Source organism: Fringilla coelebs, assembly GCF_963513975.1.
Source record: "Fringilla coelebs genome assembly, chromosome: 3".
Lineage (NCBI taxonomy): Eukaryota > Metazoa > Chordata > Aves > Passeriformes > Fringillidae > Fringilla > Fringilla coelebs.
The window spans coordinates 106,728,671-106,781,899 of record NC_140030.1 but is presented as its reverse complement, the minus strand read 5'-3'; the positions used below and the strand labels follow the sequence as shown (position 1 = coordinate 106,781,899).

At 43.2% G+C, this 53,229-nt stretch overlaps 2 protein-coding genes across 2 annotated transcripts; both read left to right on the top strand.

The window, feature by feature from the left end:
- Positions 1-11,150: 11,150 nt before the first annotated feature.
- Positions 11,151-16,830, top strand: SRP9 (signal recognition particle 9). The gene is made up of 3 exons (XM_084203647.1): positions 11,151-11,276; positions 13,806-13,874; positions 15,130-16,830. Exons 1-3 carry the CDS (start codon positions 11,205-11,207, stop codon positions 15,247-15,249), a joined length of 261 nt encoding a protein of 86 aa, XP_084059773.1. The 5' UTR covers positions 11,151-11,204; the 3' UTR covers positions 15,250-16,830.
- A 7,146-nt stretch (positions 16,831-23,976) lies between these two features.
- EPHX1 (epoxide hydrolase 1) lies at positions 23,977-48,131 on the top strand. Its single transcript, XM_084202738.1, has 9 exons — positions 23,977-24,004; positions 35,686-35,870; positions 37,253-37,433; positions 39,557-39,784; positions 41,249-41,378; positions 42,411-42,625; positions 44,689-44,797; positions 46,193-46,318; positions 47,795-48,131. The coding sequence occupies exons 1-9, from the start codon at positions 23,992-23,994 to the stop codon at positions 48,018-48,020; spliced, it is 1,413 nt and encodes a 470-aa protein (XP_084058864.1). The 5' UTR covers positions 23,977-23,991; the 3' UTR covers positions 48,021-48,131.
- Positions 48,132-53,229: the final 5,098 nt, after the last annotated feature.

Sequence of the window (53,229 nt, the reverse complement as noted above, 5' to 3'; positions counted from 1 at the left end):
GGGCATGCTCACCATGGTATAATCCTCACCTCATTTTAGTCCTTTAGTAAAAGGGCCTCAGACTGCTCCTGTACATTTCTGCAAATACAGTGACAATCTCCTGTTCCCAAAATTCTTTAGGGCAGCTATGTATTTTCCCAAAGAAAATGCTGTCAGAGAAACTAAAGGAATGCTTGAACTACGACTTTACCAGAAAGCCCTTTTTGGCTGTATGATTGCAAACGTTTGTAGATGAGTGAAACTGTTTTGAGTCAAACTTAAAAAAGAATGTGGAAATAACCATTAGCAAGCCAGAGGTGTCTGTGAAGATCATAGAGGATATATTGAGGGATATTAAGAGAGTGCTGCGATTCAGCTGGGAAAGATCAAAGAGAGCCAGATAACAGCCAGGGGACATCAGAGTACCATGAAAGTTGCTGAGGATGTAGGAAAAGCCTGTGTAGTGCTGTGGGACATAAGGGAAGCTGAATAAGATATGAATGTCAAGAAACATCCCAGGGTGATACAGAAAAGCAGAGGACACGTCCTCATGGCACAGTTGTCTGAGAAGGCCTGGGGGTGGTGTGAGATGCAAGCCTCAGGATGATGGGAAAAACCAGAGAAGGTTGAGAATTGCTGGGGACACAAGACAGTCAGCTAACAGGAAGGAATGTTACTGAATGCAATCGCATCTAGAAGGGCTTCAGCTGCTGGGTAGAGCTACAAGGATGTTTGAAATAACCCAGTCAGAGTGTCCCTATTTTATGGTGAATAACACATGATGCTGTACATCAGTGACCAATAAAGTCAAATGAAGAACAATTGGAAATATGCCAAGGAGAACACATCATATCACAAAATAGAAAAAAAAAAATAATTAATTGCTAGAGAGCATAAGGGAAAATCTGGAAAATGCTTTCAGCAAAAAGCTCCTCAGCCTTAGGAACTTTCTTGGAGCAGCTGCTAAGCCTGAAGAAGGCTATAGCATGTTAGGGAATGAGAGAGCAACTGTAAGGTGCCAGAAACAGTGAAGCAGATTGTGAGCTGAATGACAAATGTGTAAGTTGCTGGTTGCTATAAGGGGCCACAGTGTCAGGAAATGCTAGAGCCTGCTGTGCTGCTTCTGGAGGCATCCAGGAACGATGCAAGTTGAAGGAACACTGTGTAGGTTAAATAGCATCAAGAAATGTCAGAGAAGACCATGAACATCTTTAAGCCTGTTCAGCAGAGGGATCCAGACTAAGGCAGTGAATTATTGGAGTGGCCACATAGAAACCAAGGCAAGGCTGTGATCTCCCAAGGGCCCAGATACCAGGAGAAAGAATGCAGATTGCCAGGGGGACTGAAGAATCCTGCATATGAACTAGGGACAACTGAAAGCTGTGAGATTGTCAGGAACCACAGGGTAAGGTCAGACTGAACTCAGATGTCTGGTTTCACCGTTTGACTAATAGAAGAAAGATGTGACCCAAGATAATCCTGCCTGCCTCTCTTTCAGAGACCAGAACAGAACCCCTTTCAGTACTGTCTTAAAGCAATGAAGGCTTCCTGCTGAACAACCATACAAGGCCATGTATGGAAAATAGCTATCTATCCTATGTCATTGTATGTGTTTAAACTGGGCCTTGGAAACCACACGAGACCAGGAGAGGAAAATAATCTCTTTGGGACAAGGGAAAATCTTAAAGGACTAAGTTGTGTTAGGTCTGCGTGCTCGTGCAAGGAGCCCTTCTGCCCTCCTCAGCACAGTTATAAGCAGGTAAATATCCCCAGTCTTTATCATGGATTTATAAAATACTGTGAGAGAGAAAAGCAGCATGGAAAATATTCATGCATTCATCTAACTCCAGAGCACTGGTCCTAAATAGAGTAACGTGGCCAATGTATTTATAATTCACAGTGCCAACTGGCTCTGGAGCAATGCCTTGCTGGAGCCTGGGCAGAGCGAGGCCCTCAGCCCCCATCTGGCAACCCAGTTTTACAGAGGAGACACTCTGTTTGAAACCTGCTCCTTGCTGCACATCTTCCCTGGGGAGTGCCAGGCACCAGGACTTGAGCAGCACAGCTCCTCCCTCCCTCTAGCACAGCTCAGCCCCACTAGAGCCACTCTGCAGCCTGAGTTTGGATGGGGAGGTGCAAAGAGGAAGAAGACAAAGGGTTATTTTTTGTCAGATCTGCTGTGGAAGGTTGAAAACAGCCAGGTTTCCAACCTCTTTCCTTTGTTTGCCTTAGGTCTCTCTGTTTCTATATCAGGCTCTGGTTCAGCTTCCATTAGCGTTTCCTCATCAACATCACTAACAATGGTTTCTTCACTGAGGGTATCACTAGGATTAGACTCACTGCCAGAATCCTCTGGCACAAAATCACTGTCTGAGTCAGAGCAGAGAAATAATTAACCCTCATGATACTTCTCTGAAGAATGAACAGAATACCTAATAAGATTTATGGGACATCAAACTGATGCTGCTCCTAAGGAGAAAAGCATCCTCTCACTGAACTTGTCATTGCCACCAAGGAGTGAGGAGGTTCCTGAGTGGACACAGGAGACATCCTCACCTCACCTTAAGGCAACCTGCATCCCCTTAATTGAGTTAGTTACCTTACATGTCCAAACAGCAAACCACTTGTTTACTGCTCTGGCCCTGGATTAGATCACGGTTTCATTTCCTTAAAAAAAAAATAAATCTATCAGAGTCAATGGATTCTCAGCTTCTGTGAAACTGGCCAGGCTGGAGGAAAGTAGGACAAGACTATCTTACCTGAAATTACCAGCATTTGATTTGCAAATGGCCTTCAAATACTCCTGATCGTATTCTTGTTATGCAATTAGATTAGATTTATCAGTTAACTTACAATTCCAGAACTAAAACAGAAAAAACTGTTGAAAAATTTTCCCCACATATGGAGAAGACTATGCCCCACAGAAGAGAAATAAGCACCAAAATATATACAAATTTGCAGGCTTTTGCTGTTTTCAACTCTAGAGACAAGAGTTTTTCTTCCCTCCAAAAAGTAATCAGTCACTTCAGTGGCAGACATTTGCAACCAAAACTAATTAACTTTCTAGGTCCAGAAGGATCCCCTCCCAAAAGCTGGTAATGTGTCTCAGTGGGGTAGAAAAAGGATAGTACAGTCCTAGCTGGCTGGGAGGGATCTCTGGAGAAGTACATATGATACAGATTTCTGTCTGCAAAAAACCAGTAGTCTGCTAAGATCTGGAAGCCTCAAAATCCTTTCACTTCTGCTGGGAATTTAGTTCAAAGCAGCTGCATGTAAATGTTGCATAGCAAATGCTACACTGGCAAATCCTTCTCATGATTCTTGCTTTTAAATCAACAAGAATAATAAACTATATGGAAGAGGAGCTTGCTTTAGGACAGCCAGTTTTACCCTGTTTTAAACTAAAAGTGAAAACAACCCTAAGGAAAAAAAAAAGGAAAATATTTGAAATATGTATGAGCAACTGCACTGCCCTGCCTCATCTCTTTGTGCTGCATAAAGGGGACACAGATTGGCTGAATCTTTTATACAGAAAGATCTGGCCACAGATTCATCAGAAAGCATGCAGCTACCATTCCCAGTTCCTGCCCCTCCCAGCCAGGAGTGGGTCAGAGGCAGGGAGACAAAGCAGGAGGATCAGGAGCAGGCTGGGAATTGCCTGAAGGCTGATCATCTTTCTCCAGGCCCTAAAAGAGTGAGAGCAGTGGGTATTTCCTCCTCATTCACATGCCTTGCATAAGTGTTTGGTATCTGTGCAACCTCTATACTTATGCCCCATCTAAAAGAAAGGGGAACTCTGTAATTCCTGAAGGAGGAAGATCACTTCAACCTTTGACTTACTCACTACTCATTAGAAAAAATGAGATCAGTAAAAATTGCTAATGGAAAGAGAAAAACACCTCAGCACGAATGCAATGGTTAGGGCACATTGTAAATCTTGTTAGGAGTTATCCCTTCAACATGAAATTACAGCCATGGCATGGAATTTATGAAGATATTCTCCCTGCCCCCACACCTAGGTCTCCTTTCATATTTTTAATCTAATCCAAATCTTTTGAAAACAATAACCTTAGAGATTTTGAGGTTAAAATTCCCCTGCAGACCCAAGCCAACTAAGGAGCCAGGTAAATCCTTGCAACCTCCATGACAAGGGTCTTAACAGCAGCAGTATGTTGGAAGTAAGGAAGCCCTTCCCAGCACTGATCCCAGTTCTTGTGTATGCTTTATGTGGGTCTGTGAGCCCAGTACTACATAAACTCAGGCTCAAACACCTCTTAGAAGAAGCTGCCATGCTGCAGACATCCAAGGAATGTGTGTGCTTGCAGCTGTTCCAGGAACCGGTAACACAAATGTCAAGCATCCATTTTGATGCTAATTTGACCATAATTTGGATCTCCACCCTCACCAGCCCTTGACCAAGGACAAAGACTCGAACAGGGGAGCTTGAGGAGCTTGCAGGGTCTTTATTCTGCTGTGCATTCTTGGCCACAGCTGCTTGGCACAAAATTCTGCTGCTGCTCTAAGTCTGGGAAGGGGTAAATGGGGAAACTGCTCCTGTGCTGCAGCTTCCCAAGCTGTACCAGCCAGGCTGCCCAGCAGGCCCACGTGCTGGAGTCCTCTTCTGCCTGCAGCCCAGGGGATGGGAGAAGCTGCTGATTCAGATCCACTCCCCTGCTCAGCCCGTCCTACTTCTTGTGGAAATTCCCACCTCTTGAGATCTGCCTGCAGAGTAGGCTCCTGTGGACACCCCCTCAGCTACCTCGGTCAACCTGGGCCAGACTTAAATGGATTAAGTAGGAGGTTTTTGCTAGCCCAGTTTGATTGAAGTGGGTTGAGGGGTACTTACACATGCATTTCTGCAAACACATCCTGAGAGGACATTAATTCCCGGGAAAAGGCAACGAGCAAGTAGCAGGGACTACATAGCTCTTGTACTGCCACAGCTAAATCAAGAGTCCACTCAAATGAGGCTCTGTGGATTCAGGCATGAATTTCCTCTGCAAACAGTGAAAGCTAATATTTCCCACCAGCTGCAGGTTGCTGCTCTCACAGCAGCACAGGGGGAAGGGGAAGCCTGTTACTCTCACTTGAGCAAGAAGTTGGCAGGGTTCACCTGCCAGGAAAGTTCAGGCCTGAGCATTACAGCTGCTCTGTCTCCCTTTCTGTAGGCTGAACTGAGGAGGAGGCAATTTCCATCTGATCCAGGCTCAGACATGTAGCTCAGAATTAGAAGTCAACTTAAGTTAAAAAATTCGGAAAGCCCTTCCACCCCAGCTGCAGTTACACGGCTCCAGAGGATTTGGGAAGGTATCACTGTAAGCATCTAATCTCTCTTGCCTCTTCTGGTGCTTTGTACTCAATTACGTCAGCCAGGCAGCATGAACAGCACAGGTAAACCAGCCTTAAGTCATGCCTATCAAATAAAAAGCTTTGCTGCTTAAAGATTAATGTAAGAAATCAATGTGCTTGCAGCTTGTGCCAGCAGATGATCTAAGCCCATCTTAAGCGGGCTCAGAAACTTCACGTAATGGTGATACAAAATCTATGAGCAGTTAATGCTGAGACTGTCTGTCTGCTTCCAGAGTGCTTCAAACGCTGCTTCATGAGCTGGCTACCAGATGTGCTCCTCTTTTCCCCAAAGGCCATCACGAGGGCTGCTATTTCATTCTCAAATCTCAACAGCCAGCGCGGTGACAGCAGAGAGGCTGCTCTCTAACATATGTCTCCTGCATGACAGCACATCCATTTGAATACCTTGTTATGCCGAAGGAACTGAAGTGACCACTTAACAGGAAGGGATGAATCTTTCCAGCTATCAAAACTGAGCGGCTTAACAAGAACACTGTCAGTACAGCATCCAAAAATGAAAGGGCAGTTTCTGCTCAGGACAGAACACGGCCATAGGAAGGGATGACTCTCCTGCCACAGTAATGGCTGTTGCCATCCACATCCATACGTTCCCTAACAAAGTGAGATTAGACCATATTAAGTGACATTGTCTTTTCTGATGTTAAAGCAAATTAGGGAACAATGCTGCCTTGGGCAAGTGTGGATGACGGTGTGCCCTGATCAGGGTCACCTTTGGAGTGTGCTCCTTTCACAGGAGCAGGGGCACTGGGGAAAAGGAATGAGGATAGTGACAGCTGTTAAAAATAGCTTAGAAACTGTTGTAAAATAGTTGATAGATCGTTAAGCATGTACTGTTAGTTCGGTTATTATATTGTAAAAGGGATTAAAGGGTAGTTATAAGAAATAAGGTACTCAATGTACCATAATACACCTAAGTAAAGAACTGTAATGGGCCAATCCAGCGCCTTAAACCTTCATGCAAATGAAAGATCCAAAAAGAAACCAATCCTAAGGGACAAAGAACAGGATAAAAAGGGGCTTCTGTCCCACTGAATCGCGCCGCTCCATCTGGGACACCGGGGCCATCGCTGCTGAAAAGAAGCCCCAGCGCCGGCGCTGCAGCATCCTGGTCGGGAACGCTCCTGCCCGGCCCGCGGGCCCCTCGCTTTGGGCCTTTCGTTTTCATAATAAATGCTGAAATCACTTTGCTACCGGGAGCCTGCTCTCGTTTTTATCAACAAGTTTTACCCTGCCCTGAAGCTGTGACTCGGCTTTGACAGGCACAGGACAGGGCCCTGGAGTCCCGCTGCTCACATACAGCCTCACCTGCCATGAATTCTCTTTTAACCACCGAGTGTCACCAACATTTAATTATCCTGCTAAGACAATATGAGCCTGAATCACTCTGTAAGATGCTTGTGTCCAAAAGAATAGAAAACTGGCATTGATGTAATTAACCGTGTATGGCTCAACCTGGCAAAACCTGCAGCCAAGCTGCGTAAAACATCAAACCCCTAAAAAGGAGCCGCGTGCTTTGTGCTCCTTCAGGAGCTGTGGAGTGAAACCTGTGGCTCAGACTGGCGTGTTAGAACCCATCCAGGAGCACAAACTGCTTCCCACTGCAGCCTCCGTTCTCATGGGCACCGAGACTCGGGAGCCAGGGAGAAGTGAAAGACCTCGAATCTCAGCGCATTCAAGATTTATCTGCATCCCCATGCACATAAATGCCCTTTCAAAGGAAAAAAATCAGCCCCGTGCGATTAAAGTCTGCATCAGTGCAAATCCCAGGCTGGTTTAGACCGTACACACACAAGAATGGAATGTATAATCACAATGCCTGGGATTCTCCTTAACTTTGCTAAGGGCTGGGTTGAAGCTATTTTGAAAGAAGCAACTGTATCTCCTCTAAGCATTAAGCACTCTTGGCAGTAATAATTGCCTTGTAACTAACTCCTCATTAGCACTCTCTCAGACCTGAATTACTGCGCTGACTTTCTGCTGCTCCCGGTCCAAGAACAGGATTATCATCCCGGCACCAAAGTCTGCTCTTAATTATACTGTTACAGATACCAAAAAAAAAATTCCAATTAAATAAATGGAATTACTCTGGATTTAGAGGAGCATCACTGAGATCAGTTTGTCCCATTGTTTCCCATCTAATCCACGATTTAGCATGATAAAGCACAGCGTTCTACACAAAGCTTCCTTCACCTGGGAAGACCAGCTTGTTTTACCCACCAGTAGTATGTCATGGTGACAGATAACTATTTTAAAGAATTTAATACTCTTATCTGAATTCCTTATCCAGGAGAGAAAAAAAGTTAAAAAAAAAAAACAACCAAAAAACATGGCACCTGCTTTAGATAGAATAAAAGCATTAATATGAAGAACAGGAAACCAAATGTCTGACCCTGAGTGATGCTAAGCAGCTGCAGCTTCCATGAACTTTGCAGGAGTTGTAAGATCTCTGTGGATGATATTTTAAGATCTAATGCAATGCTTTCTCTACTGTTTTATTTCAGTTTGTCATTAATGCAAAGGAAGACACGAGATAAAACACCTGAAGAGATCACCAAGTACAATCCAGATGCCTGAACACAACTTTACGAAGCAGAACTTGCAGTAGTAATGCATGTAGGAGCTTGATCAAAGAGAGATAATTAATCATGTACATACAGGTTGGATGAGGGGAAAAGGCCTGAGGAAAACCCACATGAAAAGTCTTCATCACACAAGTACTTACCTTATTGCTTCATAGCTTTTTATGGCCTTAAATCCAAGCAGAAAAAAAGACATTATCTAAGGTGGTCTAGGGAATACAGCAAGGACAGACTGAGGAAAGGGTAAATGAGGTTTTACAGCATTCCACATTTCATTTGCAAGTGATGGAATGGGCCGTTAAGACCGTTGGAATGATTTCTTGCATGGCAGAAAGCAGAAACTCAAGAAAAGAAAGCAAGATAAGTATGTATGTTTTAGCAGAATTCTTACTAACTACTAAATTATTATTGGCTGCATACCAAACACTCCACACAGTGATAAACAACTGTTCATTTTATTTCACCAAACAAAAAGCCCATTGAAGGATTTCTACTATTACTGCACTCACTGGAACTCACTTGAAAAATACAGTTTTGGACATACATCAAATACAACTTACAGCTGAATAGCTGCAGTGGTCTGACTTACTTTCCAAACATGTCAAGAAAATGTTCTGTTCTCCAGGCAAAAGGAGAACAACAGAGCACAGCAGTTCACTAACTACAGGTATCAGACATTCCCTGAGGCTCAGAAATAGCTTCTCTTCTTAATTGTGGAGAGTTCAGCCACTGGCCCTGCTTTCAGGGCAACTGGGGTGGGGGTGCTTTCATATCCAGCCCCTCATTTTTGGTGCAAATTCAGCAAAAACAGTAGGAATTCCCATATTCTGTCTTGCCATCAAAAAAGGCACATTTTCAACAGCTGTGGTAGCACAACAGCACATAAGGCCATACATTAAACTAGAAAACCCAACTCATCTCAGGAAAAAAAAAAAGTGTTGCTAAAAATGGTGTTGCTTTCAATCCCAGCATTGGTTCCATCCCCAGTGCAGAGCCACAAACAGCTGTGGCAGCACAGCGTGGGGCCATAGGTGATGGTGGCAGTGGCAGGGATGACAAAATCCTGAAGATCTGCAGCCAGGAACAGGTTATGCAGAGCTGTGTACCAGGCTGTATAGAACTGTCATTGTGACACATCCCATTTCCCTCAGAGGCAAGGCCAGTTATGAAATCCCTCTCTGCCCTGGCTGCTGCAGTTTGTCACCTCCAAAATTGTGCCTATAGAACAGTTTTAGGAGCTGCATCCTAAAATGGATTGTGGAAATCATCTAGGTTATGGGGAAAAAAAAATATTACAATGGGGTTTTTTTCTGATCTTGCTCTGTTAACTGCAGGGCTAATGACTGGGCACTGGCAAGCTCCTGAACCACTTCTGTGCCAAAGAACACACAAAAAGCCCTGAACATTTGAGTCAAAACTAAAATCCTCTCTAAAGTGCTCATGACTGGACAGCCCAAAACTGAGGCTCCTTCAGAAGGTGCGCCTGTGTCCCACTTGAAGACCTGGACCCAAATTTGGTGAATGATGGTTGTGTAAAATGTGTGTTACAGGGGTTGTGCTCCCCACACCTTTCCTTTCCATGTGTTTGCATCCCCTACATGTCTGTACAACACTACCAAATGCAATTCCTATTATAAATAGCCACCCAAACTTAAGGAGAGTAGAGAACCATTCTGTCCAGGTTAGGTTCTGTCTGGGATGATTGCTTTGGGCTCTGTCCATATACCTATCACCTGACAATCTGTTGATTCTCAGCATCTCTGAAAGGCAGCTCTTGTAGATCTGAAGATGGGTTCTGTGACACATCCGTGCCTAAACCCTGCGAACAGTTTTGGAAAGAAAGAAAAGAACATCCTTAAATCTTTCTAGCCTTCATAGTCCCCACTCATTGGTGCAAAGCCCTTTAGCAGAAATTGTTTAGACCACATAACACCCACAAGTCACAGTTTATGAAGTTTGTCAGCCTAATCACTGTAGACTTTTTCAGAGTAGATCCCCACAGTAACAATTATTTTCTGCTTTACTGACTCAGGGAATTTCATTCTAGTTTTTCTTCCCTTACCTCCCATCCACCCTTTTATTTCTAGGCCACATTTCTTCATTCTCTCTTGCATGTATTGTGCCTTTTGTGGCCAAAAAAAAGCCTGCAGCTATAGTATTTCCCCATGTTGCTAGTGGAGACTGCAACAGCCTGCATAATTTGTCCCCTCAAATGCAGATCTGCCCTAAACCTTCCGGTTTATTTGTTTGGCCACACTGGTGAGTTTGGAGTTGTTCAGTAAAACTTGGAGCTTTTGGGTTTTCAGTGAATTATCAGGAATTATCTGAATTACCTGAATTATCAGGAGCTTTTGGGTTTTCAGTGTATCCCTGTGAAATAGAGAATAGAGACTGCAAGTTTTACGTGTTTATTGTCACTGCAGCAGCAGCAGCACAAGCCGTGCGACAGGAGCACAGCTCAGCTCTGTCTCTGGCTACAGGCTTTGTTCTATGAAGGCAAAAAAATCATTGCAGGCAATGAGATTTTTAAACATAACAGGAGAAATCTCAGATCTTTTTTTTTTCCCCTCCCTCATTTCCTTTTTAATGGGGATTTTTAAGTCAGCTTTATGTTAAAGCTTTACACACACACAGAGGTCTGAAGAGTGAGCAGACTTCCCCAACATTTCATCATTTTATCCCATGCCATTCAGCTTTAGTTTAGGGATGCCTCAGCACCCCTCAGCAAGGCAGACCAGGGAAGGCAGCAAGGGGCTCCCACACGTCCTTTTTGTCCCACACGAAGCCAACTTCCAGCTTCACGCAGCTTTTCCAGCCTGGCAGAACCTGGGAATTGCTGCAGCGGGGAGGCCCGGCCGCGCACACACACCACCTCAGCGGCACGGCCCTCACCTCCCGCCGGACCCCCGCCTCCCCAGCGTCCCCCGTGCCCTCAGAGCGTGAAATTATCGCGGAGACAGCCCGTACCTGGCCTGGCAGAGCCCCGCAGGTGCCGGCCCCGGGCGGGTGGGCGCACCGCCGGTGGCGGGGTTCGAACCCGGGGTTCGAACTCTCAGTCCGGGCCGCCACCGGGCGCCTCTCCCTGCGCGGCGGGCGGGGCGCGCCTGCCGTCACCCCGCCGCGCCTGCAGGGGTCGCTGTGGCGGGAGCGCCGTGCCGCGATTGGGCGGCGCTGTGCCGCGGGCCAATGGCGAGCGGCGTCTCAGCCGTGCGCCCGCCCACCCGCCCGCCTCCGGTGCCATCTTGCCGCGGCCGCGGGGAGCGAGCGGGCCCGGCCATGCCGCACTTCCAGGCCTGGGAGGAGTTCACCCGCGCCGCCGAGAAGCTCTACCTCGCCGACCCCATGAAGGTGGGACAGCCCGGGAGGGGAGGGTGCGGGGCCCGGCCGCGGGAGCGGCGATCTGGAGGTGGCTCCAGCTGCGCGCAGCCCGGCGGGGGCGGCGGGCGGTGTCGGGCCGGGGGGGGGTTCGCTGGTGGCTGCACGGGAGAGGCAAGAATCGCAGAATCGATTAGGTTGGAAAAGACCTCTGAGATCGTCGAGTCCGACATATGGCCGAATCAGCCGTATTGAGTAGACCAGAGATAACTCTTAAGTGCCACGTCTGCTTATTTTTTGAGCGCTTCCGGGGATGGTGACTCCACCGCCTCTCTGGGCAGCCCTTTGCCATGTTTAATCACCCTTCTTATGAAGATATTTCTTCTGATGTCCGCCCTAAAGCCCCTTAGCACACTGCCTAGGGAGGTGTAGGGAGTGATAAGGTCGCTCCTGAGCCTCCTTTTCTCCAGGCTGAGCAAGCCCAGCCCCATGGCCCTGCTCTGGGCTCCCTCCAGCACCTCCGTGTCCTTCCCGAAGTGACAGGCCCGGAACTGGACACAGCGCTTCAAGTGTGACCTCAGCAGTGTCGAGTGCAGGGAAAAGCACCTGCGGGGCAGGGGATTACTCGTTGGTGTTGCAGCGGAGCATCCTTTTCTGTGGAGCGGGAGGAATCTCTCGTTTACAGCCCCAAGAGCATCCCTAGGGAACGGTGTTTTGGGTGGTGGTGTTGGCAGCTGGGATGAACCTCAAGGGCTGAACTTCAGAAACATTGAGCTGATTAACGGTGTACCTGTGTGTTGGAAACCGAGGTTAAGAGTTCTGCTGGTATCAATAATTAGTTTATGAGTTTGTAGCATTTAAGGCCTGCGTTATTTGAATTTGTCCTTTCATTAGCTCAATACGTTGCTTTGTTGCCTGCAGTGGTGTTTCAGACTGGAAGGTTTCTTCATCCTAAAGAATAATTCTACAAGGACTTAAGTTCTTGGTTTATGACTGTTTCTTGTTCCTGGTCACTTTTTTTGGAGTGTGGTTTATGCAAATAGTAAGATTAACCTCATTCTTCAGAAAAAGCATCATAGTTCACTTAAAAAGCAGCACAAAAATGTGATGTGAAACTCACACCTGAGAAGACTTCAGTAGAAAGGCCTAGTGTTCTTCACCAAAAATAGGGGAACTAGAGACACCTTCAGAAGATTAAATTAATATCTGATTATTTAAAGCAGATTAGCTCTGCCTTTTAATTAGCACAGAGACACCATATGTGATTGTTGCTGATAATAAAATTGCCTAGTTTGGCCTTCCTAGGCTGTGTGACATTCAGTTAAATGAAAGAAGGGATGTCACTGCAGCCAGGAGTTGTTCTTCCCCTTTCCCCAAAGGAAATCTCTTCCCATCCATAGCATTAAATTTGTCTGGTTACAGAGGGGTTTATATAGGCCCTGTTGTCATAACACAAGTACCCTCCTGTTAATTTGGCAGAGAATTAGCCCCAGCAATTTTGAAATTGGGCTTGCTGGGAAGCTGGGGGAAGAAGAGCTCTGGGAGATGGGTGTGTGTTCTGCAGCCTGGTACTGAGCGGTCTTGCCTTGGCAGGAGCAGGTTATTGATACATTGAGTGTTCCTGCTGCCTGTAGCAGCCTCTCTTGTGCTTTTGGGGCTGCTCAGCAGGGAGCTGTGCTGTTACACCGCTGCTGCACTCAGGAGGTGGCAGTTTGTTGAACAAAAAGGGTCAATCTGTGATGAGATCCACTCTGGAATGGGAATTTCAAAATGTATTTGTAGTGAAGGAGGTTGGTGACCATTAGCACAAGTTACTGTACAATAAAAACCGTTTGCAGTGTGAGTTCAGAATGCTCTCAAAGACGACCTTGCTTTGTTTCTGATGTTAGCTGAGGCTGCAACCTGTGCTCAGGAGGAGCCACTTAATGCTCAGCCTCTGAGGATGTGGATTTTTATCAGTGTGGCTTTGAGAACTTTGGTGATTTGAGGGTCCAGAGGGGCTAGGTGGGTTAGACCTCAGGGCAGGTGACTGCAGGAGTAGCTGTGATAATTACCATAGAAGAAAAAGTGGTGATGTTGAGCCTACCCCACTCAGCTGATCCCTTTCAAGTCTTCATGTAGAGCTGCACTTTTTTGAAGTGTTTCAAGCCTACAAACACAGGCTTCCAGTTGATTTTTCTGGGGGTGTGGCACACAGCCAGGGGGTGTCTCCTGTCGACGTGACTCTCATGGTTTGTCCTGCCTGTCTCCAAGGTCTCTGCAGCTGTTGTTGCTGTATTTGCAGGGTTTTTGGACATGCCAGTGTTAACCTTGCTGATGCTGCTAGAAAACCAGCCTAGATTGTAAGGCAGGGAAATGTGGTGGGTCAACTTCCACACCACCTTGGCTGTGGGATTATATGCAGCTCCCACAGCCCCAGAGCTGAGGGCTGCCACAGAGGTGCTGAAAACATGGAGCAGAACATAATTATGGTTAAGGGTATGAATGTGGGCAGATTCCCTTCAATACATGCTGATAATTGTTAGCTGTCAGTGCTAATTCCTAAAATATTTTTCATTTCAGGTCCGTGTTGTCCTCAAATATCGACACTGCGATGGGAACCTCTGTATCAAAGTAACAGATGATGTGGCTGTAAGTACAGAGCACCTTCCCCCTTCAGAGCTTCTTGTACCTCTCACAGACTTGTGTTTTGCTGTCAGTCAGCTTGGGGGCTCTTGGACACTGCCTTGAGAGTGCCTGACAGTTTTCTAAAAACTTGTACTCAGCCTTCCCTCGTTGCTGAGTCTGTAATTGACACTGACCAGTTCAGGAGCATTTTCAAAATACTGGTGTGAGTGGGGTCCTTTTTATCTGCTCAGGGTGGTGAAAACTTCCAGCCATAGGTGAAGTTCACTTTTTGTGATAATGAGACTGAGTGACAGCAGTGTTACAGCTAAGGAGTTGTTTTTCTTCACTCCAGGGTGTTCTGGTATTCTGCTCTTCTCTTGCCTTCAGACTTGGAAAAGAGTCAAATCTCTTCTTTCCAGGAAAAGTAGTCTGGCATTGGAATTTCAAGTGCCTGGAATGGATGTGAAACTCCAGTAAAGGCACTTCTTGATAGGACAGTAGGGCTTAGTGGGTGAGCTGTTGAGTGTGGGGCACTGATAATGGGGAATTTAAGGGTGATTCTGTTGAAATCTCCTGTAGGGCAAGTTGGAGTCAGGTGATTGACAGACATAAGCTCTTCTGGGGCATAGCCACCTTACCTGCTTTCACTCAGAGAAGGATGTTACATAAGGTGGGGGAAAATGGGAACTGGTTTCAGGATTTTGGTTGGGTTCTTTTAGTGTTTGGGTTTTTTGTTTGTTTGGGTGGGTTTTTTTATTTTAATCATATTCTGTGTTCCCTCTTTAGGGCTGTCTTAGAAAAAGAGGTTTTGCTTGGGGTAGGGTATCCCCTTCAATGGGAAATAGTGAATTTTATGTCCCTGGCAGTGTAACATTAAGGACTGTAAAAGGCAAAATAAGCTTGCTTTCAGAATATAAAGAATTGGCAAGTAACTTCAGGTTTAAAATCTGTTTCTATGTTTAGACAACACAAAAAAAGGGCAGCTTTAAAACCCAAGTTTTAACAGCTTTCTGGAGCTAGAAGAAACTAGGATAAATTCTGAGTTTCACTGTTTTTTTAATATGGGAGGCATGAGCATTAAGGAGAAGCTTAAAAGCAAACACAGATATGTTTGTGCTCTGAAACGGGGTAGATGTGTTGGTGCTGCCTTCTGGTAACTGCTGAACATTTCAATGCTCTCCTTGTTTTGTGTGCTCCAAGCACAAATGAATACATAGCAGCTACAAACAAGATAAAAGCAGTAGAAGTGAGATCTGATATCAGGAACTTTGTCTTGCAGTGTTTGCTGTACAGAACAGACCAGGCACAAGACGTGAAGAAGATTGAGAAATTCCACAGTCAGCTCATGCGACTCATGGTGGCCAAGGAGTCCCGCAGTGCTGCCATGGAAACAGACTGAAGGGCTGCCAAGAAAATCACTGCTCTGCTCCTGTTTCACTGGAAGCAAATCTTTGGGATTTCAACAAAAAAACTGGGGCAGGAGATGCTTTTATGTACTGAAGTGGACTGATGACAAGTCTGAAGCATTTTCACCCCTCAGACTCCACTTTGGAAATCTAGGAAAATAAGTGCTTTCAATTGAAAGCTTATATTTATTTTTGGGTATTAAGCAACTATTCTTACACGTTAGGTATGCTAAGAAGACAAGTAAATATTTTAAATCTACAGTATGTTAATGCAAATTTGTTAGGCCACAGGCATACTTCTGGAAAGTTACTGTAAAATTTCATATAGATTTCATTGTGTTCATACCTTATGCTGGTGTATTCTCAAAATGAGAGGGTTTATTAATCTAATACTGTAGCATGGTGACTGGGTTTAATAAATATTTACATACATTATATAAATCTGTTGGGTTTAGAATAACAGATGTTTTCTGAACTGAAATGTTGAAATTGCCAATTTGTATTACCACTGTTGCTGGCAGCACTCTAGCTTTTGGTATTGCACTCAGTCATAAGATGTGCAGCATTATCCATAATGCAGTTTGTACAACTCTTATATTGGCTAAGTGATTAAACTTCTGTATCTTAAAAATTAAAACAGAACTTCACTTGAATATTCCTAGAGATCTGTGAGAAACTGGGAGGGTTTTTTTCTGCTTGTGCAAATACTGTTACTCAAAAACAGTCAGTGGCTTTTTTACATACTTGAACTATTTTGTACTAGCAGGGGTTTGTTTTCCCATCCTTGCTTCAGGCAGAGTTGAAGTATATCAGCAAAACAAATTCTAGAAGCTCTTGCCTATTATGCTAATAGAAAATATCCAACTGAACAGTACCCAGATTCCTTACTCCAGCAGCTTGTTAACTGCAATTTCAAATGTTACATGTGGCAGGTGGATGGCAGCCAAATGAATAAATGGATGCAAACACCTTAATAAATACTTAAATACCACTGTCAGAAATAGACCAATGCTCCTGTAGCTTAGTTGTGTTTCTCTCAGTAACCTCTGGTAGGCTGATGGAAGCTTTAATTGTCTCTTGTAAAAAAGCTTTTTGTTTGAAAACCCAGTAGCTAAAATTGATACTTGCTTTGGCTAGGTCTTGCATACTTGAAAGCAGAGGAGCATTTTCATGTAATTAGGCTATTGGTATAACTAGGTGCTTTCAGAACTGATTTTTTTGGGGTTAAACCAAGCCACAAAAGTAAAACAGGACCATACTTGTAGTAGCATTTTTATATAACAAAACAATCTATTTAGGTAGCTACCTGCTGTCACTTACATAAAAATAATGGAGCTACTGGGAAGCAGTGGACTTTGCACATTTGCCAAAAGCTTGGAAAAAACCCACCAGGCTTGAATATTGCATTAGAGTACCCTTTCAGCTGAACATAGAATGTTGCAGTTGTTGGAAAATACTGCAGCACTGAATTCCTGGTGACTGCTCAAAATTCTGGTCTGCAACAGTGACTGGTATGTGTTTAACATTTTTCTATTGGCTTTTCAAATATAAATAAAGCCAGAGAGAAGGCTGGACTCAATTCATTGTTAAACATTCATGAGTTACTGTAATACTGAAATTGGTGCTCCAAATAACATTTGCAATAAAGTAGTAGAGAGACTAGGTGTACCAAGGGGCTGAAAGGCTTCAGCTTTATACCCCAGCAGGTTTTAGAGGAGGAGCAATTACAGCACTGTATATTAGAGCAGCAATTTTGAGGCAAAACAGGCAAGGGAATGCATTTCTACTTTTCTAAATTCAGAAATTATTTCCCTAAAACCCTGGGGAAATACTATTGCCACTTTTGTAAGAGTGATGTGTTGTTAAGCCTGTTCTCCATATACTCAGAAAAAAAACTAGAGTTGTTCTATGCAGTCAGAATGCAAAAGAAAATATTACAAAGCTGCTGCTTAAGAAAATGAAATGCTATGGAAACTTGTTCAGAAAAACACAGGTGCTTCATGTCTTTGTCCTGGAATTTTCAGCCATTTCCATACTATGTCCATGGGACACTAGAGAAGCTCTGAATTCTAAGCTCTTTTGCTTTCATGCCTGTACTCTTGCTGAGAGTATGTGTGCTTATGTACCCTGATCACTTCCCTAATAAACATCCCCTGAGCTGGTCCATCATGTTGCCAGCTACTTGAGTGTGTCCTCTGGTTTGTGATTTTAAAAAATCAGTTTATTGTGGCTGCTGCAGCAAAGGGGTGCTCACAGTACCTGAATCTCTGGCTGGGCAGCCCAACTTGCCAGAGACTGCTGCTCTCCAGCCAGGAGCTGGTACCAATTACAGGCTGCAGTCAGGCAGGAGCACATGGGCAGCCTGTGCAGTGACAGACAGGGGACCTTTGCAAAAATGGAATGATTGAAAAAAATAGGATGCTTTTCCCTGCTACAGCTAATTTTGTTGCTGCCTGTTAGTTATCTTCAGTAATTGTTGTGTTTGGTGAGAGTAGTTTAAGAGAAAGATTGGGGCCTTGTTATTGCTCCCAGAACTTGGGTTAGTTTACCCATGGAATTTGTTCTGTTTCTCTGGGGTTCTCACCTGCTGGGTTCCCTCAGTGTCTTGATTTCAATTCTTTGTGCAAAGCACTTCATATCTGAGCTGTCTCTTATGTGCAACTACTTACATGCAACCACTTCTGTTTCCAATTTTAGGGGTTTGAACCTGAGCTGCTCCATATGTAACCCATTGTGGAAATGTGTTCTGGAGTGCAGGAAGATTTTTAAATTATCTGTAGAAGTGAGAAGTTTGGTCACAGGTCTTTGTTTTAGAGAGCCTTTTGAAAGAGGCCTTCCTATTAAAGTCCTGACCTAACTTCTAGGAATGACAGGTTTATTCTGGAAAACTGGATGCTTTGGTGCTGGAGTCTGTCAAAATGAGAAATGGAGCCAAAGCCAAGCAGGTGCTTTCAAAAATGTTTTAACCTGTCAAAAGAATTATGTTTCATCTCAGTAAGTTTCTTCACACAGTGTAAAAGTGGATAATACTCAGCATTTTGCTGGAACAAATGAGAGGAAACTGTTTTCTGTCAGTAGGACTGGGATGATCACTTGTTACTATAGGCTGATCTTAAAGGATTGAGTCATTTTAGATGTTCTTATGTGGCATTTGCTGGGTCTCCAGGATGAAAGAGGAATTGAGAATCTGACTCCATGTTCTTAGAAGGCTAATATATTATAATATTATATTAAAGAATACTGTATTAAAATTATACTAATAAATAGAGAAAGGATACTTACAGAAGGCTTAACAAGATACTAATTAAAACTTGTGACTGCTTCCAGAGTTTCAACACAGCTGGACCTTGATTGGTCATTAAGTAAAAACAATTCACATGTTGGATAAACAATCTCCAAACTACATTCCAAAACAGCAAAACAGGGGGAGGTAAATGAGATAATATTTTTTTTCCTTTTTCTCTGAGGCTTCTCAGCTTCCCAGGAGAAGAAATCCTGGCAAAGGGTTTTTTCAGAAAATATAACAGTGACATTCTTAGGTGTCCATCCTGCTCTAGGGAGGATGAATCCCCTCACTTTGATCACCTGGAAGAAGGATAGAAACACGGTTACCTTACTCACCTGTGCTTTCTCACTGCTGGCCTGGGGGAGCACAAACCTCTCACAGGAATTACACTGTAACCACCTCTTCCAGGAAGTTTGGACCTGAAGTGGAAGTACAGAGAGCATAAGTGTTTTTTGTTTTTTTTCTGTAAACTTACCTAGGCTGCAGATTATGCACAAGTCCAGATCCTTGAAGATTCTGTGAGCAGTAGTGGGTTTCCTTAGGGAATAGGAGCCTAGCTGGAAACTGGTGTTCTTTGTACAGTGCTGTGTGCTGAGGGACCTTCCAATTGACTGAAGCAAAGCTGTTTTGATCAAATAAATCCAAGGAGTCCTTTTGTTAGATACCTGTCTTAAAGGAGCTTCACTTATTTTTTTTTAGGAGAAACTAGTCTATGAAGAGCTACATCTAATTCCTCGCTTATGTTAATAGTGATTTGCTTTTCAAGACATGGGGGTGTCTCACTTTAAGGGTAGATGCTGTGTGACTCAGCACAACTTTTGTTTATAAAGATATTATCTGTTAAAAAAAGCTTTGAGAATTCAAGGACTGGTATTTAAATACAAGCAAGGGTTGAATTGTCTTTGTTGCTGGGGATGACATAAAAACATGCCTTTCATCTCTTATTACTTTCACATAAGCAGATCTTTAGTCTAAGTAGACTCTTCAGGCTGGCTTTCAGATAAACCTCCCCACCCTGATGCTGGGCTGAAGTGTTTGAGTCACTCCAGACTGGAGACAGATGTGGGCTTTTTAGTCTGTAGAAATGTTATTTTTGAGATGAGAACGATGCTTAAATTAAATGTATTTTAGCAGCAGATTAGTTGCTCAGCAGAATACAAAGTGTGGTACTTTGTTAACCCCTGCTTGTTATGCAAGACTCTGTGTGTGCCCCCTACCAGCTCCAGCAGAATAAATGCTCCTGGGAGAAAGTGGGCTTAAACTGGACCATGGAAAACTGAGGTCTGTGGGAGCTGAGCAAACAAAAACATGGTCATGGCATGATGGCAAAATTAACTGCCTTCCTGCAAGTCCAGGCCCATGCTGTTGAACATGATCTCTGTTTCTGGTGCCAGGCTGGTTGTAGGGGTGTGTTCTTGGGGTCCTGTGATGGGAAAGCAATTACTCTCTGCCATTCTAAAAGCTTCTTAAGCCCTGGGTGCCACCTCTGAGTGCTCTGGTGTGGAAGTGCTTGGTCTTCCAGCAGGAGCCATAATGACTCCTCAAGCAGACAGTTCCTGGGTGTTGGGAATGTTTGGATTACAAAGCCAAGAGTATAGAGCTTCTCTGAAACTGTAATGCTGGTATTTATGAAAGTGTTTTCCATTTAAATCAAGACCAGCTCTGAAGATATTTTGCTTTGTTTAGCAAGTTTGGTTTTGTGCTCACATTTTTTTGCTGCCTTTTTGGTGGTCAATTCTTGGTAAATTTTTTTTAGAACTTAAAATATCAGTCATTCCGTGAGGTCTGGGATAGATTTTTTTTTTTTAATTTATTATTTCTTTTGAAGCTGTGTGTGCATGTTGGGGTTCTTTTTCTGTCTAGAAGAAGACATGTTCTGTTCATGAAAGGACTGGTCTGCATCGCCCTGTGTCCTGCCTTTACTGAGAACCTTCCTGAGCTACAGGCTGTGCTTACACCAAGATTCCAAAGCCTGGCTCCTTGGAGAGGGGCTTGAGTTTTTTCTGGACACCTCCTGAATGGCTGTGCTGGCTGGTAGTGAGCAAACCGAGAGCTCAGGCAGCTGAAATATGCATTTTAACTGGCTTGCTCATGCATGTAAATCCAGCCACCTCCACTGCAGCCCTGCTAGCATTGTGTGCCTGGGAGATGAAAGGCTCGCCTCGGGGCGCTGACAAATGAGCTCTGGCAAACCCAGTGCGGCTCCTAACGCTACTTTGCAAAGGCATCTGCTCGGTAAGGAGTCAGCAAGGCAGGGGATGAACTAATGCCTCAGACACGTCCAGTGAAATTCGGTGTCTTGCTTTAAGTTGCCTTAAAAGATTGCTTTTTAAATTTGGGGGCAGGAGGCAAACTGACCTTTCAGGGATGGACAGTTTGGGGGTGGGTGTGGCATTCACATTCTCTGAACAGAGAGAGTGACATAATTATCTCTCTCAGAAAAGTCTGCATTGTGGGCTCTTTGGGATCAGCTATTGGATTAAAAAGGAAAATAATCTGGGTGTCAGTTCTTTTTTTCCTGGAGAAGCACAGAGAGAAGACGAGAAAAACAATTCTTATCTCTCCTTGCTGCTCCTGTTGTTTTGCACGTGTGGAATGTGTTAGGAAGATTGTTTACCTGAAATGATTGGTCAATTGGATTCTGCTGAGGATTGTTTTGTTTCCTTGGCCGATTGGAAAAAGCTGTGTCCTGGCTGTCTCAGACAGTCACGAGTTTTCTTTAGTATTCTTTATAGTATAGCATCTCTTTATTAGAGTATAGTATAATGTCATATAATATAGTTTAATAAAGCAATTATTCAACATTCTGAATCAATGGAGTCAGATACCAATCATTCCCTACATCAGGGGTGCCCTACATTGCTATAGGTGGGTTTTTTAAAAACATATTTTCTGTGGTAGTGCTCCCATAAAGCTGAGGTCAGGAACCAAAGGAATAAACAAATTTCATCAGGGATTGTTGGTTTGTGCCCAGAGGCAAACCTTCTGTGCTTGCTCACACAGCAGGGCCGGGTGAGCTGTGAGTGAAACCCGGCAAATAAGGCGCTGTGGTTTTAGCAGAGCAAACAGCTGCTCTGCAAAGAGCTCCTGACCCTCCACAGATGTTGATGGTGCCATGAATGTGCAGGCTGGGATTCCAGAGCAGCCTTGGTCCATAGAGCAGCTGGCTGCTGGTCCCCCTTGCCTCTAGGACCACTTCCAGCCAGTCTGAGCCTCAGCCGAGCTGTTCCCATTCACCAGAGCATCAGAAAACCCCTTGATGTTCTGGAGAGCTGCTGGTGTGGTGTTCCACCTGGTTGGTGTGCTGGGATGGTCACAAAAGGTCAGCTGAGGGTTATTGGTTTCTCTGGGTCTGCATTGAAGGCACTTGAGAAGGTAGTTTCATGTTTGGACTCAAGTGTTTATTATTTCTTATCAGAAATAGGCGACAGAAAAAATTGCAAATTTTCTTTAGTTAAAATAGCCAAATAGAGAATTGTGCTGGCTTGGCTAGGGTAATTTTCTTTACAGTGCCTGGTGTGGGGCTGTGGTTTGGGTTTGTGCTGAAAGCAGTGCTGATAACAGAGGGATGATTTTGTTGTTGTTTGGCAGCGCTTGCACACATCAGGGCCTTTCCTGCTCCTCTCCCACCCAGCAGGGAGGGAGCTGGGGGGCACAAGGAGCTGGGAGGGGTCAGAGCCAGCCCAGCTGACCTCACTGACCCCAGGGACATCCCACACCAGGGCCATCCTGGTCAGAGGTACAGCTGGGGAAGGAGGAGGAAGGGGGGATGTTGGAGTCACTGATTTGCCCAGGAGCTGCTCTGTGGGATGGAGCCTCTCCTTCCAGGAGGTGGCTGAGCACCTGCCTGCCCATGGGGAGCAGGGAATTCATTCCTTGCTTTGCTTTTCTTGCATGTGCATCATTTGCTTTACCTCTTAAAGTGTCTTTATTTCTATCCTTGAGTTCTCTGACTTCTACTCTGATTCTCACCCTGATCCTGCTGGTGGGGGAGTGAGTGACTGTGTGGTGCTTGGCTGCCAGCTGGGGTTAAACAGTGCCAAGTGTCTGTGTGGTAGCTGCAATAAAGGGCTGTGACCCTGGCACACAACACAGTTGCATTTTTAACTTTCATCCCATGGAAGTTATGTTTACTATGAAATTCAGCACAGTCTTATTTGTATGTAAGTGAAATCTATGTAGTCCTACAGGAGAAAGATGGACTGCTACTAATGTTTTTGGTGTCTCAAGAAAAATAGTACAGAGCAGTTTGTGAAGATAGATGCCCCCTAAGGGGTAGAACTCAGCCAGCAGATTTGGTGTGAAAGAAGAAAACTACAAAAAAAGGACAAAACTTACTTACAGAACAGTTTAGGGACATGTTGCTTTAGGGAAGATTAGGTTTTAATTTAGGTACTATTGCTGCTAATAACAAAAGAGAGTGAGAGCTACACCAAAGGCTCAAAGGATTGCTTGAGCAGACTGTGATGGTTGGGCTGAAGAGGTTGAAAGATGTGAAAGGAACTGTTATCTGTGATCACAAGTCTGTCTGTCGAGAGCCCAACAATCCAAACAGGAGCTGAGATGGTGTAGAGGTGATGAAAAAAGAAAATTGGATCTTAGGAGTGAAGTAATAGCTGAAAACTGAGACTGAATGGTAAAACCTCAGAGATGATGATGAGTTTAATGTCTGCTTGTTTCGTTTTTCCTGGTGGGATGAGTTGCTGCAGCTTGACCTAAACAAGCCTACAGAGAGGCTAGTTTAGCTCTCTCTGCCCAAGTTTGCAAGACAGGCCTTGGAGAACACGGGTTCGGAGAACAAGAGCACACGAAAATGCAAGCTAGATGCATTCTCAGCGTTTTTCCTCTGTCGGGCACAGCCTGTGTTTCTCTCGAGCCCTACCACGGCGCAGCGAGCGCTGCTGAGCCCGGCTGGAAGCCGCAGGGCAGCGGCTCCCGGGCGGCGCCACCAGCGGCTCCCGGCCGTGTCCTGACCCCGCGGGGACAAACCTGCGGGGACAAACCTCTGTCCCCGGGCAGAACGACACCTCCCGGCGGGCTGCGGAGCGGGGCACGGCCCGGGAGGCTCGGGGAGCGCGGTGCCCGCCCCGGCCCGGCAGGTGAGAGCGAGCGGCGGGCGCGGTCCCGGGATGGGTTTGGGAAGTTCCCCGGAGGGATGCGAGCGATGCTCCGGCGAGGAGAGGAGCTCTGGCTCCCCGTGCACTAAAGGAAAGCGCCTTTTCCAAGCTGTTCAGTGTGTCCAAGCCCGCTTCGGGCGCTGCTCCCAAGGTCCGTAAGTGCCAGGGAGTGAAAGAGTGCGCGGGGCTCCGCGGGTGCTGCTGCTGCTCCAGGGATTGCTGGCAATGGGAATTGCTCGAGCTGGGACCGCCGGGGGCTTTGTGCTGATTTCGGGAACAGCAAGGGCCTCATCTGCATTCCTGGTAGGGGAGCGTGTGTGGCATCCCCAGAGATGCTTTTCCAGGGCAAGGTTCCTGCTAAACGGGACTTACCAGTGCTTATGGAATAAAAACATCCAAAAAAAAAGTTTCATTTTTTATGAATAAAAGCATAACATATGTGTGTGTGTATATATATATATATAAAATATTTATTTTAATATATAGATTATATATTCTTTATATATATATATAACATTATATACGCATACATATATACACATACATATATACACATACACATATATATACATTTTTGTGTTTTCCATAAAACATAAAAATCATTCTATGGAAACAATTTTATTTTCATTAAAATTGTCACGGAAGTAACAATTTTATTTAGCGTTCCTTGGGAATGTGGCCGGGTTTCCCTGTTTAGTTAAAGTAAGTGGCTTTAACTATTGGCATGTAAATGGTTTTGGTTTGGTTTATTTGCTTATTTCTAAATGGGGATGTGAAATCAAAGTTTAATTTATTTATGGATAATTTTGCCAGACCTGAGGATGATTTGATTGAGTACTTTATGCATAATTCCCTTTGCTGAACAAGCGTTTTAGGCATGAGAAGAAAACCTTGCAAGTTTAATGCCCATAGTTTGTTGCATAACTGAGCAATCTGCAAAGACTAAGCAAATTATGTACTCTGCTCAAGCTGGGTTTAGTTTGTCAGAATTCAGTTGGGATTTTGATTGCCCAGGAGTTAAAACATACCATTTTCAAATGCATTTCTTGATTTTCCAACCCTATTGAATTAGACTGCTTTCTCTTCCCTTCTTTTCCTAGCCTAGCTTCACCTTAAATAAGAGAAATTGCCTGGTAATTGTAGGCAAGCCTACAAGATAGGATCAGTCTTAGAAGCCAATGTCTCAGAGTCACTCAGAGAGCCACAAAAGCAGGGTTCATATGTGGATTGGCATTACTCTTTGGGGATGCTGTGCTTCTCCCCTGAAGCAGATATTGCTCCTGTTTGAAGTAAGCTAAAGCTGAGGCTTGAGTGCACAGATTGCTAATGCTTACTGAAAATCGATGGAAGATAGCCCCCAAAAGCAATTAAGCAGCTTTGAAAATCAATCCACAGTTGAAGTTGTCCAAGGACAGGGATTAGATCTTTGTCAGAGCTGAAGTCTTTGTGGGGAAGGTCCTGGCACAGTGTCAAGTTCATGGCTCTTTGTTCTACATCTTTTCCTGTCTGAATGCATTTCCAGTCAAAAAATTAAAAAAAAAAAATCATTCAAACTTGTGTGTGATTTGCTAAACTCTACTGGCTTGTTGTTTTTCCCAGAGTTGTTTTATTTTGTGTGATCATAGCATTGAAGTAAATAATTTGAAATAGAGCACGGTGGGTAATAACCAGTGCAGCCAGAATCCACAAGCAATTTGTCTGTATGAATTGCCCAAAATAGGCTTTGGATTACTGGGTGTTCTAAAAGGCTTTTTTGCCCCCTGTTGATTTACTGTACTTTAAGTATTTGATCATTCTGTAGGGTAACACCGTTCCTTTCAGCCTGTTTGTTTATCCAGGGTTTCAACAAAGCTTTCAGACCTACCCAGGATTTTTAGGCATCAAATGGCAATGTTTTAATCTTGTAAGCACTGTGAAACAAGCTCAGGCTCCTTAGTGGAAGGACCAATTTGTTCTGAGTAATTACAACAGGTAAATGGAAGTGTTAGGGGTAATAATTCTGGAATGGTAATACTCCCAGAAATCCTTGTTGCTTCAGTCATAGTTTGTCAAGTCATTTGTCGGTGGAGAAGTGGCAAAGCAGAGCTGGGGGTGGTAGGTGAAGCACAGTTTATAGCTCTGGGCAAAGCAAATCGATTATCTTACATGTTCCTATGCACATTTCTTGTTGTTGGAGTATTCAAATTCTGTGGCCAGATGAGCAGAGGTAAAGCTTTGCCTTTGTGGTAGAGTGTGCACTATTTCATTGAGCCTGCAAGAGTATTTTCTTCATGCCACTCACAATCCCAGAACCAGGGCAGGCTTCTGCAAAGTGCAAGTTCCAAATGTGGCAAATAGATCTCTAATTACTGTCCAAGTCCCTGAAGAAAAGTCACTTGGAAAGTAGAGCATCTTGCTTCTCTCTGAAGAGCTTTGGTCTGCTTGTAATTAATGTTGAAAATACTTTTTTCCCTTCTGAGTACCACTGCTGAAAAAGTCCTGGGTTCTTCCCCTGCACACATTATTTTTAATTAAAAGCATCATTGTGTGTGCAAATGGGTATTTACATAAATGGTAAAGCACAAAACATCATCTTCTAAAGTGGCATTTGCTGTAATATCTTGGTCATGCTAGACATGGCAGGATGGCTGGCAGTGATTTGAATATACCCTGGGGTTTATGGCTGGTTCTTTTAAGCAGCATTCTGAGTTTTTTATATCTATTTAAGCATGCTGTGGTTGATGAAATGCTTTCTGATTGGCAGGGCTGGGAATGTTTTTGTGGGAATTGTGGTAGCCATGCTTTGTTTGTTGTTCTCCCTGATAGTGCATTTGACAGAGAGGAGAAATGACCTGTGATGGTGTTTATGGAGGGATCCTGCTGCATTAAAAAACAGGAGCTCTTTGCCAGGTTTCCTCCCTGAAAATCGAGCTGTCACCTAACATTCCTCCAGCTTTTTTTTTTTTTTTTTTTTTAGACATCTCTGCAGGAGATTATTAGGTGGAATCCATGGGACAAGAAAGGGCTCAGCAAACTTTTGGGTTTTGTCGTTTCTTTCTGTCTTAAGCAATTCTCCTCACATTTATTGCACCCAGCAGTCAGATTTTGTTCATCTTGTGAATTCTGTAGTTAGGACACACAGCTCTTGCTCTCCCTGTGCTGTATCTGCAGCCTGGGTGGGCTTTGCTGTCTGACAGAAAACAAATCTTCCTCTCAGGTAAAACACCCATGTATGATGAATCCAAACCCAAGCTCTGCTGGAGGACCAAGCCCTCTTGGGTGCTTCATCAAGAGTGTTAATTGCTCTCATCTGGTGGGTACAGGTAGTGCATTTTTCTAGATGAAGGCCATGAATCCAAACAGAACTTAAATATTGTTATTAAGGGAGAGATGAAGTAGCAAGAATTGTTCTTGTTACATGTTTACTCTGGCACATCCTTTTGGTGTTGCAGTTATTTGACAGAAAATGATGGCTACCATCTGTTCCCCTCCTCTGGCATCATTCAAAGTTCCTTTCCTCATTGGGAATGAAGTTTTTGTACAGAGACAACAAGTTTTGATCTCTTCCTGTTTCCATAGCCACATTTAATATCCTTTATTCCTTTCACATTTACAGCTCTAGGCAAAATGAATCGATCATCTTATATATTATTTTGCACATTTCTTGCATTATACTCCGAGTAGGCAGGTTTTGTGGCCAGGGAGTCTGGTGTCCCAGAAAAAGAAGGAAATCTGAAATAATAGATGAAGTGAGTAGTCTCTCATGGAGGAAAAAGGGAGTCAGACATCATAGAGGAAGGAGGAAACGTGGAAAAGTTGGACATCACAGAGGATTGAGGTCATCTCACACCGAGGAAGGAGAAAGTCTCACACATGGGGAAGAGGGAGTCAGGCACCATGAAGGAAGAGGAGAGTCTGGCATCAATGAGGAAGGAAGGAGTCTGCATCACAGAGGTATGATGGATTTGGACATCTCAGAGGTGAGAGGGAGTGTGGATCACACATGGAAATGGGAAGGAAGGAAAGATTCCAGGAAGGAATCATAGAGGTGAGAGGGAATCTGCTGTCATAGAGGAGGGAGAGAGTGTTGCACAGAGGGAAGAGTGAGTCTGGCATCAGGAAGGAAGAAGAGAGTGTCATCATTGAGGAAGGAAGAGAGGGGTCTGACATCACAGGGCTGGAGATCATAGAGGTAAGAGGGAATGTGGTGTCCTGAAGGAAGGAGGGGATCCGGCATCACTGAGAAAGGAAGAAATCGTCACAGAGATAAGAGAGAGTCTGACATCACAGAGGAAAGAAATAATGTGATGTCACAGAAAAAAAGCAGGAAATCTTCACTACTGGAGGATGGAGTCTCATCCTAGAGGTAAGAGGGGGACTGGTGTGACAGAGGTGAGAGGAAGTCTGGCATCACAGAAGATGGAGGTCATCTTGCTTCACAGAGGAAGGGGGGAGTTTGGCATCACAGAGGTTAGAGGGAGTCTCACATCATGGGGCAAGGAGCACGTTCTCATGCTACCTTACTACTTGGAGTCATGATCCTAATTTAAATTCACAATGTGCACCTCATCTGTCTTGCAGCTTGCCAGAAAATTCCTCTGGCAGTCTTTATATTCATCATTTTTATCTCCACACCTTCTTTTAACTGAAGGGTTGTCATGTACTTTGTTCTTATGTACCTCAAACTGCTTGCACTCTTTTTTTTCCTCCTCTAAAGCATCACATATACATCGATTCTGCAGGTTTTAATAATTAAAGGTTTCAGTAACACAGTTTTCTAACAGTGCTAATACAAAAAGCTTGTAAATCTGCTAGCTGGAAATCTCCCTGATTCCATGGAAGAATCTTAAGAGACTCAGACTGATGGAAGATCCTGCAGTAAACAGCAGGGGACACGCTGTGCTGTACCACCAAGCAGTTTGGGATGAAAACAAGTCTTATCTGGAGATCAGGGCAGGCAAAACATTGGCAATAACACCATGGCAGGGAAGGAGGGCAACCTTTTACTCTTCACTGCTGGAGGATTTGGTGAAGCTAAATTAGAGCACAAATTTGCCCTAAGGCCTGAGGAACAATTACCTCGATCTCATTTCCTTATCTGTAATATCTCACTCTTTTGGTTCATTTCCACCTCCTCTGTAAAATGCAGATGCTGGCACAGGATGAGGAGGTGAACCTCATTACTGCTAGAAACTCTAGTGGAAGGCAAAACAGAACCATGTGCTGCTCATGATTTTTTTTCAGGTGCTAGGAATGAGATGTTGAAATAAAGCTCAAGATGTGTGGCTAAGGACTGTTTTAAAAACTTGTTCCTGGCATGGAATCCTTCCCTCTTTTAACTGGAAGATGGGATTTGAGAGAGCTTTCAGCTGTGTTCACCCTCCATTGTATGCCAGGCTGTTGTCACTTCTCTGCACCTATGCAAAAAACCTGTTCTTGCTGGGATTTGAGGTCACTAAATAGAGTAAAGGCTGGCTAGGATAAATAAGAGAAAATCTTTGCATAATCTCACCTTAATGCGTTATTATGGTAGTTTGAACAGCTCTTTCACCCTTAATTATCATGAACAGTGCTGATTTGAGAGTTCTTTCTTGGCTTTTCTGTCTGCAGAGTCTGAAACAGAAATTATTGCAGATGGAGAGTGCATCTCCTTTCCCCTGAATCATACACACAATCATTAGACCACATTAATGGGCATCACACAGATCCCAAGCTGGATTCTGTCAGTTTGTGTTTGTGTAGCCCAAAGGCTTTTTTTAGACTCTTGAAAGAGAGTGGGTTTGTTCAAACATAATAGAAGCAAAATAAGGAAAATTGAGATGAACAAATCATGTTTTTAAGCAGCACAGAATAATGTGTAGGGCACAGCTTTGAAAAAACAAGTAATGCTGCTTAGATATTTGTTCTTGTAAATTGAGTTTCTTCCTCTTAAGAAAGCAGTGTGCAGTATTTTAAATAATGATTGTGGTCTGAGCTTTGGCTGGCCAGTGGTTACAGACATTCTGCCCTGGGTGAGGCAAAGTACATAACAGTGAACTTAGTCCCATATCACTTTTCTTTTCTGCTTAGTTAGACTGGGTCTCAGTGCCTGTGGACTTCCAGTGCAGTACTGGAGAGTTAACAACAGATGGTAACTGTAGGAAAAACGAGGTGGGAATGTGTTGTGTAAGGTGCCCAACCACTCCTCTGGAATAACGTGCCTCGAAGGACAAGTGCTGTAAGTGCAAGCTCTGGGTGATGCAGAGGTGTTGTGAGGGCCCCCAGGATGAGGTGAGAGATGAGAATTGACTCCAAGTTCTCAGAAGGCTGATAATATATAACATAACATACTATACTACAATATACTACAATATACTACACTATAGTATAGAATATATAGTATAAGTATAGTATTATATAATATAAGTATAGTATAATATAGTATATATTATACTATACTGTATTATGCTATATACTATACTATATATTATACTATGCTATTATATTATATTAATTTTAAAAAGAAAAAGAAAGGAGACATCAGAAAGCTAGAAAGGAATGATAAAAACCCGTAACTGACCAGAGAGCCTGACACAGCTGGACTGGGATTGGCCATTTAGTTAAAACAATTCACATGCTGGGTAAACAATTCTCCAAATCACATTCCAGAGGAGCACAGCATGGAGAAGCTGAGGCTTCTCATCTTCCCAGGAGAAGAAATCCTGGCAAAGGGATTTTTCAGAAAGTGACACAGAGAGGCACCCCCAGAGCCTAAACTGGCCCTGGAGACAGTGTGGTTTCACTGCTTTGGGGACGTGACCTCACTCCTTGCTCACAGCCTTCTAATTAAGTTCCCTCTGTACTGGTTAATTTCTGATTGTGAACAGTCTAGGGGAAAAAAAAAAGTAAAGTAGGATGATATCATCTCTTCCTGCTGTTTTGGAGATAGCATTGTGTGCCACCTCCCCGTGGCAATAAAAAATGTAAATGCTAAATTTCTTATCGAGACAAGGCAGAAACTCTGTTGGATTTGTATTTCCTGTCTTTGATTTGCTTTGCTTTATTTCATGCCATGCCTGCCTCTCCTCCTCCCCTAAAATGTTCATGCAGCATTCCATGCTCACCTGGGAGATGTTATCACTTGTAGGCAAAGCCATTTCTGCGTTGCTAAGCTATTTTCAAGCTTGTCATGATGCTCCATAAACGGCAGAAATAGGAAGATTTTCTTCTAAGAGTGACTTGATGGTTTTCTGTCTGTTTCTGGTGTAACATGATGGCAAAAATGTGGTGCCTGGAGAGGGTAGGGTGAAGCTGTAGGGACTGTGCCATGTCTTAGTTCCTTTTAGGCAGTGCTCAGGGACTGTTCCAGGTGCCGTGAGTTTTTGAAGTCATTCAGTGGGGTTGGTTTTCCTTCAGGTCTCTTGGGAAGAGTAACCTGCAATTGCTGCTCTTTGGGCAGAGCAGCGTGTAAACAAAGGTGCTGCAGCTTTCTTGGTAAAGCTTGATGTGGGACTTTATGTAAAGGAACAAAAAAACCCAGAAAAATCACTTGAAAATTGAGCTGTTATTTCTCCTGTAGGATAATTATTAATCAATAAACCTTGTGTCTCTCAGAGTGTGCCAAGTGCCCTGAGCTGCCTCACAGTGTGCTGGTAAACCAGTCCTGGAGAGAAAATGTTATTAACCCTAAACCATGATTAGCTCTGAAAGAAGCAGAGTCTCACAACTCCTGCCTCAGCCATGCAGCAGCAGTTTTGCCCTGGCAGGGTTTGGTAGCACCCTCAGAGCTGTGGGTCTTGTGCATCATTTGTTGCAGCTGGGTGGTGTTTGGGCCAGAAGGCATTTCCAGCATTAAGCTGAAGGTCTGCACAGTTGCTTATTTCTCCAGAAACATGTTTCAGATGGATTCTAATGCTGCAAGGCTAAGATGGATGGTTACTCATAGAAGTAGAGGGGGATTTTACCCCTGAGCTGTTTCATAGATGACATCTCTGAAAATGAAGAGCTCTGTTCTCTGGGGCATCTCTTCCTGGGTATTGATGAAGACAAAGCAAGAGACAGGACATTTGATGTAAATAATAATTGCTCTGTTCCTGTGGACCCCTTAGCTCTGATGTGAATGCTCACATGGGGGAGAACTCAAAATGCAGAAAGGTGCTGAAAACCAGGAGTGTTTCCAATAGGGAGCTGTAAGATACTGTAAGGAAGTTCTGGGGTTTTCTTGCAAAAGTATTTCATGACATGTGCTTGGCCTTGTTCAAGAGGAGCTTGGTTTTGGATTATTTACTGGGCCCATTGCATTTCAACGTTTTTCTTTGAAAACATGTTTTTAAAGCAGCAAACCAAACGCATTCCTTCTTGAACTCTTTAGGCTAAAAGTACTGTCTAAGGTATTTAAGTGTTGTCTGCAAACAATATCCACCCTGGGGTACAGCAAAGTCTCAGAGCCTAAGGACCATGGAATAAATGGAAATATTTCCTTCTAAGGTCTTGCCTTTGGTCACATAAAAGGAGGAAAAAGCCAAACCAAAACATGAACTCTCTTTGAAGCACTCGTTTTTAAAGGCATTGTGCCAGTGTGGTTGCATCAAGAGACTTCAGACAATAAAACCACCAGCGCTTTGTTGTTGACATCTCTGAAAATTGAGGGTAGAAAAGTGTTCTTGTACCTATTTGTCCTTCCACGTTCATGGTGCTGTATTGCTGCATGGTGGAACAAGTGTTAAGGAGCTGATAACTTCCACTTCACCACAGACCCCAGCCGTGATTAGCGGAGGAAATTCTGGAGCAGGTGCCTCGCAACTGAGGCTGCCTCCTGCTGCACAAACAACACACAAGAGCTCCAGAGAAGCAGATTGAATAGTAAACTTGGGAAATCACTGCTCTGAGCAGCCTCCTCTGGGCCCAGGCTGGAGCTGCTGGCAGGAACAGGCTGCATCCCAGCAGCTCTTCCCTCCCAAAGCAATCCCCTTGGGTGAGCTGGTGGAGCTCAAACGCTGCTGACGCACTTGGTCCTTCCCTTCCCGGGCACTCACAGAAAAATGTGACACTCTTGGAGCTCTGGGGCTCGTGCTTATTATCATCAGGAATTTTACAGGCACTTTCAAGGCAACTGGGAGAGATTGAATACAGAAAGTCTCTCTGTTAGCAAAAAATAACCCAACCAATATCAGAGGTGGCTTCTTCCAAGTCAGGATGACATCTCGTGCAAATCAATTTGTCACCAGCCCCAGCTATCTGCAATGGAAGTCAGGATGCTTGTGAGACCTGAAGTTGGTTTTGGCACTTGCTACTGGATGGTAAGCAAGCTCATCCTACAGTCTGTTTGGAATTCACTGCAAAAAATGGGTGTCTGTTCACACAGCCAGTTCTTTCCACACGTGGTCCAGGGTGAATGCAAAATGCACAATTTGCACACAATCCCTCCCCAGGTCTTCTGCTGCAAAAATTTTGCTGTCTCAAGTGTCCTTGAGAGGAGATGGCAGGGAGCAGAAATGGTTCTGTAGCTCTGGGTGTGGACATGAGGGGTTCTGGCTCATGAAGTTCAGTTCCTGGGCAGAGCAGTTCTTGTTGGGAGCTGTGCCCTTGTCTCTGTGCTGGCAGGTATTGTACTTGGCAGGAAGGAATGATGAATCTGATTCCATGTTCTCAGAAGGCTAATTCATTATTTTATGATAATATATTATATTAAAGAATACTATACTAAACTATACTAAAGGATACAGAAAGGATACTTACAGAAGGCTAAAAAGATAATAATGAAAACTCCTGACTCTTTCCAGAGTCCCAACACAGCTTGGCCCCAATTGGCCAAAGAGCCAAAACAACTCACAGCAGAATGCAATGGAACAATCACCTGTGGGTGAACAATCTCCAAACACATTCCACATGAGCACAACACTGGAGAAGCAAATGAGATAAGAATTGTTTTCCTTTTTCTCTGAGATGTCTCAGCTTCCCAGGAGAGCATCCTGGGCGAAGGGATTTTTCAGAGAATGGGAATGCCACAGGCAGAGGGCCCATGGTGCTGAGGCAGCAGGAGCCAGGACAAAGAGAACTCTGGTTTTGGAGGTAGCTCAGCCTGAATGACAGGGCTGGCACTGAGAGCAGCTCTTCTGTTTGCTGGGGAGCTCTGGACTTGGCCAGATTTGGATTTTCTGTGTGATGCTCACACAGTTATGGTGGTGAACCTTTCTAGTCCAGATATGGCCCCAGCTGTGTCGTGATTTTGGGCAAGCTGCTGTTTTTCTCCATGAAGGCTTAGGAGTGGAAATGTTATAAAATGCTGTGGTAGGTATCATTTCTATGTAAAGTGCTCTGAGGTTTCTAGAAGCCCCTCCAGTTGTGCTTTGCAGTAAAATTTAATTGTGCTCAGGATGCTCCTAAACTGCATTGGCTTGTGTGCTGAGGCAAGCTGAAATTGGATAAACTTTTTCATTCTGGGGAGAGTTATGGGCTGGGTGTTGTAAGGGGGGAAAAAAGTGTTGTCTTGTGCTCCAGGTAAGATTGTGAAGAAAAACAAGTGGCAGAAATTATGAAAGCACCGGTGAAACAAAGAAACAAATCAAGTGTTTTCAGTGCCTATCATCCAATAGCTCCAGCCTCTAAGGGTTCAGGCACTTTCAAAGTTGTAGCACTTGCATGTGTAAAAAATACTTTTTTTTTTTTTTTTTTTTTTAGCTTGTTCAATCTGCACAGTGCCTGGACACATGTTCAATCTGCACAGATGTTTTATGGGTGCTTATCTTGACTTGTGTATTTATTTATTTATTTATTTATTTATTTATTTATTTATTGTCAGCCAGTAGAAAATTTTACTCAAGAAGTTGACAAAAATAGGTCCTGTCACATAAAGGCACTTAAACTATTCCATTCAGTTTCATTCCTGCTCTAATCCTGTGAATTCCTGCTAACTTGTGCTAAAATTCCTGTTTTGATCCAGGAGTAAATTTGGTGCATTCTGAGGACTCTTTGAGCCATTCCAGAGCATCAAATTACTCTGCAGCAGCAAAACCAACAAAACCTTCTGGCTCTAGAGAGAATGAAGATGTTCTGGGTCATAAACAACCCTTGCCCTACAGAAGTTTTGAAATATTTGATGTCTTAGTAATTCCCCAGCAAATGAGTGTTTGAAGCATGACATTCTTTAAAATTATGCATTAAAATGATGACAGTACTGTTCCCCAAACCACCTTACTAAGGTTTCTTACACTTAAAGGCATGCTTGAAAACATTAATTATTAAAGACAAGTCCAAGTGTTTTTTCTACTTGCAGCACGAAACAGTCCAAATATATTCAAGATGATTTTCTTTTTTTTTTTTTTAATGTTGGGGTGTTTTGTTTGAAGCACAGCAGCCCTACAGCTGGGTTATGCAGATGTGCTGTGAAATCAGGTTGCTCTGCACCTTGACAGAATTTTGTCACTTTTTCTGGCAATGGTCTCACATTTTAGAGCACGGCCTTTTGTTTTCTCTCTGAAACAGTTCACAGGGAGAAGGAAAGGGAAGGTCTGACTGCCCTTTACACTGCTGTTCAAGGGTTGTGCAAATATATCCCTGCTTCACTTCCTGGCTGACTGGGAGGTACAAGGTGGCTGCCCTCACACTGTTGGCTTTTTATTCTGTATGTATAATCTGTCTTGCTTCTCTTTCCTGCTGAATCTGCAGCAGTGGACATGTAAGCCTTGCTGAAGAGAGGCTCTGCCCTGGGATTTGTGGGGAATCTAGAACTTTAGAGGAAGAGAAGGCATTAAATGTGACTTGTATAATTGTAATTATTAAGTTATATTTATGTCATATTTACATTACAATGACTATTTAATTGCCACATTATCCCTTTAACTTACTTTAAATTCTGTTTTTATATGTGTCTTTTATTTAAAACAATTCTTCCTCGTTTGGGCAGGTTGAAACATTCTGTTTCAGAAATTTCACAGAAGTATTGAGTGCCTGTGAGTGCCAGAACATCCTGCAGTTGGAATCCTGTCTGAAAAGGGAAAAGTCTTCACAAAGAATGCGTGTCTCTCTGAGCTGACTGGGCTCAGCAGAGTTCTGTTCTTCTCTTGCAGGCATTATGCTGCTCGAGGTGTTCCTGGTCCTGGGGACACTCCTCATCTACTTCTTGTTTTCCAAGAAGAATGAAGAGACACTGCCCTTCAAAGATGGGTGGTGGGGCAGGGGACAAAAGCCTGTGACCAAAGAAGACTCCAGTATTAGGCCATTTAAGGTGGAGACTGCAGAGGAAGAGCTGAGTGTAAGCAAACCTTTGTGCTGGGGGAAGGGAAGGAAGAAATGGCCAAATGATGTAGAATGTTTGGAAGTAATTTTTAAATTGAACCAACAGAGTGCCAGTGATGTCCAGGTCTTGGGGGAAGGGATTTTTCAGTACTTCAGAAGATAGGTATGAATAGGCAGATCTCACTGTATAATTTTGTTCTCAGCTGGCTCTTGCATGATTGCTGGTAAATAAACCTACTCTGCAAAGCCTAATAAACATAAAAATCATATTACAGATTACTCAACTCTGTTTTTCTGTTTGTGCATTTTCCTCAGTTTGTGTAGACCAGAATAAGAACAATGTCCTGTTTTTTCCCCCTTTCTTTCCAAAGCAATTACAAATACCTCATTTTCTTGACTGCTTTATGTTTGCAGCTGTGTTGGATGCTGATTCTTCTGTAATTAATAGTCTACTTTGGTCAACACTAAATTACTGTGGTAATTACAGTAAACACATACGTTGCAGAATTTGTTGCATAGAAGGATTTTGATTGTGTGTGTTTAAGGCAGGGATTGAACAATTTCATAGATCTTTGTGGAGTCATGGTTCAAACAATACTCATGGGATTGCTCACATTATTAATTTATGATAGATTCCTAATTTCTCAGCAAGGCCTGGGTTCTTTAACACTTTGCTTACCCGTCTTAGTAATATCAAAAGACATTGCTGTCCATTCTGCTTTCCCCTTACATTGCAGACACTAAGATGGATAATTTCTAACTTTAAAATGATTGTGCAGGATTAGATTTCCAGACCTGCCTTTCAGCTGCTCTGTGGAGCCAAGAGGAAGGAGCTCTTGCCTGTCCTTCCTTGCTGAGTGATTTTGGAGTGATCCTGCAGGGTCACCAGCATCCCCTGAAGTGGGAAGGTGACTGATTGGCAAACTTAATTTTAAGTCTGGTTTCACCAAGCTTCTGTCTATGCAAAATCCTTCTGAATGTTTCCTGTTGAAAGACCTCCCACCCCTGAGTTTGGGAAGGAAAGCAAAAGGTTTGGGCCAGATCCATGCAGTGACTGTGAGGAAAGTACCAGGAAAGGCAGCAAGAGTTACCCCTTGCAGCCTCAGCGGTGCCAGCAGAGCAGCTTGCCCTCTGTGGTTCTCAGCCTGGCAGCCAGGTTGGGCAGCCCTGCAGAACAAAGGCTGAGAACAGCTGGGAATGGAAGGGGAAGGAGGCCACCTGCAGGAGGAAAAATACTGGAACAGCTGATGGAGCATCAGCAAAAGGCACAGGTGTCTAATTAGAGATGTTATTTCCATTGTTCTCGTTTCACGTGGGGATAACTAGAACCCACACACAGCCCAAGACAGCAGACACAAGGGCTTTTAATGTCTCTTCTCTCTCTCTCTTTCCCTGTAGGATTTATTTAGGAGACTGGACCAGGCTCGATTCACTGAGCCACTGGAGAACAGCTGCTTCCACTATGGAACAAACTCTGTGCACCTCAGGAAGGTTGTGTCCTACTGGAAAAACCAGTTCAATTGGAAGAAACAGGTTGAAGTCCTCAACAAGTACCCACAATTCAAAACAAAGATTCAAGGTGTGTGGCTTTTCCCCTTAAAACATAACCAGCAAGAGATAAATTTGTCTGCAGGGGAACTTGGTGGGCAGAAGGCTCTGGTTGTATCACAGGGCCTTCCCTCCCTGGCTGCCATAGTCTGGATCCTTGGCATCACTGCTGAAGGAGCAGGGAACTCCTTGGGGTTGTAACTGAAGCCTTCAGGACAAGGAATGACAAATGGAATTCCCTGTGCATGAGCAGCCTGTCAGCTGGTGTTAGCAGGAGCCAAGCACGAGTGTTTGGAAGCAGAAGTGGGTTTTAAGCTGTACACATGTTCCCTGCCTTGTATGCAGCCATGCAAAAATTGCCACAGATGTCTCCTCGTGCTCTGTGGAGCTGCCCAGCTGCTGCTGTCACAGTGAAGCCATCAGCCTGGCAGCCCTCCTCAGCCTGGCAGGGCAGATGTGCTCTGCTGCACCTCTTCAAGCATTCCCAGGCCTAGGAGAGCACAATGCCTCTCTCCTGGGGTTGATGTGCTGCCAGGTGTGAGGGAATGGTTTCTCTTCATTCATTCTTTCCAAGGAGTTCGTTCAGCCAAAGTCTGCTGGGCTTTTTAAAATACCTGATTTAGGGTGGTGTTTGGGTCCAGTTGTAGGTCTAGAGCACAGCAGGCAATTGTCTCCCATGATGGCAAAATTTAACCTTAACTGGGTATTTTGTTCTGTTTTTACTTGCACCCATAACTGTGTGTTGTTTCAAAAGGTGCAGTTTGCCATGGTGTTTTAAATGGATTTGAGACAATAAATGGTGCTACATAGTTGTTAGAGCTTAAAGCACTTATTTAAATGATGGTTAGTGCTGAAAAAGATAAAACCAGAAAGTCTTCCCTTGAAAAAGAAGAAAAAAACACCATCTGAGACAAGAAAGGGAGAAGCAGCTAAGGACAATGCTCTATGTATAGCAATGGGAAGGGAAATTTCAGTGTTGGGAAAGATTACAGAGAGCAGATATGAAAAGACAAGGTCAAACATGCTGTGTATCAGATTCCTACCTTCTGTCATCACTTGAAAGCTTTTCAGAGAGTGCAGAGATTCACAGAGGTGTCAAGAATGGGGAAATCTCAAGTCAGTGAAAGACGGTGGGATTGCTGGTGAACTGGAGTTGATGTGAGTAAAACAAGCTTAAATACACCAAGAAATGAGGAATTTGGGGAACAAATTCCTGTTTCCTGGGAAACAAAGCCCTGAGTTAGTTTGAGGAAGGGCAGCTCACCTGAAGCAGGTAGTGCAATGCTGTGTGAAGCTTGCCTGCTGGAAAGGGTCAAAGTGGAAACCACACTGCTGATTTTACCTTTCACTGATCAAACTGGAGACTGGTACTAGATCAGAGGCTACTGGTTTGGTTTATTCACCTAAAGAGATACTGAAAGCTTTGGACAAAGGGTGGGAAAGGACTACAAAAATAAACACTTTAACTCTCTTTTAGCGAGGCATAAAATCCTCAATTTGGCATGATCGGTTTATCAGCAGTTAAGATGTGTGACCTGATTACAGGAGGCTTCCACAGACAGAGAATATTTAGTGAAGGCTTTTAAAATTCCTTTTGTGCAGCATTTAGAGTCAGTGGTTGGGGACAGAAGCCAGACATATTCAAATGGAAAGTAAGGCATGCACAAAATGAGGAAAGCGATTCATGCCCCCAGACAAACAGCTGCACCTTGCGGATGGATTCCCTATCTCTATCTCGTGGTGCCTTCAAGCTGCAATTGCAGGCCCTTCAGGAAGAAAAATCTCTGGCTGACTGAAGCCTACCCTGTGCCATGTAGGGACATTTGGGTAAAATTTAAGGGCACTTGGACTAAATGATGTAATTGTCTCCTCTGCCTGTAAGCTGGGTGAGTCACTGTGTTACCGTTGGTAGACTGCTTCACTCCTAGGTCTTAATTTGCCAATTTATTTGAAAACAGAAATAGCCAACCTCATTTGGCTGCTGTGATGCTTAATTGCCCATTATAAAGTACTTCAAGGTCCTTGGATAAATGCATCCAGAGAGGTGCACCAAAAAAAAAGGACTGGAAAATGCTTTATTTCTAATCTGTTCTGTGATTAGTTTCAGTGTCACGGTAAATTTGGGTGTACTAATTAATGATTTTATTTTTACAGGCATTGATATCCATTTTGTTCATGTAAAGCCTCCTCATTTGCCTGAAGGCCAGGCTGCAAAGCCACTGTTAATGGTTCATGGTTGGCCTGGCTCATTCTATGAGTTTTACAAAATTATCCCTCTCCTGACGGATCCTGCAAGCCACGGCCTCGGGGATGAGCACATCTTTGAAGTCATTTGCCCATCTATCCCTGGTTATGGTTTCTCAGAAGCACCCCACAAACAAGGTATGACACAGGAGAAGAAATTGAACCCCCACAAGCCCAGTCTCACAGCGAGGCAGCCTCTGTTAGCAGAACAGCAACTCCTGTTCCACACTTCTCGTTTTCCCAGTGAGGAAACAGAGATCTTGTGTGTTGTGTGGGACGACGGACATAAAGAAGTGACTTCAGGTGACATCACTGGCTAGTTCCTGGAGCAGTGTGTAGGTAATTTAAAAAGAACCATAAAAAGCTATGAAGTGACAACTCAAGAGTTGTAATTGCATCCATGAATTGTCTGTGAGTGAGCAGGCAGGGTAAATTTAATTTATTACTGTTCCTTTTTGGAATTTTGCATCCATATTCAACAGCATTGTACGGTAGGTGAGAAGGAAGAGTTGAAACAAAGCAGTTCATGTGTCCACATGGCAGGTTGCAGCCAAATACCTGCTTGTTCAGCCTGTGCTCTGAGTTATACAAACACAAACTGCAGCAAATTGAGGCAAGCTAGTGTTTGAAGTGACACTGACTTTAGTGTTAAATTGCATGTGCAGATGTGGAGAAGGCTGGGTGTGGTATTTGCTGGGTCCCAAGGAGGAACTGAGAATCTGATTCCATGTTCTTAGAAGGCTAATTTATTATTCTATTCTATTCTATTCTATTCTATTCTATTCTATTCTATTCTATTCTATTCTATATCATTCTATTCTATATCATTATATATCATTATATATCATTCTATTCTATTATGCTATACCAAAACTATACTAAAGAATAGAGAAAGGATGCAGACAGAAAGCTTAACAAAATACTAAAGAAAAACTTGTGACTCCTTCCAGAGTCCCAACACAGCTGGAACGTGATTGGTCATTACGTTAAAACAATTCACTTGTTGGATAAACAATCTCCAACCACATTCCAAAGCAGCAAAACACAGGAGAAGCAATCAGATAATTATTGGTTTCATTTTTCTCTGAGGCTTCTCAGCTTCCCAGGAGAAAGAATCCTGGTGAAGGGATTTTTCAGAAAATATGACAGTGACAGTTGGCTTTGCTTTTCTCTGCCTCCTTGGCTTTAAGTATCTGAGCATCTTTTACCTGCTTTAAGTATCTGAGTATTAAATGTTTCCATTTGAAAAACATCTTTTGTGACTGAATTGGACAGCTGAGTCAAGAGTACTGACTACCTTTTAGTTTGGTGCAGCAGCAATTCACTGATGGATTTTATTAAAAAACCCCCACCATTTTCATGGTCAGCATTCAGAGCAGTGGAGAGGTCTGCAACAAAGGCTGGAGTTTGTCCTCCTCATGGTTTCTGCTTGCTGTCTGTGCTTGGATGCTGAGCAAGGGCTTGCATTGAGTCAGGCAAGGAGAAAGGGACTTGTAGCTTTTGAGGAGCTGGAACATTGCCTTGATGTGGAGAACCAGTGCTGCAGGGTCAGAAGTGTGGGTGGAATTAATGCAGCAAAAGTGTTCTTTTCTTTAAATGCAGACTTCAACTCCGTGAGTGCTGCTTCTGTTTTTTATGAATTGATGCTCAGACTGGGATTCAATGAGTTCTACACCCAGGGAGGTGATGCTGGCTGGCTCATCTGCACCAACCTGGCTCAGATAGTGCCCAGGTGAGTACCCCCTTGGTGCAGCTCTTTTACTCTGTGAATAGTTATTTCCTGTGCACTTGGGAGCTCCTGCCCAAGTCCTCGTTGTGGAGGTGTGGCATTCGCATTCTCTGAAAAACCCCTTCGCCCAGGAAGCTGAGAGGTCTCAAAGAAAAAGGAAAACAATCTTACCTGATTTGCTTCTCCTGTGTTGTGCTCATGTGGAATGTGTTTGGAGATTGTTCACCCACAGGTGATTGTTCCATTGGATTCTGCTGTGAGTTGTTTTGACTCTTTGGCCAATCAGTGCCAAGCTGTGTCAGGACTCTGGAAAGAGTTTTCATTATTATCTTTTTAGCCTCCTGTAAGTATCATTTCTGTATTCTTTAGTATAGTTTAGTTTAGTATTCTTTAATATAATATATTATCATAAAATAATGAATTAGCCTTCTGAGAACATGGAGTCAGATGCATCATTCCTCCCTTCATCAGGGCACCCTGCAAATACAATATGTAGTTTCTCCCTTTGGTTCTCAGTGTTAAGCAAAGATCCAAAATTACATAACTTTTGTTTATATTCAATGTTTTTTCTTGCAAACAGCTGGACAGCACTTTGGTAGCGGCCTCACTGAGGTCTGGAGTGGAACAACTACTTGTAAAGAAAGAAAAAGGAGGATTTGTGGCTTAGCACCCTGGAGTGTGTGCTGATTACTGACAGTTGTCCCCTTGACTTGTCATTTTTGTGTGAAAAGCCACTACAAAGGGCAGCTGAGGTCATGATGTAATTAACAGGCTGGAATTCAAGTATGTCCATTCCTGTTAATAATATTTTAAATGTCACAGACCACAGCACCAAACCTGGCAGAGTTCAAGAAGTGTTTGGGCAACAATCTCAGGCACATGGAGTGATTTTTGGGGCTGCCCTGTGAAGGGTCAGGAGAGCTGGACTTTAATGATCCTTGTGGGTCCCTTCCAACTCAGGATATTCTATGATTCTAAATACGCCAACTTTAACTTTTTGGTAACTTGTGGTTTTTGTTTTTTTTTTTCCTTTAGCCATGTGAAAGGTCTCCATTTAAACATGGTCTTGGTTTCAAAGCTGGGACTGTCTCACCTGCTCTCCATCCTGCTGGGCCGGTACTTCCCAGGCCTCTTTGGATTCCAGGAAGAAGATGTCAGGAGGATGTTCCCCTTCATGAAGAAATGGCTCTACAAGATCTTGTCTGAGTTTGGCTATGCTCACATACAGACTACAAAACCAGATACTGTTGGTAAAACAAACAAAAAATACCCCACAACCTTTTTTGAACTCGGGATGCCTAAGTCTCTTCACTTTAGTTGTGCTTTCATAGAAACAAAATGTACTGCTTAAAATATGCAGAAAATAGGGGGGTTTTGCAGTGTATCTGCACATCCAAACTGAGCATGCTCCAAGTGCCACTGACCTCATTTTCCAGTTTTCATAAATAAAATAGATTGTTTAATATTTTTCCACTTCTGCTATCACTGGGGACTGTAATTCCATTTCAAATGCAGCTCTGCTGAGAGCAAAAGATAATTTCTTCTCAGAGAATGGATCACATTCAAGTAATGTAAACTACAAGAAGCTTTTAGCTGTCTCAGCACACAATGTAGCTTATTTATTATAGTGATAAGTAATACCTGAGAAGTAAAATCAAATTTCACTTTCACTCATTGTTCTGAATCACTTGCAGACTTTCAAGGAAAAAAAAATTGTAGCTGTGAATGTTCTTTCTGCATGAGCTAGTCACTGCTTTAAGTATCTGAGTATGAAGTGTTTCTATTTTAAAAATATCTTTTGTGACTGAATTGGACAACTGAGTCAAGAGTACTGACTACCTTTTAGTTTGGTGCAGCAGCAATTCACTGATGGATTTTATTAAAAATATAGTTAAGGGAAATATTTCTTAATGGCTTTCTATAAGCTTACCTCCAGAGGCAGGTATGTTCTTAAAATGTGTAGGCAAAAGGATGATTGTATGGATTTTTTAAAAATTTCGCTTCTGTTGAGTTTTGGTTTCTAAAAATTGCCAGTCTTTTGTGCTTTAGGAAAGAGAGGGAAGCTGATATCTGAAAAATGCCTGAGCCTTGCCCCTTTTCAATCAGAATTCTGGCTGATTCTTGTCCTTACCAGTCATGTGGGGTCTGTCAGAGCAGACTGGGAACCAGCAGCCAGTTCATGCTTTGGGGGCTGGAGCATTTCTGCAGTTCTCCTAAGGACAAAGAAGAGAGGGTCAGGGCAGTGGCAGGTTCCTAAAAGGGAAAAAACACTCTGAAGAAATTTCTGGCAGAAATGCCTACATTCCAAGTGCTCTGAGGATCAATGTCAGTTTTTCTCTATGTAAACAGATGCACTCTACTCACAGTGAGTAGCTGAGAACAGGCTTGTCATGTCCAGCACATCTGTAAATTGCTCAACAGAACTTTTTCAAACACTTGCTATTTCAGTTATCAATAGTAGTTGGTTAATAATTGAAATCCCACCATCATGTTTAAATAGCAATTACTTGGTGGACTTATGCCAGCTGCAGTGTTGGGCACCTTCCTGGAAGGATGGGTTGCAAGGGTGGAACTTCAAATTCCACCAAATTCCCAAGCTGAACTTCAAAGCTGTTCCCAAGGAACTTGCTGTTCCTTGGGAACAGCTTTTTCTCATGTTTTCCTGAGAAGCAGGGACAGTTTACAGTCCCTGTATTTCACAGCACTAGGATGTGTGATCGAAGTTCCAAGTGCAGGTGTGTTCCTTCTGTCCAAGAAAAGCAAGCTATAAAATATATATGAAGGCTTGTTCTACATGAAGGCAGTTTGCTATTGCTAATTCAGAAGATGGACCATTTAGCAGAGCCTTGCTGTTCCTTAATGATGTTCTAATAATCCTTAAAATGTTTTTGCTGTTAGATAATGCTGCAAATCCTCCTGGTCATGTGTAGGCATGTGGGGTTTGGCTCTGTAATGCTGTTTAATACATGACAACTTCCAGATTAATGGAAGCAAACCCTCCTTGGCACATAGAGCTTAATCTTATTAGCTTACCAGAAAAAAGAAAAGCCAGCAGAAATCCAATACTGTTACATCAGTTCAAAAAACGTTCAGTGTGAGCTAATGTGAAGCCTGCTCATTTGCAGACACTTCCAGTTTATTATTTGGCATTAAATGGCTCCAACTCATTGTTCTATTTTATTTATTTAAGAGAGCAGCTGATGGAACAGCTTTGGAAGGTTACATCCCCTATATTATAACAGGCAGCTTCTCTAACACTCTGAGTTCTGTAGTTGGATATCAGTTACAGGTAAATATTCCTCCTCCTTTACAGGCTGTGGTTTGAATGACTCTCCTGTGGGACTGGCTGCATACATCTTGGAGAAGTTTTCTTCATGGACAGATATGGAATTCCAGAATCTAGAGGATGGAGGACTAGAGAGGTAAGCCCTTTGTCCCCTGGCATTTTGCATGAGGTGACTAAGCCCAGAGTGACAGCTGAAGAGGTTTGTCTGAAGTGGTCACCTCACACCTCAGGGAGCCTGGAGTGACCACAGCTGGTGCTGCACTCCAGCACACAGAGGCAAACAGGCCATGCAGGCTGATGGATTCTCTTCCCACTTCCATCTCCTAGAAAAGAAATATACCCTGCAACTCCTGGATATTAAAAACTGACATATGGGGAAGAATCTCACCAGGACACAAAATCCAAAAGTATAACCCAGATTAAGATGCTGGCAACTCATGATTCATTGTAATACTAACAATTAACTCCCTGTGGATTGGCTTTGGATAGATTGTTACAGCTTCATCTACCTACCATTTGCTAATAAAGGATTATGTTTAGTGTACAGCAGAAACCAGAGCTGAAATCCCCTTTGAGAACTACCTGGCAGGAATGGAGAGAGGGGGCATGCAATGGAAAGCAGATTTGCATGGAATGTTTGCCTTGCACACAGTTAATAACTTTATATGAAACATGCACTGTTTACAGCACAAGTTGGTGTGTGAGGCCTCACAGTAGCATTTCAGATTATCATTAATAAATGGCACAAGCTGCTGCATGTGCTGTTCTGCTCCCACCCTCCCAGTCTGTGGACAGGAGAGACAGCCATGCTGGAGCATAAGGTGCTTGTTGGAATCTCTTGTATTTGCTTTATATCTTATATTTGTTTTATATCTCTTGTATCTGGGGTTCCCAGATGAAGGGAGGAAATGATGACTGTGACTCCATGTTCTTAGAAGGCTAATTTATTATTTTATGATACTAGAATATATTAAAGAGTACTAACTAAATTATACTAAAGTACTAAAAGGACACAGAGAGAAGGCTAAAAGATAATAATGAAAACTTGTGACTCTTTCCAGAGCCTCAACACAGCTTGGCCCTGATTGGTCATTAAGTCAAAACAATTCACATGAAACCAATGAAACAACCACCTGTTGGATAAACAATCTCCAACCACATTCCAAAGCAGCAAAACACAGAAGTAAATGAGATAATATTGGTTTCCTTTTTCTCTGAGGCTTCTCAGCTTCCCAGGAGAAGAATACTGGGCAAAGGGATTTTTCCAGAAAATATGACTACCACAGAATCTGCCTTCTATGTAGGAGTTAAAATGTGACTTCCCAGCTTGTGTCTGAAGGCTTTTAGCATCCTTAATTGGTCACTGGCCGACAGAGGGGGAGTAATAACTTCACCTCTCCACTCTTAAACACTATTTATTTCCTATAAGTATTTTTTCCCCTTACAACCAAACCAAAGTCAAGTCCTTGCTAAAGTGATGCAAATCAGTTTTCAGTTCTAATTAAGCAGTGTCTTGGGCTTGCCTTTTCAGGAAGTTCAGCCTGGATGACCTGCTCACCAATATCATGATCTACTGGGTGTCAGGCTGCATTGTCTCCTCCATGCGTTTCTACAAGGAAAACCTACAGAAGGGGATAGGCACACAGAAACATGAAAAGTAAGTGTGGCTTTTTCTTTTTAAATATTTTGGCCTGATTTTAATTTTATAGTTGCATGCGTTATAGATTCCTGAATGCTGAAGAAAAAACACTGCTCTCTCACAGCATTCCTCTGCAAGACAGACCAGGTAGTTGATGTACTGTGCTGTGTTTGCAAAACAGGGTGCTTAGGCAGGAATCCTGAGCCCTGGAATCCTGAGCCCTCAGTGAGGGAGATCTGACTGGAGGCACTGCTTGAGGGCCTCCCATTCATGGTGTAGCCACGTATTTCTTAATTTTATTTCCGTTACTAAATCAGTCTGTGACTGAGTCACACAGTCAGTTTTGTTTAGTTCAGTTGGTTGTAGTTTTAGTACTTTTCTGGACACAGTTTGCCTGTTTCTGCAAAAGGCTTATGTCCTTCCTTTGGAAGCAACTTCAGCCTGCTGACACACTGCATCCTTGAGAAGTCAGTGAGACTGATGTGCCTGCTCCTGCTCAGACTCTTTAGGCAGCAGCTTGGTTGCATGTACTTGCCTGAGTATGAGTGAAGGCTTAAACCTGCCCTGAGGTATTTGCACCCACAGCATAGTGCCATGCTATTTATTTAGCTGTGAAATGATGCTCTCAGGAAGCTGACTCAGTTCCTGAAGCTGTTGTGGCTATGCTGTGGGCAGTGTCATGCTCTGGTTCTGCCTGCATTAGATGAGCTGTGTGAGCCTCTAAGTGCCTAGAGGACAGAGTCTCAGAGTCTTGTGTAAAGTTCTGACCTCAGCCTTCCAGTATTTTTTGTATCCACATTTTAAAGTCTGTCACTTCTGACAATGCAGCTTATGTGTATGGGATATTCAAACCTAGAAAATGTGGCTCTAAGAACAAGCACAGATCATTCACACCCCTCAAATCCAGTTGCTTCCTTACACTTCCTAATGTGAAGAATGTTTCATAGTGTGCATTTCTGCCAGTTAAAAGCAAGAGCCATTTTACAAGGTATAGTCCCACATATAGAAATGTTGCTTCTGAACTAGTCTAAATTATCAGTATTCCTCTCTTCTACCCCCCATTAAATAATTATTCTCCTGCCTACCCTCCAGTTGTCCTGCCAGGCTTAGCATATTTGAGTGGTTATCTTCCCTGTAAATCTCTCTCCAGCTCTTATCAAATTGTGTGCTTGCCCATCAATTTAAGCCCTGTGTGCAGCAAGAGGAAACTGGCTGCCCACCACCTCCTAGAGCTCTCCTCTCCCTTTCCATGCTTCTGAGCCTCATGCCCTGGATCCCCTGCAAAATTTCCTTAATATCACTGTATGCAAAAATAAAAGAGAGGTTTTTTCCCTCGGGAATTATAGTGTTGTCTTCAGTTTTAGGATCTGGAAGTCCAATTTTTAATGCCTAACATGAGTGTGCCCAAATGTTCAGGAACATTTCCTTGGGACTTTTGATTTGTTGCAGATTTAAGTGTTTGGAAGATCACAGTGATTCTCTCTCCTCTCTCAGGCTCACAGTACAGGTACCCACTGGCATTGCTGCCTTTCCTAATGAAATCCTGCACATACCCCAGGCTTGGGCCAAGAAGAAATACACCAACATTGTCTCCTTCCACTTCATGCCTCGGGGTGGCCACTTCGCAGCTTTGGAGGAACCTGAACTTCTTGCTAAAGATATTCTGCAGTTTGTTGACAAAGTAGAGAAAGAGCAACTCTGGAAAAAGAAAAGGGAATAACTTCCCTAAGAAACAGCAGAGTAATTACTTTTAGCTTAGCACATGTACAGGGCTTGCTAAATCTGCTGTAATCCATGTAATTAGACCTTATTGTTGACCAGATGTGAGCAAGGACAGAAAGAAAAATACAGTGTATACTTCCATGGGGACCAACAGATTTGGGGCTGTTTTTTTTTTTTTTTTGTTCAGCTAGGCTAAGAAAGTAGCATGAAGAGTGCTTGAGTGTCTTCTGAAACATGTTCTGTAGTATTTTTGACTCTTGCTTTGAGATTAAAAAATAAACCTCACAGCTACCAACGTACCTAGTAACAGTAAAATTGTTATGAAAGGCTTTTTTTTTTTCATGGCAGCAGTAAAATTTGAGTTGCTGTGAGTATGAAGTTCCTCACATAAAGAGTAGGGAGCAGCCTGGCAGGACCTAACTTGCATGAGTGCATCAATCAATCAGCATTGATGAGCTATAGTATCTTTACACTGCCTTCTGCTGGCTGCCTTTCTCTTCCAGCCTGGGCTCTAAAGCAGCTTCCTGGCTGTGAAGAAGCTGGACTGCCTTGTGCCAGGCTCCTGGGATATGTGAGGAGCAGCTGAAAGACACAGGTGCCTGTAGCTCAGCCCAGGAGCTGCAGCTGGGCAGGAGTGATTGCAGCCCCAGCTACCTCTGCACTGAATTTGTATTCTTAAATCATAGCCCTAGGTAGGCCCAACACACTGGCTTTGCACTGCTTTGGCAGGGTGTTATAAATACCTCTTGCTAAAGAATAAAAATATTATTAATTCAAAATTAAAAGAAAAGTGAATTCATTTTTTTAATAACTCCTGTGTGATTCTTTCAATTCTTTTAACAGCTGAGATTTTGCTTGGTACCAGCTAGGAGAATCATCAGCTCAGAACCTCTCAATTCTGTACTCCATCTGTCACAGAGGTCAGATTGAAGGCAAAGTGCTCAAAGAAAATTGAAGGGCTGTATGGCTTTACCAGCTCCTGTCCCTAGTGTGTGCAGCTGAGCTTCAAACAGGTCTTAAACCATCTCCAGATGACTGATTTCAGTGTGGTTTTGTTCTTCAGTCACTCCTGATGTCCTTCTCTACTTCTGCAAGCACAGGGAAATACAATCTCTCAATAACACTTGCATGGATTAGTATTATTTCACAACATTAATTGAAATGGGAGCTAAGATCAGAAGCTCAGCAGATCCAGGCTCCATCCCACAAGGCTTTAGACTCAAGTATGCCACACAGTTTGTTTCACAGGAGGCAATGGACTCTCCTGCTGGGCACATTCAAATCCCAGTGCTGAGAGCCACCACCACCAACCCTGACAGAAAATCATTAGGGCAGATGGGCTGTGGACCAGCCTGGATCAGTTTTCTGAACAGAGGTGAGACCTCTTGCTCCCTTTCCTGTGCCTGCTGCACCTGGGTGCCAGTAGAGAAAGGCAGAGGAGCTCTCAGGTCTTGCTAGATTTGATCCTCAAGCTGTTCCTCACTTAAGAGAGCTACTTGCTTCCAGAACAGTAGTGAGCACTAATTCCATGCTTACTTGGAAATGCTTTCATTCAGTCAAAATTTGTCTTCACGTTTGCAAAATGGTGTGTGATGCAGGCCAGTCTGTTTTGAACACTCTGGAAGAAAACACAGAATTATTCCCTTTGAAACGGACTCTCCATGGAGAGGAACCTCCCCAGACTTGTTTCAGGAGCAGTATGGTGAAAGAGAGATCCTTATTCAGGAGGAATTGGCTCACCTCTGACAAGAACAGCTGCTACACCCTGCACACCCTCCTGCACAAGGCTGTCCTGCCCTGCTCTACACACCAGGTCATTTTCTTCAGGGTTTGATATGCTACTGTCAGAAAAAAAGACAAATCTTGACCTAAAAGGTCTAGATTTTAGGAGCTTAAAAATGATAATTAAATACCTGATATATAGCAGAGTTTGTTCTGAATTTTGATGTCACACTTCTCAAACCTTAAGCCCACAGCTATCAGCAGCTGATACTCATCACCTACTTACCTACAGTTAGATAAAAATGCAGTGAAATACTATGACAAAGTGAAAAAGTATGAAATTACCTATACAGTAGCTGTAAAACCTGCCCTCAGTTCCTCTTCCCTTTTCAAAATAACCCTCTGGTTTTAGCAAAACACAGCCAATCCCACCACCTCTAGTGCAAGGTTTAACATTAATAAACTGTGAGCCAGTGGTAGCATCTGCATCTCATCCTGTAGGGAGCAACTCCCCCAGGAGCCTGAAATCTGGATTTGACAAGCACCTTGAGTGAATCCAGATTCACTTCTGATACTCTCTGGTACTGGCTACAGGCAATTATTTGGTACAGATAACCAGAAATAGTTTAACAGTTTTAACATTTAATAGTTTTAACATTTCTGTTAGCAAGCAGCTGCATATCAGACTATTGCAATAATAATAATAAATAAGCAGTACAAAATGAGTCTCTGCTCTGTTACAATTGTTCTTATTTATATCACCCAGCAGAGGACCTGCTATTCAGCCAGGGAGTTTTCTCTAAAAAGGCTAAGTGTGATTATCTTGGGCTGGCTGAGCTGTTCCTTGGGAATAAGGCTCTGAAAGAGCAGCTACAGCCTTCAGCATAACACAGAATATGGTGACACTTTGATACTCAAAACATTATGTTTTGCTCCAGGGCCACTTCTTAATGAAGCTCCAATTTCTGGCCCAAAGTTGCCCCAAAGCCTCTGCTCAAAGAAGCTGCTGTCCTAAAAGCCCTGCCACATTAAATTGCTCCAAAACATGCATTTATCCCACGCCGAAACCAGAAACAGCTGACCTAAACACTGCTTTTTAATTATCCAGTCATAGCTCATTAAAAGTCTTGATAAGGGGCTTGGAACCATGGAGATGCCACTGAAAATAAACAACTTGTACTCTTCCTCCCCAGCTGAAGTGCTTTGAAAAGTGTCTGCTTCTGGTATGGAAAAATACAAGTAAGGTCATAATCTTCTCATACAGCTCCAGATAAACAAACTCCCACTACAACCAAATTTGACTTCTGATTTTTAAACTGCAAACCATAATGTCCTGAAAAATCCAAGTCACCACATGCAGCCTTTGGACATCTTACACAACAAGACAGGACTTTATATACATTAAACGAAAGTGTCAGGCATTACTCAGATCGTGAATGGAAAAAAACATGAATAGAAATCACACTTTCATAAGAAAAAGGAAGTGAAACCATCATTTGATGGAAAATAGGATGTGTTAAGCCTAGCATCAGAGTTAGCTCTAGATCCATGAATGGTACCAGTCATCACCACTGAGTCCACTGCAATTGCTCAGGGGCAGCACTGAGGTTCAAGGCAGCCAATCAAATGCACAATTCTGTTTTACAGCAAGTGCAATACATAATATGCACTAAATGAAGACACATTTTTGTCTGCAAGAGCAGTGGAAAGCTCCTCCTGGTGCTGTGGAAAGAGACAAGGAATAAATCCATATTGATTTCAGTGTAGCTTATTTTAAACCACTGAGAAATGATGCTTCTTGTTTTACTTGCTGTAATAGCACTTCAAGGAACATAAGTCACACTAAAACTGTCTTGCTCAGGATTAGTTTTCTTTCATGGAAGAAATACCCTGTGCAGTGCCAGACAGCCCTGATGGTGTTATGCCAGTGCTGCTAGAAGAATTAGCCCCATTACAATTGTCAGCTGTCTCCTGGAGAGCAGATATTTATAAACAGGTCTGTGCTGATTGCTCCTTCTCCTGGCTAGGTGTGCTCCAAAGCTCAAGTTACCAAATCCCTTCCTGACTGGGTTGAAAGATGCTGAGGATGATGGTGCCTTCCCTGTGTTTAATAACAATGTCTGCAGTTTTAAGGATGTGATGAACAATAATAGAGATGGAAATTGATGAAAATGAGTTTCACCACCTTCTTACATGAAAGATAATCCTTTGCAGCAGTAGTTCAAACCACAAACTGATCAGAGGGAGTGCAGCACAAGGAAGAGGTGAGCAGAAGCAGGGACAAACTCCAGTCAAGTCCCCAAAGAACCAAGAGTTCTTTAGCTCTTTTTCAGCCAAGCCTGCATTGTTGGGTGGTTTTGTGTACAAACACATTTGTACCTCATGAGTTCTAGGAATTCTTGTACAGGCTTCAGGGAGCTAAGGTCCAGCCCTGCATTTTTCTCTCAGTGCAAGTTTTTTTATCACCCCAAGTCTTTTGTGGCTCATAAAGCTTTTTACAGTGATTAGAAGGCAATTCTTAATATTTCAGAGAAACCAGAGGCAAAGAGGATTTAAGGAATATCTCACACAAACTGGGCAGAAGAACCCAGTGCAGAGCACAGATGATGTCATTCTCCTAATTTCCCCACTCTTTTTCTTTTTTAAGATAAATAACTTAAATAATTCCTCTTTTAAGATAAATAACTTAAATAATTCCTCTTAAAGGTGCTCAATTGATTTATTTCTCAATTTTTGCTCTTTTCTCCCCAGCAGATTCTGATTCCCCATCTCAAAAGGGAATTAATTTTTCCTATTTCAGGAACATTTTTGAACTTACACATTTAAAACATAAAAGAACAAGAAAACCCTACTTCATTCTCTAAATCTAGAATCCTATCATAAAGAATTTCAATGCCTGCAACCAAATTATGGTACTTAGCAATTCTTTAAATCACTTGTTTTTTCCAGTTTCATCTGTGGGGAGAGCTGCTGGTTTTATTTCTCTGTCTCTGTAGATGGAGGGGAAAAATACTGATAATTTGCCTTAGGGGAAAAAAACCCTATTTAGAATTCCAAATAAGTTTTGACATGGAACATCTTCACTTGAAAGAGGCAACTTAGTGCTTTACATTTCAGGAGAGCAGGCTATAAAAAAGCCAATCAGTCTGAAAATCCAAGCATAAACCAGCACCAAATGCATGAAAGATTTTCATACAGAAGGAAGGCCAGCTGTGTACAAAAATACATATCTCTTACATTTCCTCAGCTCTCAGTCTTCCTCCTGTAGTGCAAATTTAAAAAAAAATTCAATGAACATCTAAGAAGCACAACAGATAGGTACCTTTCAAAACCAGCCCTTAAGTCCTATCACAAACTTTAATCCTTTTGGAAGGTTCACAACCATGCAGCAGCAATGATGAGACAGCAACAAAATCTGGCTCCTGTTTTATTTAGGAGCATCTTATGACATGCCATACATTGGACTTCTAGAATTCTGTCTTCAA

Excerpts from the sequence above, each read along its gene's own strand:
- SRP9 (XM_084203647.1), top strand. The coding sequence starts at position 11,205 with ATGCCGCACTTCCAGGCCTGGGAGGAGTTCACCCGCGCCGCCGAGAAG. Across the intron at positions 11,277-13,805 it reads ACCTCGCCGACCCCATGAAG|GTCCGTGTTGTCCTCAAATA; the intron begins GTGGGACAGCCC and ends TTTTCATTTCAG. Across the intron at positions 13,875-15,129 it reads AAGTAACAGATGATGTGGCT|TGTTTGCTGTACAGAACAGA; the intron begins GTAAGTACAGAG and ends TTTGTCTTGCAG.
- EPHX1 (XM_084202738.1), top strand. Across the intron at positions 42,626-44,688 it reads TACAAAACCAGATACTGTTG|GCTGTGGTTTGAATGACTCT; the intron begins GTAAAACAAACA and ends CCTCCTTTACAG. Across the intron at positions 44,798-46,192 it reads GAGGATGGAGGACTAGAGAG|GAAGTTCAGCCTGGATGACC; the intron begins GTAAGCCCTTTG and ends TTGCCTTTTCAG.